This window comes from Pungitius pungitius, chromosome 15 (genome assembly GCF_949316345.1).
Source record: "Pungitius pungitius chromosome 15, fPunPun2.1, whole genome shotgun sequence".
Taxonomy (NCBI): Eukaryota; Metazoa; Chordata; class Actinopteri; order Perciformes; family Gasterosteidae; genus Pungitius; species Pungitius pungitius.
In genome coordinates this window covers 16370359-16442447 of record NC_084914.1, presented here as the reverse complement: position 1 = coordinate 16442447, position 72089 = coordinate 16370359, and the positions used below count along the sequence as shown (strand labels likewise).

General features: G+C 42.5%; 4 long non-coding RNA genes across 4 annotated transcripts; all 4 read right to left on the bottom strand.

Annotated features, from left to right (window-relative positions):
• Window positions 1–16457: 16457 nt before the first annotated feature.
• Window positions 16458–22658, bottom strand: LOC134105352 (uncharacterized). Its single transcript, XR_009942495.1, has 3 exons — window positions 22320–22658; window positions 17590–17661; window positions 16458–17491 (listed from the first exon to the last, which is right to left on the bottom strand). It is a non-coding gene; the product is annotated as an uncharacterized LOC134105352 (long non-coding RNA).
• Window positions 22659–38074: 15416 nt separating this feature from the next.
• On the bottom strand, window positions 38075–39229 carry LOC134105368 (uncharacterized). The gene is made up of 2 exons (XR_009942498.1): window positions 38792–39229; window positions 38075–38641 (listed from the first exon to the last, which is right to left on the bottom strand). It is a non-coding gene; the product is annotated as an uncharacterized LOC134105368 (long non-coding RNA).
• A 13047-nt stretch (window positions 39230–52276) lies between these two features.
• Window positions 52277–58854, bottom strand: LOC134105223 (uncharacterized). The gene is made up of 3 exons (XR_009942472.1): window positions 58139–58854; window positions 53409–53480; window positions 52277–53310 (listed from the first exon to the last, which is right to left on the bottom strand). It is a non-coding gene; the product is annotated as an uncharacterized LOC134105223 (long non-coding RNA).
• Window positions 58855–63282: 4428 nt separating this feature from the next.
• Window positions 63283–65360, bottom strand: LOC134105187 (uncharacterized). The gene is made up of 3 exons (XR_009942466.1): window positions 64746–65360; window positions 64066–64148; window positions 63283–63915 (listed from the first exon to the last, which is right to left on the bottom strand). It is a non-coding gene; the product is annotated as an uncharacterized LOC134105187 (long non-coding RNA).
• Window positions 65361–72089: the final 6729 nt, after the last annotated feature.

Sequence of the window (72089 nt, the reverse complement as noted above, 5' to 3'; positions counted from 1 at the left end):
GAAAATTTGGGGATGTTCTAGGACTCAATGTGAACATGTCCTCAAAATTTGGTGAAAATGGGGGTTGGAAAAAAAAAAGTTATAGGCCTTTGAACTTTCAGGACACAAACCTACAAACTTCATTGGTCCATAACTTTATTGAAAAATGAGATATCAACATTCTTTCAATAACTTTTGATCGCATCGAGCCAACGATCATTTTGCCGAAGATTTCGTAAGAATCGGACCAAGCGTCTGGGAGGAGTTCGCAAAAACGTGTTTTTCACAAAATTCAAAATGGCGGCCATAAAACGGTAGGCGCATTTGCACACCATAATTTTTTTTGTGTACAGCACATCCAAGAGAACCTGTGTGAAAAGGTTCCAAGTCGATCGGTAAAAGTAAAAAAAAAAATTAACATTGCGGCCACTTTGGGGGGCGCTAGAGAGTTCTTTTTTCTCTCCTCTAATTGCGGGACCCGAATCATACGTCAATTTTGCGCACTTCTGATGCGCGTGCAAAAATTCAAGAGTTTTTGAACATGATAAAGTCCCCAAAAGTGCGTTCGAAGTGGCGAAATAATAAGAAAAAGAAAAAGAAAAATTCTTGCAATTTCAATAGGGCTTTCGCCCGACTTGATGTCGGCTCAGGCCCTAATTAAAGCTGCAAGCAGCGATGAACGGGCCTTCGCCCCCTTGCACGTTGTGGTGGGGCGGCGGTCGGCCGGACTCGCAGTTAAAAAGAAGAAAAAAACGATGGCTCTAACGGGAAGCGAACCCGGGTCAAAATATTGAAAGTCCTGTGGCTAACCAACGGAGCTACGTGCTGAGTTGTGATTACAAAATCGAAAAGTGACCTAAAAAAAGGAAATTCACCTACATTGCGTCAGGGCAGAGAAATCGATCTGTGGGGACTATATTTTGAAGCATTGTTCAATAAACACAATTGAAGTCACATCAGGAGTCTAATTTATTATGTTGGGGCGATGTACAAAGTGCAAAACATGAATAGCGGTTACTTTGAACAGAAATACATTACGTTAGAGCTGGCGAACTCTCGCAATAACAGCATAAACTCACGCGAGACTACGAGCTGTGGCTCCGCTCTGGGCAGAATACGTCTATTTATTAATTAAATTAAAAATGTAATTATATTGAACTGTTCGTGTTATTTGTCTAGTTTAGATATGTCAAACTTGCGACACGCTGCCGAACGGCTGCGCCGTCCAGACCAGTCCGCCACTGGACAGCGTACTGCAAGCTGCCCCGCGTCTGCCTTTCCTTCAGTCAGCTGTTAGTTCCGTTCCTGCTGATCCTACACCGCAGCCGACAGTAAACTCAAATGAGTTTGACAAACGTCCTCTAAAGTGTAGAAAGTCAATAACCTCAGCAAGGAGAGTAAACTGACTCATTTTGTTCGTTAGATCAGCCGGAGACGCGGGAAAAAGAGTAAAAAAAAAAAAAAAAGAGATGTTTGGGACGGGACTCGAACTCGAGATCCCCACGGGAAAAACGTTGGAGAATGCTTAGAGCTAAAGGCCCACTTGAGAATCTGGGAGGAAAACGTCCCTGATAAGGCTCTCTGCAAAAAATACAGGGAATAGTCACACTAAATAAATTATAACTGCCTTCCTGTTTGTTTTAGAGAAAATTCCTCAGAGACTTTTTTAAGTCTCCCTTTAATACATTTGGTAAAAAATCAGCGGACTTGTCGGTCAAACAGGGTGCGGGCGGGGCTTCGTCAAAATCTTCCAGGGGGCGCAATGGAGGCAATTTTTCACTTTTGATCCAAAACTGCACATCAGGTCTGTAAAGGTCATCACGTAGGATACTCACAGAGGTTTTCAAGAGTTTTGGAGTCTGCCGAGGCGCAGAAGATGTGCTTGAACTTTCATGTGAATATGTCGTCGCCACAGCAACAAAGTTGGTCCAAAACTCCCAATTCTCACTGTGAGCCATCGTCACAGTCTTACGTCTTATATTCCCAGATTTGAAGTTGATCAGATTAAAGGGCTAGGAAATGGACATGTAAATGTAGAAACTTTGCATTGACCTAAGCCAATAGGTGGCGCTATACTTTTTCGAAAATCACTGCATGGCATTACTTAAAGGCCTACACAAGCATCATGAATATACATTTATAGCCAGAAATATCAATGTTCCTTGGAGTTATACCATTTTACATTTTGGAAAAAAATCTTCCAAAATTGTCCAAACTGCACGCAAGCTCACGCCCAGGTAGTTTTATGAAAACTCTTGATTTTAATAACTTTTGACCCCAAGGGTATCAGGAACCAGTTGCCAGATTTTGAAATGGATCGGATTTAAACTCTCGGAGGAGTTCGTTCGTTTGTAAATGCAAAAATTGAAGGAAATGGCCAAAAATACACAGAATCACCACAGCGCCCCCTAATGTTCAAATATTCTGGGAAAATTTGGGGATGTTCTAGGACTCATTGTGAACATGTCCTCAAAATTTGGTGAAAATGACGGTTAGAAAAAAAAAAAGTTATAGGCCTTTGAACTTTCAGGACACATACCTACAAACTTCATTGGTCCATAACTTTATTGAAAAATGAGATATCAACATTCTTTCAATAACTTTTGATCGCATCGAGCCAACGATCATTTTGCCGAAGATTTCGTAAGAATCGGACCAAGCGTCTGGGAGGAGTTCGCAAAAACGTGTTTTTCACAAAATTCAAAATGGCGGCCATAAAACGGTAGGCGCATTTGCATACCATAATTTTTTTTGTGTACAGCACATCCAAGAGAACCTGTGTGAAAAGGTTCCAAGTCGATCGGTAAAAGTAAAAAAAAAAATTAACATTGCGGCCACTTTGGGGGGCGCTAGAGAGTTCTTTTTTCTCTCCTCTAATTGCGGGACCCGAATCATACGTCAATTTTGCGCACTTCTGATGCGCGTGCAAAAATTCAAGAGTTTTTGAACATGATAAAGTCCCCAAAAGTGCGTTCGAAGTGGCGAAATAATAACGAAGAAAAATAATAATTCTTGCAATTTCAATAGGGCTTTCGCCCGACTTGCAGTCGGCTCAGGCCCTAATAATTCTTGCAATTTCAATAGGGCTTTCGCCCGACTTTCAGTCGGCTCAGGCCCTAATAAGAAGAATTCTTGCAATTTCAATAGGGCTTTCGCCCGACTTTCAGTCGGCTCAGGCCCTAATAATAATTCTTGCAATTTCAATAGGGCTTTCGCCCGACTTTCAGTCGGCTCAGGCCCTAATGAAATAGGATTGGTCACTCTCCGCCAAAAATACAGGTAATATTCACACTAAAAAAATTATAACTGCCTTGCTGTTTGTTTTAGAGAAAATTCCTCAGAGACTTTTTTAAGTCTCCCTTTAATACATTTGGTAAAAAATCAGCGGACTTGTCGGTCAAACAGGATGCGGGCGGGGCTTCGTCAAAATCTTCCAGGGGGCGCAATGGAGGCAATTTTTCACTTTTGATCCAAAACTGCACATCAGGTCTGTAAAGGTCATCACGTAGGATACTCACAGAGGTTTTCAAGAGTTTTGGAGTGTGACGAGGCTCAGAAGATGTGCTTGAACTTTCATGCGAATATGTCGTCGCCACAGCAACAAAGTTGGTCCAAAACTCCCAATTCTCACTGTGAGCCATCGTCACAGTCTTACGTCTTATATTCCCAGATTTGAAGTTGATCAGATTAAAGGGCTAGGAAATGGACATGTAAATGTAGAAACTTTGCATTGACCTAAGCCAATAGGTGGCGCTATACTTTTTCTAAAATCACTGCATGGCATTACTTAAAGGCCTACACAAGCATCATGAATATACATTTATAGCCAGAAATATCAATGTTCCTTGGAGTTATACCATTTTACATTTTGGAAAAAAATCTTCCAAAATTGTCCAAACTGCACGCAAGCTCACGCCCAGGTAGTTTTATGAAAACTCTTGATTTTAATAACTTTTGACCCCAAGGGTGTCAGGAACCAGTTGCCAGATTTTGAAATGGATCGGATTTAAACTCTCGGAGGAGTTCGTTCGTTTGTAAATGCAAAAATTGAAGGAAATGGCCAAAAATACACAGAATCACTACAGCGCCCCCTAATGTTCAAATATTCTGGGAAAATTTGGGGATGTTCTAGGACTCATTGTGAACATGTCCTCAAAATTTGGTGAAAATGGGGGTTGGAAAAAAAAAGTTATAGGCCTTTGAACTTTCAGGACACAAACCTACAAACTTCATTGGTCCATAACTTTATTGAAAAATGAGATATCAACATTCTTTCAATAACTTTTGATCGCATCTAGCCAACGATCATTTTGCCGAAGATTTCGTAAGAATCGGATCAAGCGTCTGGGAGGAGTTCGCAAAAACGTGTTTTTCACAAAATTCAAAATGGCGGCCATAAAACGGTAGGCGCATTTGCATACCATAATTTTTTTTGTGTACAGCACATCCAAGAGCACTTGTGGGAAAAGGTTCCAGGTCGATCGGTAAAAGTAAAAAAAACAATTAACATTGCGGCCACTTTGGGGGGCGCTAGAGAGTTCTTTTTTTTCTCCTCTAATTGCGGGACCCCAATCATACGTCAATTTTGCGCACTTCTGATGCGCGTGCAAAAATTCAAGAGTTTTTGAACATGATGAAGTCCCCAAAAGTGCGTTCGAAGTGGCGAAATAATAATAATAATTAAAGCTGCAAGCAGCGATGAACGGGCCTTCGCCTATTCTCGCACGTCGGGGTGGGGCGGCGGTCGGCCGGGCTCGCGGGTCAAAAAAGACTAAAGAGACTAAACAAATCACTCTCGGGGCTGCCATTCAAACCCGAATCTGCGGCCTCGCGAACGGAATCCACCGACGCCGGGCTGTTGCCCCGCTGCAAAAGACCTGCGGAGTAATTGTTACGGGTCTCGGGCACGATGACCACAATAAGTATCACAGCAACACTTGTCTCGTTCTCCAGTTTGCGTCTGTATAATTGATTCAACACATATACACATCCAGTGCATTTTTCTTGTCCTGTATATCTTAGATATCATAAATGCAGTCTCATTTAAGGTTAATTCCCAGAAATATCCACCTGTAATTACCTTAGCTGTTATTACGGCCTACTATAGTTCCCATTGACCAACTACATAAGGGATATTTCCACACCATGTTGACTATGATAAACATATACAACTCTTATTCCCATATGGACATTGCAATTTAGAATGTATATTCATTAACTCAGCATGTACCAAACCATATTGTCATGTAAAAAAAACCAAAACATGACCAAACATGACTAAATAAATCACTGCCCTTGCATACTGAACAAATATTGCATTCTGGATTCATTTTAAGTCACATGAGGAGTCTTGTGCATGCCAAGAATCAAACCCTGGTTTACTGCGCCAGGGGCCAACGCTCTGCAGATGACCTATATGGTCCAATACAATTTCACAATCGAAACGTCACTCAAATAGGATTGGTGCCTCTCTTGCAAAAATACAGCGAATTTTAATACTTAAATGACAGCTAAAGGAGAAAATAAAACGCAGTAGGTCACATAAGTTCTGTCGGATGTTCAAGTTGCCCAGAAGGATGAGCGGCGAGCTGTCATCTGGAAGTTGTAACTCTTCCATTCGTTGTAGAAGTAAATAACTTCTTCTCTGGAAGGATAATTTTCCGCTGTGGTCCAGTCAACTTTGCCATGATTGTGACGCCAACCTGTGCCGTGTGCTGGAAGAAAAAAAGAAGGCCAAATTATTACATCGATATGTAATGGAATGCTGTTGTAAGAACACAGGAAGAAGGCTTTTACATTACATGTCATTTAGCTGACGCTTTTATCCAAAGCGACGTACAATAAGTGCATTTCCACATAGAGATACAAACTCAGAAGAACAAGTAACAAGAAAGTACATTTTTCATTAACTAAGCAGTTTCAAAACATGTTAAAGATAAGTGGCATTATAAGTACAATTTAAGTGCTACCATTTGTTAGTGCTACGGTTTGCTAGTGTTTTAGTCAAGGTAGAGTCTAAAAAGGTGTGTCTTGAGTTTTCGACGGAAGATGGAGAGGCTCTCTGCAGTCCTGATGTCATCAGAGAGCTCGTTCCACCATCTGGGAGCCAGGACAGCAAAGAGTCGCGATCTCGTCGAGTGCTTTTCTCTCAGTGAGGGAGGAACAAGCAGCGTGGCAGATGCAGATCGGAGTGTGTGGGTTGGGATGTAGGGTTTAACCATGTCCCGGATGTAGACTGGTCCCGATCCATTCACAGCGTGGTACGTCAGTACCAATGCTTTGAACTGGATGCGGGGAGCCACTAGTAACCAATGAAGAGAACGGAGAAGCGGTGTGGTGTGGGAGTATTTCAGAAGGTTGAAGACCAGTCGAGCTGCTGCATTCTGGATGAGCTGCAGTGGTCGTATGGCGGTAGCAGGGAGACCCGCCAGCAGAGAGTTACAGTAGTCGAGGCGAGAGATGACAAGAGCCTGAATCTGTACCTGCGCCGCCTTCTGAGTGAGAAGGGGTCGTATTCTCCTGATGTTAACGGTGTTCGCCAAAGTTAACAGTCAGGTCCTGAGTGGGCGAGTTTTTTCCAGGGAAGAGAAGTAGTTCAGTCTTGTCGGGGTTGATCTTCAGGTGATGGGCGGACATCCACTGGGAGATGTCAGTCAGACATGCAGAGATCCGTGCCGCCACCTGAGTGTCCGAGTCGGGGAAGGAGAGAATTAGTTGGGTGTCTGTGTTTTACAATTATGCAGACAGAACAAAATATACATAAAGAAATGCTTTCCCACCTCGCTGGAGTTGAAAGCCACGTGTCCAATGTGCCATTCCCATTGATGGTGGCATGACTTTGCACGTGGCATCTGAAAGTATTTGAGCACCAACATGTATTATCAGAATACGATTAGGGCTGTCAACAGATTATAGACAATTAACTAGTTAATCACACATTTTGTAAAACATTTATCTTGATAACAATATTTTTTTCTCTTATATTAACTGTTTACAGTTTAGTAATTTGTTGTTTCAACTCCATAATGAGCTTGACGTGTGTATATTATTTCATTGGAATGAGGGGCATATTAATCATATCATTTAATGTTAGATTCATGCTCATTGTGAAGGAAATAAATATATAACATTGAAAAGCATTGAAGACGCACATTACATTACGTGTCATTTAGCTGACGCTTTTAAACAACAAAGTAGTTAGTTAGCTGCTGCGAGTAGTAGTGTGTAAATAAAGTGATTCAATCGGGCCAAGTTATTTAGGGCACACGGAAACGTAAACAAAGTGGCGCTAATAGCGTGAAGAGGGGTCTTTTATTCCCGTGAAGCTACCGTAGTTAGCTTTACAGGAACAAAATACGTATGCTAGTTGATGTTCTTCAAGCATAGCATAGGCTGCCCTGGGCTGTGCTAAATAGTGCACAGCAGCCACAGCCGGCAGTAAACTCAAATTAGTGTGACAAATCTGCTCTAAAGTGTAGTTATTTAAGTCAATAACCTCAGCAAATAGAGTAATCTGAACCACTTTGTTCGTTAGATCAGCCGGAGACGCGGAAAAAAAGAGATGTTTGTGACGGGACGTCCCTTAAGCAGCTAATAGCACCGAATTAGTGTTAGCATGTTTACAGTATCCCCGCTATTTAAGTGGGTAAGACTGAAGAACGCACAAGGAAAAAGTCATCACTCACCTACCAAAGCGTTTCCACTTGGTTTAGTCCGTTTGGATTTAAGCATAGGTGTGTAGTTAGCAAGCTGGCTGACTGGCTGCTCCATCCGGCAGCCGCTAGCTTCTCTCGCTACCCCAGTTAGCTCTCCGTGCCGTCGAACAGATATAACAAGCCCTTAAACAAAACGTACCTAAATGGCTGCACACATCCAAGAGGGAATGAGAACACTTTACTTCAGGAACTATTACTACTGTGAAAGCTACCTTAAAATGATGATCCCGTTGCTGAGTTTTACCGTAAATTAGGACTTCACACACATGGTGGATCTGTGACATGTGTCCGCGTAAAACATGTCCCCCCCGAAACTAACCACGTAAAATTAGTTCCTACCCAAAAAACGAAACAAATATGTCTGTGCACAAACCACACAACAAATAAACAAGTTCATGAAGATATGATACAAACGACACGAATTACATTCACCTCACCAAGGAAAGTAAACTAAATCCCTTTGTTCGTTAGTTCAGCTGAACACGCAGTTAAAAAGAAGAAGAAAAAAAACACTATGGCTCTAACGGGAAGCGAACCCGGATCAAAATATTGAAAGTCCTGTGTCTAACCAACGGAGCTACGTGTCGAGCCGTGATTACGAAATCGAAAAGTGACCTAAAAAAATAAGATTCACACACATTGCGTCAGGGCAGGGAGGTCGATCTGTGGAGACAATATTTTGAAGCATTGTTCAATAAACACAATTTAAGTCACATCAGGAGTCTAATTAATTATGTTGGGGCGATGTACAAAGTGCAAGAACTGAATAAAGACCAGTCCGCCACCCGACTGCAAACGCCAGCTCACTGACGTCTCCCAGCAGCTCCACATACGGCAGCTGTGCCAGCCGTATGTGGCTGAAACGAGTGTGACACAGCTGCTCTAACGTGTACAGTTATTTAACCTCAGCAAGGAGAGTTACCTGAATCATTTTGTCCGTTAGATCAGCCGGACACGCGTTTAAAAAAAGAAGTAACAAAAAAAAAAGTATGATTTCGTCGGGACTCGATCTCACGACCATAGGATCGGGGGGCGGTCTCTTACCAGGAGAGCTAAACCCTCTGATGGCTTTGAGAATTCGAAAACTCACTCAAATAGGATTGGTCACTCTCCGCCAAAAATTCAGGTAATATTCACACTAAAAAAATTATAACTGCCTTCCTGTTTGTTTTAGAGAAAATTCCTCAGAGACTTTTTTAAGTCTCCCTTTAATACATTTGGTAAAAAATCAGCGGACTTGTCGGTCAAACAGGGTGCGGGCGGGGCTTCGTCAAAATCTTCCAGGGGGCGCAATGGAGGCAATTTTTCACTTTTGATCCAAAACTGCACATCAGGTCTGTAAAGGTCATCACGTAGGATACTCACAGAGGTTTTCAAGAGTTTTGGAGTGTGCCGAGGCTCAGAAGATGTGCTTGAACTTTCATGCGAATATGGCGACGTCACAGCCACAAAGTTGGTCCAAAACTCCCAATTCTCACTGTGAGCCATCGTCACAGTCTTACGTCTTATATTCCCAGATTTGAAGTTGATGGGATTAAAGGGCTAGGAAATGGACATGTAAATGTAGAAACTTTGCATTGACCTAAGCCAATAGGTGGCGCTATACTTTTTCGAAAATCACTGCATGGCATTACTTAAAGGCCTACACAAGCATCATGAATATACATTTATAGCCAGAAATATCAATGTTCCTTGGAGTTATACCATTTTACATTTTGGAAAAAAATCTTCCAAAATTGTCCAAACTGCACGCAAGCTCACGCCCAGGTAGTTTTATGAAAACTCTTGATTTTAATAACTTTTGACCCCAAGGGTGTCAGGAACCAGTTGCCAGATTTTTAAATGGATCGGATTTAAACTCTCGGAGGAGTTCGTTCGTTTGTAAATGCAAAAATTGAAGGAAATGGCCAAAAATACACAGAATCACTACAGCGCCCCCTAATGTTCAAATATTCTGGGAAAATTTGGCGATGTTCTAGGACTCATTGTGAACATGTCCTCAAAATTTGGTGAAAATGGGGGTTGGAAAAAAAAAAGTTATAGGACTTTGAACTTTCAGGACACAAACCTACAAACTTCATTGGTCCATAACTTTATTGAAAAATGAGATATCAACATTCTTTCAATAACTTTTGATCGCATCGAGCCAACGATCATTTTGCCGAAGATTTCGTAAGAATCGGATCAAGCGTCTGGGAGGAGTTCGCAAAAACGTGTTTTTCACAAAATTCAAAATGGCGGCCATAAAACGGTAGGCGCATTTGCATACCATAATTTTTTTTGTGTACAGCACATCCAAGAGCACCTGTGTGAAAAGGTTCCAGGTCGATCGGTAAAAGTAAAAAAATCAATTAACATTGCGGCCACTTTGGGGGGCGCTAGAGAGTTCTTTTTTTTCTCCTCTAATTGCGGGACCCCAATCATACATCAATTTTGCGCACTTCTGATGCGCGTGCAAAAATTCAAGAGTTTTTGAACATGATGAAGTCCCCAAAAGTGCGTTCGAAGTGGCGAAATAATAATAATAATAATTCTTGCAATTTCAATAGGGCTTTCGCCCGACTTTCAGTCGGCTCAGGCCCTAATTAAAGCTGCAAGCAGCGATGAACGGGCCTTCGCCTATTCTCGCACGTCGGGGTGGGGCGGCGGTCGGCCGGGCTCGCGGGTCAAAAAAGACTAAAGAGACTAAACAAATCATTCTCGGGGCTGCCATTCAAACCCGAATCTGCGGCCTCGCGAACGGAATCCACCGACGCCGGGCTGTTGCCCCGCTGCAAAAGACCTGCGGAGTAATTGTTACGGGTCTCGGGCACGATGACCACAATAAGTATCACAGCAACACTTGTCTCGTTCTCCAGTTTGCGTCTGTATAATTGATTCAACACATATACACATCCAGTGCATTTTTCTTGTCCTGTATATCTTAGATATCATAAATGCAGTCTCATTTAAGGTTAATTCCCAGAAATATCCACCTGTAATTACCTTAGCTGTTATTACGGCCTACTATAGTTCCCATTGACCAACTACATAAGGGATATTTCCACACCATGTTGACTATGATAAACGTATACAACTCTTATTCACATATGGACATTGCAATTTAGAATGTATATTCATTAACTCAGCATGTACCAAACCATATTGTCATGTAAAAAAACCAAAACATGACCAAACATGACTAAATAAATCACTGCCCTTGCATACTGAACAAATATTGCATTCTGGATTCATTTTAAGTCACATGAGGAGTCTTGTGCATGCCAAGAATCAAACCCTGGTTTACTGCGCCAGGGGCCAACGCTCTGCAGATGACCTATATGGTCCAATACAATTTCACAATCGAAACGTCACTCAAATAGGATTGGTGCCTCTCTTGCAAAAATACAGCGAATTTTAATACTTAAATGACAGCTAAAGGAGAAAATAAAACGCAGTAGGTCACATAAGTTCTGTCGGATGTTCAAGTTGCCCAGAAGGATGAGCGGAGAGCTGTCATCTGGAAGTTGTAACTCTTCCATTCGTTGTAGAAGTAAATAACTTCTTCTCTGGAAGGATAATTTTCCGCTGTGGTCCAGTCAACTTTGCCATGATTGTGACGCCAACCTGTGCCGTGTGCTGGAAGAAAAAAAGAAGGCCAAATTATTACATCGATATGTAATGGAATGCTGTTGTAAGAACACAGGAAGAAGGCTTTTACATTACATGTCATTTAGCTGACGCTTTTATCCAAAGCGACGTACAATAAGTGCATTTCCACATAGAGATACAAACTCAGAAGAACAAGTAACAAGAAAGTACATTTTTCATTAACTAAGCAGTTTCAAAACATGTTAAAGATAAGTGGCATTATAAGTACAATTTAAGTGCTACCATTTGTTAGTGCTACGGTTTGCTAGTGTTTTAGTCAAGGTAGAGTCTAAAAAGGTGTGTCTTGAGTTTTCGACGGAAGATGGAGAGGCTCTCTGCAGTCCTGATGTCATCAGAGAGCTCGTTCCACCATCTGGGAGCAGGACAGCAAAGAGTCGCGATCTCGTCGAGTGCTTTTCTCTCAGTGAGGGAGGAACAAGCAGCGTGGCAGATGCAGATCGGAGTGTGTGGGTTGGGATGTAGGGTTTAACCATGTCCCGGATGTAGACTGGTCCCGATCCATTCACAGCGTGGTACGTCAGTACCAATGCTTTGAACTGGATGCGGGGAGCCACTAGTAACCAATGAAGAGAACGGAGAAGCGGTGTGGTGTGGGAGTATTTCAGAAGGTTGAAGACCAGTCGAGCTGCTGCATTCTGGATGAGCTGCAGTGGTCGTATGGCGGTAGCAGGGAGACCCGCCAGCAGAGAGTTACAGTAGTCGAGGCGAGAGATGACAAGAGCCTGAATCTGTACCTGCGCCGCCTTCTGAGTGAGAAGGGGTCGTATTCTCCTGATGTTAACGGTGTTCGCCAAAGTTAACAGTCAGGTCCTGAGTGGGCGAGTTTTTTCCAGGGAAGAGAAGTAGTTCAGTCTTGTCGGGGTTGATCTTCAGGTGATGGGCGGACATCCACTGGGAGATGTCAGTCAGACATGCAGAGATCCGTGCCGCCACCTGAGTGTCCGAGTCGGGGAAGGAGAGAATTAGTTGGGTGTCTGTGTTTTACAATTATGCAGACAGAACAAAATATACATAAAGAAATGCTTTCCCACCTCGCTGGAGTTGAAAGCCACGTGTCCAATGTGCCATTCCCATTGATGGTGGCATGACTTTGCACGTGGCATCTGAAAGTATTTGAGCACCAACATGTATTATCAGAATACGATTAGGGCTGTCAACAGATTATAGACAATTAACTAGTTAATCACACATTTTGTAAAACATTTATCTTGATAACAATATTTTTTTCTCTTATATTAACTGTTTACAGTTTAGTAATTTGTTGTTTCAACTCCATAATGAGCTTGACGTGTGTATATTATTTCATTGGAATGAGGGGCATATTAATCATATCATTTAATGTTAGATTCATGCTCATTGTGAAGGAAATAAATATATAACATTGAAAAGCATTGAAGACGCACATTACATTACGTGTCATTTAGCTGACGCTTTTAAACAACAAAGTAGTTAGTTAGCTGCTGCGAGTAGTAGTGTGTAAATAAAGTGATTCAATCGGGCCAAGTTATTTAGGGCACACGGAAACGTAAACAAAGTGGCGCTAATAGCGTGAAGAGGGGTCTTTTATTCCCGTGAAGCTACCGTAGTTAGCTTTACAGGAACAAAATACGTATGCTAGTTGATGTTCTTCAAGCATAGCATAGGCTGCCCTGGGCTGTGCTAAATAGTGCACAGCAGCCACAGCCGGCAGTAAACTCAAATTAGTGTGACAAATCTGCTCTAAAGTGTAGTTATTTAAGTCAATAACCTCAGCAAATAGAGTAATCTGAACCACTTTGTTCGTTAGATCAGCCGGAGACGCGGAAAAAAAGAGATGTTTGTGACGGGACGTCCCTTAAGCAGCTAATAGCACCGAATTAGTGTTAGCATGTTTACAGTATCCCCGCTATTTAAGTGGGTAAGACTGAAGAACGCACAAGGAAAAAGTCATCACTCACCTACCAAAGCGTTTCCACTTGGTTTAGTCCGTTTGGATTTAAGCATAGGTGTGTAGCTAGCAGTTTAAAATATAAAATACGGACTTGATACGAGCTGCAGCTGTTCAACGCCGGGGCTTCAATGGCGACCTCTCGCGATAACAGCATTAACTCACGCGACACTACGAGCCGCCCTCTACTCTGCGCATGTCCGTCAACAAAGACTGCTGGGTAATTGAGTTCTTTAACGTAACAGTTCCCCGTAACATCTAGTAAAATCCCAAAACGTGTTTGCATCTCCACCCGTATGTGGCAGAATACGTGTATTTAAATTCAGATGTAAATATATTGAACTGTCCGTGTTATTTTTCTAGGTTAGATGTGTCAAACTCGCGACACGCTGGCGAACGGCTGCACCGTCCAGACCGTACCGGGCTGCAACGCCAGCTCCTCCCTCCAGCTCCACACATACGGCAGCTGTGCCCAGCAGCCGTATGTGGCTGAAACGAGTGTGACACAGCTGCTCTAACGTGTACAGTTATTTAATAACCTCAGCAAGGAGAGTAAACTAATTCATTTTGTCCGTTAGATCAGCCGGACACACGTTTAAAAAAAGAAGAAAAAAAAAAAAAGTATGATTTCGTCGGGAGTCGATCTCACGACCATTGCATCGGGGGGCCAACACCTTACTCACTGAGCTATTCTTCCAGATGGATTTGAGAATTCGAAAAGTCAATGAAATAGGATTGGTCACTCTCCGCCAAAAATACAGGTAATATTCACACTAAAAAAATTATAACTGCCTTCCTGTTTGTTTTAGAGAAAATTCCTCAGAGACTTTTTTAAGTCTCCCTTTAATACATTTGGTAAAAAATCAGCGGACTTGTCGGTCAAACAGGATGCGGGCGGGGCTTCGTCAAAATCTTCCAGGGGGCGCAATGGAGGCAATTTTTCACTTTTGATCCAAAACTGCACATCAGGTCTGTAAAGGTCATCACGTAGGATACTCACAGAGGTTTTCAAGAGTTTTGGAGTGTGACGAGGCTCAGAAGATGTGCTTGAACTTTCATGCGAATATGTCGTCGCCACAGCAACAAAGTTGGTCCAAAACTCCCAATTCTCACTGTGAGCCATCGTCACAGTCTTACGTCTTATATTCCCAGATTTGAAGTTGATCAGATTAAAGGGCTAGGAAATGGACATGTAAATGTACAAACTTTGCATTGACCTAAGCCAATAGGTGGCGCTATACTTTTTCTAAAATCACTGCATGGCAATACTTAAAGGCCTACACAAGCATCATGAATATACCTTTATAGCCAGAAATATCAATGTTCCTTGGAGTTATACCATTTTACATTTTGGAAAAAAATCTTCCAAAATTGTCCAAACTGCACGCAAGCTCACGCCCAGGTAGTTTTATGAAAACTCTTGATTTTAATAACTTTTGACCCCAAGGGTGTCAGGAACCAGTTGCCAAATTTTGAAATGGATCGGATTTAAACTCTCGGAGGAGTTCGTTCGTTTGTAAATGCAAAAATTGAAGGAAATGGCCAAAAATACACAGAATCACTACAGCGCCCCCTAATGTTCAAATATTCTGGGAAAATTTGGGGATGTTCTAGGACTCATTGTGAACATGTCCTCAAAATTTGGTGAGAATGACGGTTAGAAAAAAAAAAAGTTATAGGCCTTTGAACTTTCAGGACACAAACCTACAAACTTCATTGGTCCATAACTTTATTGAAAAATGAGATATCAACATTCTTTCAATAACTTTTGATCGCATCGAGCCAACGATCATTTTGCCGAAGATTTCGTAAGAATCGGACCAAGCGTCTGGGAGGAGTTCGCAAAAACGTGTTTTTCACAAAATTCAAAATGGCGGCCATAAAACGGTAGGCGCATTTGCATACCATAATTTTTTTTGTGTACAGCACATCCAAGAGAACCTGTGTGAAAAGGTTCCAAGTCGATCGGTAAAAGTAAAAAAAAAAATTAACATTGCGGCCACTTTGGGGGGCGCTAGAGAGTTCTTTTTTCTCTCCTCTAATTGCGGGACCCGAATCATACGTCAATTTTGCGCACTTCTGATGCGCGTGCAAAAATTCAAGAGTTTTTGAACATGATAAAGTCCCCAAAAGTGCGTTCGAAGTGGCGAAATAATAATAATGAATTCTTGCAATTTCAATAGGGCTTTCGCCCGACTTGCAGTCGGCTCAGGCCCTAATTAAAGCTGCAAGCAGCGATGAACGGGCCTTCGCCTATTCTCGCACGTCGGGGTGGGGCGGCGGTCGGCCGGGCTCGCGGGTCAAAAAAGACTAAAGAGACTAAACAAATCACTCTCGGGGCTGCCATTCAAACCCGAATCTGCGGCCTCGCGAACGGAATCCACCGACGCCGGGCTGTTGCCCCGCTGCAAAAGACCTGCGGAGTAATTGTTACGGGTCTCGGGCACGATGACCACAATAAGTATCACAGCAACACTTGTCTCGTTCTCCAGTTTGCGTCTGTATAATTGATTCAACACATATACACATCCAGTGCATTTTTCTTGTCCTGTATATCTTAGATATCATAAATGCAGTCTCATTTAAGGTTAATTCCCAGAAATATCCACCTGTAATTACCTTAGCTGTTATTACGGCCTACTATAGTTCCCATTGACCAACTACATAAGGGATATTTCCACACCATGTTGACTATGATAAACGTATACAACTCTTATTCACATATGGACATTGCAATTTAGAATGTATATTCATTAACTCAGCATGTACCAAACCATATTGTCATGTAAAAAAACCAAAACATGACCAAACATGACTAAATAAATCACTGCCCTTGCATACTGAACAAATATTGCATTCTGGATTCATTTTAAGTCACATGAGGAGTCTTGTGCATGCCAAGAATCAAACCCTGGTTTACTGCGCCAGGGGCCAACGCTCTGCAGATGACCTATATGGTCCAATACAATTTCACAATCGAAACGTCACTCAAATAGGATTGGTGCCTCTCTTGCAAAAATACAGCGAATTTTAATACTTAAATGACAGCTAAAGGAGAAAATAAAACGCAGTAGGTCACATAAGTTCTGTCGGATGTTCAAGTTGCCCAGAAGGATGAGCGGCGAGCTGTCATCTGGAAGTTGTAACTCTTCCATTTGTTGTAGAAGTAAATAACTTCTTCTCTGGAAGGATAATTTTCCGCTGTGGTCCAGTCAACTTTGCCATGATTGTGACGCCAACCTGTGCCGTGTGCTGGAAGAAAAAAAGAAGGCCAAATTATTACATCGATATGTAATGGAATGCTGTTGTAAGAACACAGGAAGAAGGCTTTTACATTACATGTCATTTAGCTGACGCTTTTATCCAAAGCGACGTACAATAAGTGCATTTCCACATAGAGATACAAACTCAGAAGAACAAGTAACAAGAAAGTACATTTTTCATTAACTAAGCAGTTTCAAAACATGTTAAAGATAAGTGGCATTATAAGTACAATTTAAGTGCTACCATTTGTTAGTGCTACGGTTTGCTAGTGTTTTAGTCAAGGTAGAGTCTAAAAAGGTGTGTCTTGAGTTTTCGACGGAAGATGTAGAGGCTCTCTGCAGTCCTGATGTCATCAGAGAGCTCGTTCCACCATCTGGGAGCCAGGACAGCAAAGAGTCGCGATCTCGTCGAGTGCTTTTCTCTCAGTGAGGGAGGAACAAGCAGCGTGGCAGATGCAGATCGGAGTGTGTGGGTTGGGATGTAGGGTTTAACCATGTCCCGGATGTAGACTGGTCCCGATCCATTCACAGCGTGGTACGTCAGTACCAATGCTTTGAACTGGATGCGGGGAGCCACTAGTAACCAATGAAGAGAACGGAGAAGCGGTGTGGTGTGGGAGTATTTCAGAAGGTTGAAGACCAGTCGAGCTGCTGCATTCTGGATGAGCTGCAGTGGTCGTATGGCGGTAGCAGGGAGACCCGCCAGCAGAGAGTTACAGTAGTCGAGGCGAGAGATGACAAGAGCCTGAATCTGTACCTGCGCCGCCTTCTGAGTGAGAAGGGGTCGTATTCTCCTGATGTTAACGGTGTTCGCCAAAGTTAACAGTCAGGTCCTGAGTGGGCGAGTTTTTTCCAGGGAAGAGAAGTAGTTCAGTCTTGTCGGGGTTGATCTTCAGGTGATGGGCGGACATCCACTGGGAGATGTCAGTCAGACATGCAGAGATCCGTGCCGCCACCTGAGTGTCCGAGTCGGGGAAGGAGAGAATTAGTTGGGTGTCTGTGTTTTACAATTATGCAGACAGAACAAAATATACATAAAGAAATGCTTTCCCACCTCGCTGGAGTTGAAAGCCACGTGTCCAATGTGCCATTCCCATTGATGGTGGCATGACTTTGCACGTGGCATCTGAAAGTATTTGAGCACCAACATGTATTATCAGAATACGATTAGGGCTGTCAACAGATTATAGACAATTAACTAGTTAATCACACATTTTGTAAAACATTTATCTTGATAACAATATTTTTTTCTCTTATATTAACTGTTTACAGTTTAGTAATTTGTTGTTTCAACTCCATAATGAGCTTGACGTGTGTATATTATTTCATTGGAATGAGGGGCATATTAATCATATCATTTAATGTTAGATTCATGCTCATTGTGAAGGAAATAAATATATAACATTGAAAAGCATTGAAGACGCACATTACATTACGTGTCATTTAGCTGACGCTTTTAAACAACAAAGTAGTTAGTTAGCTGCTGCGAGTAGTAGTGTGTAAATAAAGTGATTCAATCGGGCCAAGTTATTTAGGGCACACGGAAACGTAAACAAAGTGGCGCTAATAGCGTGAAGAGGGGTCTTTTATTCCCGTGAAGCTACCGTAGTTAGCTTTACAGGAACAAAATACGTATGCTAGTTGATGTTCTTCAAGCATAGCATAGGCTGCCCTGGGCTGTGCTAAATAGTGCACAGCAGCCACAGCCGGCAGTAAACTCAAATTAGTGTGACAAATCTGCTCTAAAGTGTAGTTATTTAAGTCAATAACCTCAGCAAATAGAGTAATCTGAACCACTTTGTTCGTTAGATCAGCCGGAGACGCGGAAAAAAAGAGATGTTTGTGACGGGACGTCCCTTAAGCAGCTAATAGCACCGAATTAGTGTTAGCATGTTTACAGTATCCCCGCTATTTAAGTGGGTAAGACTGAAGAACGCACAAGGAAAAAGTCATCACTCACCTACCAAAGCGTTTCCACTTGGTTTAGTCCGTTTGGATTTAAGCATAGGTGTGTAGCTAGCAGTTTAAAATATAAAATACGGACTTGATACGAGCTGCAGCTGTTCAACGCCGGGGCTTCAATGGCGACCTCTCGCGATAACAGCATTAACTCACGCGACACTACGAGCCGCCCTCTACTCTGCGCATGTCCGTCAACAAAGACTGCTGGGTAATTGAGTTCTTTAACGTAACAGTTCCCCGTAACATCTAGTAAAATCCCAAAACGTGTTTGCATCTCCACCCGTATGTGGCAGAATACGTGTATTTAAATTCAGATGTAAATATATTGAACTGTCCGTGTTATTTTTCTAGGTTAGATGTGTCAAACTCGCGACACGCTGGCGAACGGCTGCACCGTCCAGACCGTACCGGGCTGCAACGCCAGCTCCACACATACGGCAGCTGTGCCCAGCAGCCGTATGTGGCTGAAACGAGTGTGACACAGCTGCTCTAACGTGTACAGTTATTTAATAACCTCAGCAAGGAGAGTAAACTGAATCATTTTGTCCGTTAGATCAGCCGGACACACGTTTAAAAAAAGAAGAAAAAAAAAAAAAGTATGATTTCGTCGGGAGTCGATCTCACGACCATTGCATCGGGGGGCCAACACCTTACTCACTGAGCTATTCTTCCAGATGGATGTGAGAATTCGAAAAGTCACTGAAATAGGATTGGTCACTCTCCGCCAAAAATTGAGGTAATATTCACACTAAAAAAATTATAACTGCCTTCCTGTTTGTTTTAGAGAAAATTCCTCAGAGACTTTTTTAAGTCTCCCTTTAATACATTTGGTAAAAAATCAGCGGACTTGTCGGTCAAACAGGGTGCGGGCGGGGCTTCGTCAAAATCTTCCAGGGGGCGCAATGGAGGCAATTTTTCACTTTTGATCCAAAACTGCACATCAGGTCTGTAAAGGTCATCACGTAGGATACTCACAGAGGTTTTCAAGAGTTTTGGAGTGTGCCGAGGCTCAGAAGATGTGCTTGAACTTTCATGCAAAGATGACGTCGTCACAGCAACAAAGTTGGTCCAAAACTCCCAATTCTCACTGTGAGCCATCGTCACCGTCTTACGTCTTATATTCCCAGATTTGAAGTTGATCACATTAAAGGGCTAGGAAATGGACATGTAAATGTAGAAACTTTGCATTGACCTAAGCCAATAGGTGGCGCTATACTTTTTCGAAAATCACTGCATGGCATTACTTAAAGGCCTACACAAGCATCATGAATATACATTTATAGCCAGAAATATCAATGTTCCTTGGAGTTATACCATTTTACATTTTTGAGAAAAATCGTCAAAAATCGTCCAAACTGCACGCAAGCTCACGGCCAGGTAGTTTTATGAAAACTCTTGATTTTAATAACTTTTGACCCCAAGGGGGTCAGGATCAACTTGCCCGATTTTGAAATCGATCGGATTTAAACTCTCGGAGGAGTTCGTTCGTTTGTAAAACCAAAATACGGTGGAAATTGCGAAAAAAAGGCCAAAATACAGTAAATCACCATAGCGCCCCCTAATGTTCGATTTTTTTTTAATTCTCAGGGGAAGTTCTAGGACCCAATGTGAACATGTCCTAAAGATTTGGTGGCGACAGGCCTTTTACTTTTTAAGTTATTGGTCTTTCCTTTTTAGGCCACACCCCCGACAAATTGATTGGTCCATCAATTAAAAACTCAATGAGATATCAACAAGCTTTTAATAACTTTTGATGGCATTGAGCCAATGATCATTTTGGTGAAGATTTCGTCAAAATCGGACCAAGCGTCTGGGAGGAGTTCGCAAAAACGTGTTTTTCACAAAATTCAAAATGGCGGACATAAAACGGTAGGCGCATTTGCATACCATGATTGACTTTTTTGTAGAGCACATCCAAGAGCACCTGTGTGCAAAATTTCAAGTCAATCCGTAAAAGTGGACAAAAATGTCCCCAGAGGCAGCACTTTAGGGGGCGCTAGAGAGCACTTTTTTTCATCGCCAAATTGCGCGACCCCAAGAATATATAAATTTTTCGCACTTCTGAAGCGCACGCAAAAATTCAAGAGTTTTTGAACATGGCAAAGGCCCCAAAAGTGCGATTGAAGTGGTGAAATAATAAGAATTAAAGCTGCAAGCAGCGATGAACGGGCCTTCGCCTATTCTCGCACGTCGGGGTGGGGCGGCGGTCGGCCGGGCTCGCGGGTCAAAAAAGACTAAAGAGACTAAACAAATCACTCTCGGGGCTTCCATTCAAACCTGAATCTGCGGCCTCGCGAACGGAATCCACCGACGCCGGGCTGTTGCCCCGCTGCAAAAGACCTGCGGAGTAATTGTTACGGGTCTCGGGCACGATGACCACAATAAGTATCACAGCAACACTTGTCTCGTTCTCCAGTTTGCGTCTGTATAATTGATTCAACACATATACACATCCAGTGCATTTTTCTTGTCCTGTATATCTTAGATATCATAGATGCAGTCTCAATCAAGGTTAATTCCCAGAAATATCCACCTGTAATTACCTTAGCTGTTATTTCTGCCTACTATAGTTCCTATTGACCAACTACATAAGGGATATTTCCACACCATGTTGACTATGATAAACGTATACAACTCTTATTCACATATGGACGTTGCACTTTAGAATGTGTATTGATTAACTCGGCATGTACCAAACCATATTGACAAGTAAAAAAAACAAAATATGACTAAACATGACTGAATAAATCACCGCCCAAAACATGTTAAAGATAAGTGGCATTATAAGTACAATTTAAGTGCTACCATTTGTTAGTGCTACGGTTTGCTAGTGTTTTAGTCAAGGTAGAGTCTAAAAAGGTGTGTCTTGAGTTTTCGACGGAAGATGTAGAGGCTCTCTGCGGTCCTGATGTCATCAGAGAGCTCATTCCACCATCTGGGAGCAGGACAGCAAAGAGTCGCCATCTCGTCGAGTGCTTTTCTCTCAGTGAGGGAGGAACAAGCAGCTTGCCAGATGCAGATCGGAGTGCGTGGGTTGGGATGCAGGGTTTCACCATGTCCCGGATGTAGACTGCTCCCGATCCATTCACAGCGTGGTCCGTCAGTACCAATGCTTTGAACTGCATGCGGGCAGCCACTCGTATCCAAAGAAGAGAGCGGAGAAGTGGTGTGGGAGTATTTTGGAAGGTTGAAGACCAGTCGAGCTGCTGCATTCTGGATGAGCTGCAGTGGTCGAATGGCGGCAGCAGGGAGACCTGCCAGCAGAGAGTTACAGTAGTATTTGGTGTATTATCAGAATACGATTAGGGCTGTCAACAGATTATAGACAATTAACTAGTTAATCACACATTTTGAAAAACATTTATCTTGATTACAATATTTTTTTCTCTTATATTAACTGTTTACAGTTTAGTAATTTGTTGTTTCAACTCCATAATGAGCTTGACGTGTGTATATTATTTCATTGGAATGAGGGGCATATGAATCATATCATTTAATGTTAGATTCATGCTCATTGTGAAGGAAATGAATATATAACATATTGAAAAGCATTGAAGACGCACATTACATTACGTGTCATTTAGCTGACGCTTTTAAACAACAAAGTAGTTAGTTAGCTGCTGCGAGCACGGTTCTACTCAGTGTGTAAATAAAGTGATTCAATCGGGCCAAGTTATTTAGGGCACACGGAAACGTAAACAAAGTGGCGTTAATAGCGTGAAGAGGTGTCTTTTGACGCTGTAAAGCTACCGTAGTTAGCTTAGCTAAAAGACGTATGCTGGGTGAGACTGGAGAACGCACAAGGAAAACGTAATCACTCACCGTCAAAGGCGTTTCCACTTCGTTGAGTACATGTGGACGTAAGCACCGGTGTGTAGTTAGCAAGCTGGCTGACTGGCTGCTCCATCCGGCAGCCGCTAGCTCCACTCGCTATCCCAGTTAGCTGTCCGTGCCGTCGAGCAGATATAACAAGCCCTTAAACAAAACGTACCTCACTGGCTGCACACATCCAAGAGGGAATGAGAACACTTTGCTTACATCCACATAGTAGTAATAGTTCCTGAAGTATAGGTGTGTAGTTAGCAGTTTAAAATACGGAGCGGTGATACTTTGCCTGTTCAACACAAAACCGGAACATGCGCAGACTACGTGCGCGGCTGTGCGCACGTAGTCTGCGCATGTCCGTCAACCAAGAATAGGGAATTCTGGGTGATGAAGTTCTTTAACTTAAAATGTCCCCGTAACATCTATTTACATCACCAAACGTGTTTGCATCTCCACCCGTATGTTGCAGAATACGTGTATTTAAATCCAGATGTAAATATATTGAACTGTCCGTGTTATTTGTCTAGGTTAGATATGTCAAACCCGCGACACGCTGCCAAACGGCTGCGCCGTGAGCCAGCTGTCCTGCATCAGCCTTACCTTCTTCTGTCAGCTGTATGCGCGGCCACGGAGCAGTTTCTGGCCTTAAACTGAAACGAGTTTGACATACCTGCTCTTAAGTGTACAAAGTCCATAACCTCAGCAAGGAGAGTAAACTGAATCATTTTGTTCGTTAGATCAGAAGACACGCGTTTAAAAAGAGGAGGAAAAAAAAAAAATTGATTTCGCCGGGACACGATCTCACGACCATAGGATCGGGGGGGCGGTTTCTTACCAGGAGAGCTAAGCCTTCTGATGGGTTTGAGAAATCGAAAACTCACTGAAATAGGATCGGTCACTCTCCGCCAAAAATACAGGAAATATTCACACTAAAAAAATTATAACTGCCTTCCTGTTTGTTTTAGAGAAAATTCCTCAGAGACTTTTTTAAGTCTCCCTTTAATACATTTGGTAAAAAATCAGCGGACTTGTCGGTCAAACAGGGTGCGGGCGGGGCTTCGTCAAAATCTTCCAGGGGGCGCAATGGAGGCAATTTTTCACTTTTGATCCAAAACTGCACATCAGGTCTGTAAAGGTCATCACGTAGGATACTCACAGAGGTTTTCAAGAGTTTTGGAGTGTGCCGAGGCTCAGAAGATGTGCTTGAACTTTCATGCGAATATGGCGACGTCACAGCCACAAAGTTGGTCCAAAACTCCCAATTCTCACTGTGAGCCATCGTCACAGTCTTACGTCTTATATTCCCAGATTTGAAGTTGATCAGATTAAAGGGCTAGGAAATGGACATCTAAATGTAGAAACTTTGCATTGACCTAAGCCAATAGGTGGCGCTATACTTTTTCGAAAATCACTGCATGGCATTACTTAAAGGCCTACACAAGCATCATGAATATACATTTATAGCCAGAAATATCAATGTTCCTTGGAGTTATACCATTTTACATTTTGGAAAAAAATCTTCCAAAATTGTCCAAACTGCACGCAAGCTCACGCCCAGGTAGTTTTATGAAAACTCTTGATTTTAATAACTTTTGACCCCAAGGGTGTCAGGAACCAGTTGCCAGATTTTGAAATGGATCGGATTTAAACTCTCGGAGGAGTTCGTTCGTTTGTAAATGCAAAAATTGAAGGAAATGGCCAAAAATACACAGAATCACCACAGCGCCCCCTAATGTTCAAATATTCTGGGAAAATTTGGGGATGTTCTAGGACTCATTGTGAACATGTCCTCAAAATTTGGTGAAAATGGGGGTTGGAAAAAAAAAAGTTATAGGCCTTTGAACTTTCAGGACACAAACCTACAAACTTCATTGGTCCATAACTTTATTGAAAAATGAGATATCAACATTCTTTCAATAACTTTTGATCGCATCGAGCCAACGATCATTCTGCCGAAGATTTCGTAAGAATCGGACCAAGCGTCTGGGAGGAGTTCGCAAAAACGTGTTTTTCACAAAATTCAAAATGGCGGCCATAAAACGGTAGGCGCATTTGCATACCATAATTTTTTTTGTGTACAGCACATCCAAGAGAACCTGTGTGAAAAGGTTCCAAGTCGATCGGTAAAAGTAAAAAAAAAAATTAACATTGCGGCCACTTTGGGGGGCGCTAGAGAGTTCTTTTTTCTCTCCTCTAATTGCGGGACCCGAATCATACGTCAATTTTGCGCACTTCTGATGCGCGTGCAAAAATTCAAGAGTTTTTGAACATGATGAAGTCCCCAAAAGTGCGTTCGAAGTGGCGAAATAATAAGAAAAAGAAAAAGAAAAATTCTTGCAATTTCAATAGGGCTTTCGCCCGACTTGCAGTCGGCTCAGGCCCTAATTAAAGCTGCAAGCAGCGATGAACGGGCCTTCGCCTATTCTCGCACGTCGGGGTGGGGCGGCGGTCGGCCGGGCTCGCGGGTCAAAAAAGACTAAAGAGACTAAACAAATCATTCTCGGGGCTGCCATTCAAACCCGAATCTTTGGCCTCGCGAACGGAATCCACCGACGCCGGGCTGTTGCCCCGCTGCAAAAGACCTGCAGAGTAATCATTACGGGTCTCGGGCACGATGACCACGATAACAAAAAGATGCATTCCTGTAAAATAAAGGTAGAGTCTGAAGCGCAAGAATCACAGCAAACGCTCGTCTCGTTCTCCAGTTTGCGTCCGTATAATTGATTCAACACACGTACAGTTTACATCCAGTGCATTTTTCTTGTCCTGTATATCTTATAGACGCAGTCTCAATCAAGGTTAATTCACACCTTGGTTTAGTCGAGGTAGAAGGACGACAGCTAACCCCACCTCTTTTGCTCCATCAAGATATGTTAACTTTTTAACCAAACCCGCTGGATGACGAAGTGGCTGTCTTCCTGAAGAGAGCTTTGCTGAATGAAATAATTAATAATACATTGACTAAGATACACTCTTCCTCCAGGGCTTAATATATTGGTAAGTTCAGTTTGAATCAGTTAAGCCATGTAGAAACTTTGCATTGACCCAAGTCATTAAAATTAAAAAAGTTCCAAGCCATCCAGGCCTATATGTCGTCAAGACAATTGAGTAGTTGTCCAACAGAGTTATCCTTTTTTGTTTTAAGATAAAAACCATAGCTGTTATTACTGCCTAATATAGTTCCAATTGACCAACTACATGAGATATTTCCACACCATATTGACCGTGCAATCTCTTCTTCAAACTCCGTTTGAAAGAAGACCACTGGCTGAAAAACAAAAAATAAAAGAAATGGGACCGGACCAGCCACAAATTAACATCAGACAGCAGGTGAAAGACAAGGAAGCGTCGTACACTAGAGGCTTTTCGCGGACATGGTACACTAGGAAGCCGTGGCTAACCGGCTGTGGAGTAACTAACTCGCTGTTTTGCTTCCCTTGTTTGCTTTTTAAAACCGCAGCGACCGATCGAGTCTGGTGTGAAAACGGTGTTCAGGACATGAAACATTTCATCTCATCTGCTCCTCCAAGCACTCACCATCTCATCTGCTCCTCCAAGCACTCAGCATCTTATCTGCTCCTCCAAGCACTCAGCATCTCCTCTGCTCCTCCAGGCACTCAGCATCTCCTCTGCTCCTCCAGAGATGCTGTTGTGTCCCTGGAGGAGCAGAGGAGATGCTGTTGTGTCTCTGGAGGAGCAGAGGAGATGCTGTTGTGTCCCTGGAGGTGCAGAGGAGATGCTGTTGTGTCCCTGGAGGAGCAGAGGAGATGCTGTTGTGTCTCTGGAGGAGTTTTATGTTTTTTTTGTGTGTCTGTCTTAGAGGTGGTTTGCTGTACGATTTATGTGAACACTGGAGACAATGTAAATAATTTTTATTGACTTGCTCACCATTACAATTGGTAATGCACAGTCTTCTTCATCTAGTGGTTACTCCATGTAATAACAGCGACTATTTGCCTCTTTGTGTATATTGAATATTGACGCAAATTACAGCAATTATAAGTTCACCTTGTATGACTTGGTTTCCTAATATGATGTGTATGACTTGGTATGACCTTGTCTTTGAAAGAACAATATTTGAAATCTACAAGGACATTCTAAATTCATAGTTTAATAATTACATTAGATGCTATTTGTTTTTAAGTCGTTACTTTGGTGTTAATGTAATAAATAAACGGCAGAAATCTCCCTCAGCCCCCCCTACTTTTTCCATCACCAGCCGCCACTGCTTAACAGTAACCCGTAATATCACAAAACGTGTTTGCATCTCCACCCGTATGTTGCTTCCCAACGGAGCCACCAGCTCACTGTGATTACGCAATACAAAATGGCGGAGAGTGCGATCTTTGGGGACTATATTTTGCAGCATTGTTCAATAAACACAATTGAAGTCACATCAGGAGTCTAATTAATTAAGAAAGGGCGATGTACAAAGTGCAAAACATGAATAGCGGTTACTTTGAACAGAAATACATTACGTTAGAGCTGGCAAACGCCAGGTCACTCACGTCTCCCCCTCCAGCTCCACACATACGGCAGCTGTGCCCAGCAGCCGTATGTGGCTGAAACGAGTGTGACACAGCTGCTCTAAGTGTACAGTTATTTAAAAACCTCAGCAAGGAGAGTTACCTGAATCATTTTGTCCGTTAGATCAGCCGGACACGCGTTTAAAAAAAGAAGTAACAAAAAAAAAAGTATGATTTCGTCGGGACTCGATCTCACGACCATAGGATCGGGGGGCGGTCTCTTACCAGGAGAGCTAAACCCTCTGATGGCTTTGAGAATTCGAAAACTCACTGAAATAGGATTGGTCACTCTCCGCCAAAAATTCAGGTAATATTCACACTAAAAAAATTATAACTGCCTTCCTGTTTGTTTTAGAGAAAATTCCTCAGAGACTTTTTTAAGTCTCCCTTTAATACATTTGGTAAAAAATCAGCGGACTTGTCGGTCAAACAGGGTGCGGGCGGGGCTTCGTCAAAATCTTCCAGGGGGCGCAATGGAGGCAATTTTTCACTTTTGATCCAAAACTGCACATCAGGTCTGTAAAGGTCATCACGTAGGATACTCACAGAGGTTTTCAAGAGTTTTGGAGTGTGCCGAGGCTCAGAAGATGTGCTTGAACTTTCATGCGAATATGGCGACGTCACAGCCACAAAGTTGGTCCAAAACTCCCAATTCTCACTGTGAGCCATCGTCACAGTCTTACGTCTTATATTCCCAGATTTGAAGTTGATCAGATTAAAGGGCTGGGAAATGGACATGTAAATGTACAAACTTTGCATTGACCTAAGCCAATAGGTGGCGCTATACTTTTTCGAAAATCACTGCATGGCATTACTTAAAGGCCTACACAAGCATCATGAATATACATTTATAGCCAGAAATATCAATGTTCCTTGGAGTTATACCATTTTACATTTTGGAAAAAAATCGTCCAAAATTGTCCAAACTGCACGCAAGCTCACGCCCAGGTGGTTTTATGAAAACTCTTGATTTTAATAACTTTTGACCCCAAGGCTGTCAGGAACCAGTTGCCAAATTTTGAAATGGATCGGAATTAAACTCTCGGAGGAGTTCGTTCGTTTGTAAAACCAAAATACGGTGGAAATTGCGAAAAAAAGGCCAAAATACAGTAAATCACCATAGCGCCCCCTAATGTTCGATTTTTTTTTAATTCTCAGGGGAAGTTCTAGGACCCAATGTGAACATGTCCTAAAGATTTGGTGGCGACAGGCCTTTTACTTTTTAAGTTATTGGTCTTTCCTTTTTAGGCCACACCCCCGACAAATTGATTGGTCCATCAATTAAAAACTCAATGAGATATCAACAAGCTTTTAATAACTTTTGATGGCATTGAGCCAATGATCATTTTGGTGAAGATTTCGTCAAAATCGGACCAAGCGTCTGGGAGGAGTTCGCAAAAACGTGTTTTTCACAAAATTCAAAATGGCGGACATAAAACGGTAGGCGCATTTGCATACCATGATTGACTTTTTTGTAGAGCACATCCAAGAGCACCTGTGTGCAAAATTTCAAGTCAATCCGTAAAAGTGGACAAAAATGTCCCCAGAGGCAGCACTTTAGGGGGCGCTAGAGAGCACTTTTTTTCATCGCCAAATTGCGCGACCCCAAGAATATATAAATTTTTCGCACTTCTGAAGCGCACGCAAAAATTCAAGAGTTTTTGAACATGGCAAAGGCCCCAAAAGTGCGATTGAAGTGGTGAAATAATAAGAATAATAAGAAGAATTCTTGCAATTTCAATAGGGCTTTCGCCCGACTTTCAGTCGGCTCAGGCCCTAATTAAAGCTGCAAGCAGCGATGAACGGGCCTTCGCCTATTCTCGCACGTTGGGGCGGGGCGGCGGTCGGCCGGGCTCGCGGGTCAAAAAAGACTAAAGAGACTAAACAAATCACTCTCGGGGCTGCCATTCAAACCTGAATCTGCGGCCTCGCGAACGGACACCAGGCTGTTGCCGAGCTGCAAGAGACCTGCAGAGTAATCGTTACGGGTCTCGGGCACGATGACCACAATAAGTATCACAGCAACACTTGTCTCGTTCTCCAGTTTGCCACCTGTAATTACCTTAGCTGTTATTACGGCCTACTATAGTTCCCATTGACCAACTACATAAGGGATATTTCCACACCATGTTGACTATGATAAACGTATACAACTCTTATTCACATATGGACATTGCACTTTAGAATGTATATTCATTAACTCAGCATGTACCAAACCATATTGTCATGTAAAAAAACCAAAACATGACCAAACATGACTAAATAAATCACTGCCCTTGCATACTGAACAAATATTGCATTCTGGATTCATTTTAAGTCACATGAGGAGTCTTGTGCATGCCAAGAATCAAACCCTGGTTTACTGCGCCAGGGGCCAACGCTCTGCAGATGACCTATATGGTCCAATACAATTTCACAATCGAAACGTCACTCAAATAGGATTGGTGCCTCTCTTGCAAAAATACAGCGAATTTTAATACTTAAATGAGAGCTAAAGGAGAAAATAAACGCAGTAGGTCACATAAGTTCTGTCGGATGTTCAAGTTGCCCAGAAGGATGAGCGGCGAGCTGTCATCTGGAAGTTGTAACTCTTCCATTCGTTGTAGAAGTAAATAACTTCTTCTCTGGAAGGATCATTTTCCGCTGTGGTCCAGTCGACTTGGGTCTTTGCCACGATTGCCCGCGGTGAAGCCCACCTGTGCCGTGTGGTGGAAGAAAAAAAGAAGGCCAAATTATTACATCCATCGACAGTCACACGATATGGAATGCTGTTGTACGAATGCGGGAAGAAGTCTTTTACAATTATGCAGACAGAACAAAATATACATAAAGAAATGCTTTCCCACCTCGCTGGAGTTGAAAGCCACGTGTCCCATGTGCCATTCCCAGTGATGTCCTCAGACTGGTGGCATGACTTTGCACGGGCCATCTGAAAATATTTGAGCACCAACGTGTATTATCAGAATACGATTATGGCTGTCAACAGATTATAGACAATTGACTAGTTAATCACACGTTTTGAAAACATTTATCTTGATTACAATATTTTTTTCTCTTATATTAACTGTTTACAGTTTAGTAATTTGTTGTTTCAACTCCATAATGAGCTTGACGTGTGTATATTATTTCTTTGGAATGAGGGGCATATTAATCATATCATTTAATGTTAGATTCATGCTCATTGTGAAGGCAATAAATATATAACATATTGAAATGCATTGAAGACGCACAATACATTACGTGTCATTTAGCTGCGCCCGGCTGCACGCTGCGGGCAGATTATAGACAATGAAGTTAAACAACAAAGTAGTTAAGTTAGCTGCTGTGAGCACGGTTCTACTCATAGTGTGTAAATAAAGTGATTCAATCGGGCCAAGTTATTTAGGGCACACGGAAACGTAAACAAAGTGGCGTTAATAGCGTGAAGAGGTGTCTTTTGACGCTGTAAAGCTACCGTAGTTAGCTTAGCTAAAAGACGTATGCTGGGTAAGACTGGAGAACGCACAAGGAAAACGTAATCACTCACCGTCAAAAGCGTTTCCACTTCGTTGAGTACATGTGGACGTAAGCATCGGTGTGTAGTTAGCAAGCTGGCTGACTGGCTGGCCCGTCCGGCAATCGCTAGCTCCTCTCTCTAGCCCAGTTAGCTGTCCGTGCCGTCGAGCAGATATAACAAGCCCTTAAACAAAACGTACCTCACTGGCTGCACACATCCAAGAGGGAATGAGAACACTTTGCTTACATCCACATAGTAGTAATAGTTCATGAAGTATAGGTGTGTAGTTAGCAGTTTAAAATACGGAGCGGTGATACTGTGCCTGTTCAACACAAACCCGGAATCCAGTGGCGTACATGCGCAGACTACGTGCGCACAGCCGCGCACGTAGTCTGCGCATGTCCGTCAACCAAGAATAGGGAATTCTGGGTGATGAAGTTCTTTAACTTACCAGTTCCCCGTAACATCTATTTACATCACAAAACGTGTTTGCATCTCCACCCGTATGTTGCAGAATACGTGTATTTAAATCCAGATGTAAATATATTGAACTGTCCGTGTTATTTGTCTAGGTTAGATATGTCAAACCCGCGACACGCTGCCGAACGGCTGCGCCGTGAGCCAGCTGTCCTGCATCAGCCTTACCTTCTTCTGTCAGCTGTATGCGCGGCCACGGAGCAGTTTCTGGCCTTAAACTGAAACGAGTTTGACATACCTGCTCTTAAGTGTACAAAGTCCATAACCTCAGCAAGGAGAGTAAACTGAATCATTTTGTCCGTTAGATCAGCCGGACACACGTTTAAAAAAAGAAGAAAAAAAAATAATTTCGTCGGGAGTCGATCCCCGACCATGGCGTCGGGGGGCCAACACCTTACTCACTGAGCTATTCTTCCAGATGGATTTTAGAATTCGAAAAGTCATTGAAATAGGATTGGTCACTCTCCGCCAAAAATACAGGTAATATTCACACTACAAAAATTATAACTGCCTTCCTGTTTGTTTTAGAGAAAATTCCTCAGAGACTTTTTTAAGTCTCCCTTTAATACATTTGGTAAAAAATCAGCGGACTTGTCAGTCAAACAGGGTGCGGGCGGGGCTTCGTCAAAATCTTCCAGGGGGCGCAATGGAGGCAATTTTTCACTTTTGATCCAAAACTGCACATCAGGTCTGTAAAGGTCATCACGTAGGATACTCACAGAGGTTTTCAAGAGTTTTGGAGTGTGCCGAGGCTCAGAAGATGTGCTTGAACTTTCATGCGAATATGGCGACGTCACAGCCACAAAGTTGGTCCAAAACTCCCAATTCTCACTGTGAGCCATCGTCACAGTCTTACGTCTTATATTCCCAGATTTGAAGTTGATCAGATTAAAGGGCTAGGAAATGGACATGTAAATGTAGAAACTTTGCATTGACCTAAGCCAATAGGTGGCGCTATACTTTTTCGAAAATCACTGCATGGCATTACTTAAAGGCCTACACAAGCATCATGAATATACATTTATAGCCAGAAATATCAATGTTCCTTGGAGTTATACCATTTTCCGTTCTGGAAAAAAATCTTCCAAAATTGTCCAAACTGCACGCACGCTCACGCCCAGGTAGTTTTATGAAAACTCTTGATTTTAATAACTTTTGACCCCAAGGGGGTCAGGATCAACTGGCCCGATTTTGAAATCGATCGGATTTAAACTCTCGGAGGAGTTCGTTCGTTTGTAAAACCAAAATACGGTGGAAATTGCGAAAAAAAGGCCAAAATACAGTAAATCACCATAGCGCCCCCTAATGTTCGATTTTTTTTTAATTCTCAGGGGAAGTTCTACAACCCAATGTGAACATGTCCTAAAGATTTGGTGGCGACAGGCCTTTTACTTTTAAAGTTATTGGTCTTTCCTTTTTAGGCCACACCCACGACAACTTGATTAGTCCATCAATTAAAAACTAAATGAGATATCAACAAGCTTTTAATAACTTTTGATGGCATTGAGCCAATGATCATTTTGGTGAAGATTTCGTCAAAATCGGACCAAGCGTCTGGGAGGAGTTCGCAAAAACGTGTTTTTCACAAAATTCAAAATGGCGGCCATAAAACGGTAGGCGCATTTGCATACCATGATTGACTTTTTTGTAGAGCACATCCAAGAGCACCTGTGTGCAAAATTTCAAGTCAATCCGTAAAAGTGGACAAAAATGTCCCCAGAGGCAGCACTTTAGGGGGCGCTAGAGAGCACTTTTTTTCATCGCCAAATTGCGCGACCCCAAGAATATATAAATTTTTCGCACTTCTGAAGCGCACGCAAAAATTCAAGAGTTTTTGAACATGGCAAAGGCCCCAAAAGTGCGATTGAAGTGGTGAAATAATAATAATTAAAGCTGCAAGCAGCGATGAACGGGCCTTCGCCTATTCTCGCACGTCGGGGTGGGGCGGCGGTCGGCCGGGCTCGCGGGTCAAAAAAGACTAAAGAGACTAAACAAATCACTCTCGGGGCTTCCATTCAAACCTGAATCTGCGGCCTCGCGAACGGAATCCACCGACGCCGGGCTGTTGCCCCGCTGCAAAAGACCTGCGGAGTAATTGTTACGGGTCTCGGGCACGATGACCACAATAAGTATCACAGCAACACTTGTCTCGTTCTCCAGTTTGCGTCTGTATAATTGATTCAACACATATACACATCCAGTGCATTTTTCTTGTCCTGTATATCTTAGATATCATAGATGCAGTCTCAATCAAGGTTAATTCCCAGAAATATCCACCTGTAATTACCTTAGCTGTTATTTCTGCCTACTATAGTTCCTATTGACCAACTACATAAGGGATATTTCCACACCATGTTGACTATGATAAACGTATACAACTCTTATTCACATATGGACGTTGCACTTTAGAATGTGTATTGATTAACTCGGCATGTACCAAACCATATTGACAAGTAAAAAAAACAAAATATGACTAAACATGACTGAATAAATCACCGCCCAAAACATGTTAAAGATAAGTGGCATTATAAGTACAATTTAAGTGCTACCATTTGTTAGTGCTACGGTTTGCTAGTGTTTTAGTCAAGGTAGAGTCTAAAAAGGTGTGTCTTGAGTTTTCGACGGAAGATGTAGAGGCTCTCTGCGGTCCTGATGTCATCAGAGAGCTCATTCCACCATCTGGGAGCAGGACAGCAAAGAGTCGCCATCTCGTCGAGTGCTTTTCTCTCAGTGAGGGAGGAACAAGCAGCTTGCCAGATGCAGATCGGAGTGCGTGGGTTGGGATGCAGGGTTTCACCATGTCCCGGATGTAGACTGCTCCCGATCCATTCACAGCGTGGTCCGTCAGTACCAATGCTTTGAACTGCATGCGGGCAGCCACTCGTATCCAAAGAAGAGAGCGGAGAAGTGGTGTGGGAGTATTTTGGAAGGTTGAAGACCAGTCGAGCTGCTGCATTCTGGATGAGCTGCAGTGGTCGAATGGCGGCAGCAGGGAGACCTGCCAGCAGAGAGTTACAGTAGTATTTGGTGTATTATCAGAATACGATTAGGGCTGTCAACAGATTATAGACAATTAACTAGTTAATCACACATTTTGAAAAACATTTATCTTGATTACAATATTTTTTTCTCTTATATTAACTGTTTACAGTTTAGTAATTTGTTGTTTCAACTCCATAATGAGCTTGACGTGTGTATATTATTTCATTGGAATGAGGGGCATATGAATCATATCATTTAATGTTAGATTCATGCTCATTGTGAAGGAAATGAATATATAACATATTGAAAAGCATTGAAGACGCACATTACATTACGTGTCATTTAGCTGACGCTTTTAAACAACAAAGTAGTTAGTTAGCTGCTGCGAGCACGGTTCTACTCAGTGTGTAAATAAAGTGATTCAATCGGGCCAAGTTATTTAGGGCACACGGAAACGTAAACAAAGTGGCGTTAATAGCGTGAAGAGGTGTCTTTTGACGCTGTAAAGCTACCGTAGTTAGCTTAGCTAAAAGACGTATGCTGGGTGAGACTGGAGAACGCACAAGGAAAACGTAATCACTCACCGTCAAAGGCGTTTCCACTTCGTTGAGTACATGTGGACGTAAGCACCGGTGTGTAGTTAGCAAGCTGGCTGACTGGCTGCTCCATCCGGCAGCCGCTAGCTCCACTCGCTATCCCAGTTAGCTGTCCGTGCCGTCGAGCAGATATAACAAGCCCTTAAACAAAACGTACCTCACTGGCTGCACACATCCAAGAGGGAATGAGAACACTTTGCTTACATCCACATAGTAGTAATAGTTCCTGAAGTATAGGTGTGTAGTTAGCAGTTTAAAATACGGAGCGGTGATACTTTGCCTGTTCAACACAAAACCGGAACATGCGCAGACTACGTGCGCGGCTGTGCGCACGTAGTCTGCGCATGTCCGTCAACCAAGAATAGGGAATTCTGGGTGATGAAGTTCTTTAACTTAAAATTTCCCCGTAACATCTATTTACATCACCAAACGTGTTTGCATCTCCACCCGTATGTTGCAGAATACGTGTATTTAAATCCAGATGTAAATATATTGAACTGTCCGTGTTATTTGTCTAGGTTAGATATGTCAAACCCGCGACACGCTGCCAAACGGCTGCGCCGTGAGCCAGCTGTCCTGCATCAGCCTTACCTTCTTCTGTCAGCTGTATGCGCGGCCACGGAGCAGTTTCTGGCCTTAAACTGAAACGAGTTTGACATACCTGCTCTTAAGTGTACAAAGTCCATAACCTCAGCAAGGAGAGTAAACTGAATCATTTTGTTCGTTAGATCAGAAGACACGCGTTTAAAAAGAGGAGGAAAAAAAAAAAATTGATTTCGCCGGGACACGATCTCACGACCATAGGATCGGGGGGGCGGTTTCTTACCAGGAGAGCTAAACCTTCTGATGGGTTTGAGAATTCGAAAACTCACTGAAATAGGATCGGTCACTCTCCGCCAAAAATACAGGAAATATTCACACTAAAAAAATTATAACTGCCTTCCTGTTTGTTTTAGAGAAAATTCCTCAGAGACTTTTTTAAGTCTCCCTTTAATACATTTGGTAAAAAATCAGCGGACTTGTCGGTCAAACAGGGTGCGGGCGGGGCTTCGTCAAAATCTTCCAGGGGGCGCAATGGAGGCAATTTTTCACTTTTGATCCAAAACTGCACATCAGGTCTGTAAAGGTCATCACGTAGGATACTCACAGAGGTTTTCAAGAGTTTTGGAGTGTGCCGAGGCTCAGAAGATGTGCTTGAACTTTCATGCGAATATGGCGACGTCACAGCCACAAAGTTGGTCCAAAACTCCCAATTCTCACTGTGAGCCATCGTCACAGTCTTACGTCTTATATTCCCAGATTTGAAGTTGATCAGATTAAAGGGCTGGGAAATGGACATGTAAATGTACAAACTTTGCATTGACCTAAGCCAATAGGTGGCGCTATACTTTTTCGAAAATCACTGCATGGCATTACTTAAAGGCCTACACAAGCATCATGAATATACATTTATAGCCAGAAATATCAATGTTCCTTGGAGTTATACCATTTTACATTTTGGAAAAAAATCGTCCAAAATTGTCCAAACTGCACGCAAGCTCACGCCCAGGTGGTTTTATGAAAACTCTTGATTTTAATAACTTTTGACCCCAAGGCTGTCAGGAACCAGTTGCCAAATTTTGAAATGGATCGGATTTAAACTCTCGGAGGAGTTCGTTCGTTTGTAAATGCAAAAATTGAAGGAAATGGCCAAAAATACACAGAATCACCACAGCGCCCCCTAATGTTCAAATATTCTGGGAAAATTTGGGGATGTTCTAGGACTCATTGTGAACATGTCCTCAAAATTTGGTGAAAATGACGGTTAGAAAAAAAAAAAGTTATAGGCCTTTGAACTTTCAGGACACAAACCTACAAACTTCATTGGTCCATAACTTTATTGAAAAATGAGATATCAACATTCTTTCAATAACTTTTGATCGCATCGAGCCAACGATCATTTTGCCGAAGATTTCGTAAGAATCGGACCAAGCGTCTGGGAGGAGTTCGCAAAAACGTGTTTTTCACAAAATTCAAAATGGCGGCCATAAAACGGTAGGCGCATTTGCATACCATAATTTTTTTTGTGTACAGCACATCCAAGAGAACCTGTGTGAAAAGGTTCCAAGTCGATCGGTAAAAGTAAAAAAAAAAATTAACATTGCGGCCACTTTGGGGGGCGCTAGAGAGTTCTTTTTTCTCTCCTCTAATTGCGGGACCCGAATCATACGTCAATTTTGCGCACTTCTGATGCGCGTGCAAAAATTCAAGAGTTTTTGAACATGATAAAGTCCCCAAAAGTGCGTTCGAAGTGGCGAAATAATAATAATTAAAGCTGCAAGCAGCGATGAACGGGCCTTCGCCACTTCTCGCACGTTGGGGTGGGGCGGCGGTCGGCCGGGCTCGCAGTTAAAAAGAAGAAAAAAAACGATGGCTCTAACGGGAAGCGAACCCGGGTCAAAATATTGAAAGTCCTGTGAATAAGCAACGGAGCTACGTGCTGACTTGTGATTGCAAAATCGAAAAGTGACCTAAAAAAAAGGCGATTCACCCACATTGCGTCAGGGCAGAGGGATCAATATTTTGCAGCATTCTTCAATAAACACAATTTAAGTCACATCAGTAGTGTAATTAAATAACTTGGGACGATGTACAAAGTGCAAGACCTGGATAGTGGTTACTTTGAACAGAAATACATTACGTTAGAGCTGGCGTACTCTCACAGCATGAACTGACGCAAGACTACGAGCGCGTCTGTGGCTCCGCTATTTATATCAGTCAGTCAGCTGTGTCATTCTGTTCATGTGCCACGGAGCAGTTTCTGGCCCCAACCTGAAAATAGTTTAACACCCCTGCTCTAAGTGTACAGTTATTTAAAAACCTCAGCAAGGAGAGTTACCTGAATCATTTTGTCCGTTAGATCAGCCGGACACGCGTTTAAAAAAAGGAGGAACACGGACGGGAAATCAGAAGGTCGACCTGGGGCGTCGCGTGAACCGGGCCCCTACATGTGACGACCCTCGATCAGCCAGTTGTCACAGACCTTGTCGTACGGAAAGTCATTCGTTTATTGAAGATCACATTTTCATACAGTCAAGTCACACCCGTGAGTCTCTGTAAAACACGGGAGCTGTGGATTCAGTGTGTGGCTTCAGGCGATAACATGACCATGTTTGAAGTGCTCTGTAAGAAGTGGAGAGCGCGTAACGGTTAGCTGTTGGATCTTAAATGTTATTGTTTGATTCTTTAGCTTGATGCAATATTGAAACGTAGGATCACCTTGGATTAGTCGAGGTACAATGACGACAGCTAACCCCACCTCTTTTGCTCCATCAAGATGTGTAAACTTTTTAACCAAACCCGCTGGATGACGACGTGGCTGTCTTCCTGAAGTGAGCTTTGCTTAATGAATTAATGAATACATTTAGTAAGATCCGCTTCTCCCCCGGGGCATTATATATTGGTGAATTCAAATTGAATCAGTGGAGCCATGTACTTTCAGCTAAAAGTAATATTGCAGTCTTAAGGGAGAGGAGATTCCAGCAATGTTGTCAATGGATTGTCAATTCAGGTTGATAACAAATCCAGGTCTACAGATTCCAAAGCATCAAGCAAACCTATACAACACAGGACTTGTTGTGAATCAATGATCAAAACGTCACCAAAATAACTTTGATCGCCCCCATTCAGTCAAGGCAAGATTATATATATTATTTTATTATAAATGAGCTTATGAGCTTTTTCATATGTGGCATTACAAGCTCTTTACCCAGTTGCTTAATGAACAGCACCATGCATTGTTAGCACTCCTTGCAGAGAAGGGCTGCAATGAGCAAAAAAAAGATCAAGGTACACACTTGACACCGTGAGAGAGAATTAATCACAACAGGTGCTGGGGCAAGTTAGATAAAATAACAAGCAAAATTCAATTGTGGAAGCGCTAGAATAAATCACAACAGGTGCTGGGGCAAGTTAGATGAAATACCAAGCAAAATTCAATTGTGGAAGCGCTAGAATAAATCACAACAGGTGCTGGGGCAAGTTAGAGTTAGTGAGAGCTAAAGGAGAAAATAAACGCAGTAGGTCACATAAGTTCTGTCGGATGTTCAAGTTGCCCAGAAGGATGAGCGGCGAGCTGTCATCTGGAAGTTGTAACTCTTCCATTCGTTGTAGAAGTAAATAACTTCTTCTCTGGAAGGATCATTTTCCGCTGTGGTCCAGTCGACTTGGGTCTTTGCCACGATTGCCCGCGGTGAAGCCCACCTGTGCCGTGTGGTGGAAGAAAAAAAGAAGGCCAAATTATTACATCCATCGACAGTCACACGATATGGAATGCTGTTGTACGAATGCGGGAAGAAGTCTTTTACAATTATGCAGACAGAACAAAATATACATAAAGAAATGCTTTCCCACCTCGCTGGAGTTGAAAGCCACGTGTCCCATGTGCCATTCCCAGTGATGTCCTCAGACTGGTGGCATGACTTTGCACGGGCCATCTGAAAATATTTGAGCACCAACGTGTATTATCAGAATACGATTATGGCTGTCAACAGATTATAGACAATTAACTAGTTAATCACACGTTTTGAAAACATTTATCTTGATTACAATATTTTTTTCTCTTATATTAACTGTTTACAGTTTAGTAATTTGTTGTTTCAACTCCATAATGAGCTTGACGTGTGTATATTATTTCTTTGGAATGAGGGGCATATTAATCATATCATTTAATGTTAGATTCATGCTCATTGTGAAGGCAATAAATATATAACATATTGAAAAGCATTGAAGACGCACAATACATTACGTGTCATTTAGCTGCGCCCGGCTGCACGCTGCGGGGAGATTATAGACAATGAAGTTAAACAACAAAGTAGTTAAGTTAGCTGCTGCGAGCACGGTTCTACTCAAAGTGTGTAAATAAAGTGATTCAATCGGGCCAAGTTATTTAGGGCACACGGAAACGTAAACAAAGTGGCGCTGATAGAGTGAAGAGGGGTCTTTTATCCCCGTGAAGCTACCGTAGTTAGCTTAGCTAAAAGACGTATGCTGGTTGTTATTGTTCAGTGCTAAATAAAAACCCTCTTGAATGTAGAACACAACTCACGTCTGGCCTCATACCATGACAGGCACATTAATGTTGACAATTAACTTCGTTAGCCTTGTGTTCACCTTTCCTGCCGGTCCGTCTCTGACCGTAGTCGGAGTTTGCAGGGGGAGGCGTTGCTGTCTGCTCCAGGGCCAAAGTACTGTCGGCTAAGTAAACTTTGGGGTTAATTCCCTTCGTCCCGGGGTTGGTGAATAAAAGTCCGCTTTACTTTCTTTGAGGATTTATTAATCTAACACTGAGTAACAAAGTTACAGTACAGACAATTCTCCGGCCGCTACATCCACTCCGTCATCACAACAACAACACAACTTCCTCATGCGCTCTCCCCCTCCGTAGCCCGTGCGTGTAGCTCTTAAAGGGGCCGCACCATTTTCTCTAGTAACATCACCATGACGTATGTTGCAGAATACGTCTATTTAAATCCAGATGTAAATATATTGAACTGTCCGTGTTATTTGTCCAGGTTAGATGTGTCGTAACTCGCAACCAGCTGCCCGGTCCGCCAGCTGAGTGCCTCAGTCTGCTGTTTCATTCTGTTCATGTGCCACGGAGCAGCTTCTGTCCTTAAACTGAAACGATTTTCACAAACCTGCTCTTAAGTGTAGTTGTTTAAGTCAAACACATCAGCAAGGAGCGTAAACTGAATCATTTTGTTCGTTAGATCAGACGACACGCGTTTAAAAAGAGGAGGAAAAAAAAATAATTTCGTCGGGAGTCGATCCCACGACCATAGCATCGGGGGGCCAACACCTTACTCACTGAGCTATTCTTTCAGATGGATTTGAGAATTCGAAAACTCACTGAAATAGGATTGGTCACTCTCCGCCAAAAATACAGGAAATATTCACACTAAAAAAATTATAACTGCCTTCCTGTTTGTTTTAGAGAAAATTCCTCAGAGACTTTTTTAAGTCTCCCTTTAATACATTTGGTAAAAAATCAGCGGACTTGTCGGTCAAACAGGATGCGGGCGGGGCTTCGTCAAAATCTTCCAGGGGGCGCAATGGAGGCAATTGTTCACTTTTGATCCAAAACTGCACATCAGGTCTGTAAAGGTCATCACGTAGGATACTCACAGAGGTTTTCAAGAGTTTTGGAGTGTGCCGAGGCTCAGAAGATGTGCTTGAACTTTCATGCGAATATGGCGACGTCACAGCCACAAAGTTGGTCCAAAACTCCCAATTCTCACTGTGAGCCATCGTCACAGTCTTACGTCTTATATTCCCAGATTTGAAGTTGATCAGATTAAAGGGCTAGGAAATGGACATGTAAATGTAGAAACTTTGCATTGACCTAAGCCAATAGGTGGCGCTATACTTTTTCGAAAATCACTGCATGGCATTACTTAAAGGCCTACACAGGCATCATGAATATACATTTCTAGCCAGAAATATCAATGTTCCTTGGAGTTATACCATTTTACATTTTGGAAAAAAATCTTCCAAAATTGTCCAAACTGCACGCAAGCTCACGCCCAGGTAGTTTTATGAAAACTCTTGATTTTAATAACTTTTGACCCCAAGGGTGTCAGGAACCAGTTGCCAGATTTTGAAATGGATCGGATTTAAACTCTCGGAGGAGTTCGTTCATTTGTAAATGCAAAAATTGAAGGAAATGGCCAAAAATACACAGAATCACCACAGCGCCCCCTAATGTTCAAATATTCTGGGAAAATTTGGGGATGTTCTAGGACTCATTGTGAACATGTCCTCAAAATTTGGTGAAAATGACGGTTAGAAAAAAAAAAAGTTATAGGCCTTTGAATTTTCAGGACACAAACCTATAAACTTCATTGGTCCATAACTTTATTGAAAAATGAGATATCAACATTCTTTCAATAACTTTTGATCGCATCGAGCCAACGATCATTTTGCCGAAGATTTCGTAAGAATCGGACCAAGCGTCTGGGAGGAGTTCGCAAAAACGTGTTTTTCACAAAATTCAAAATGGCGGCCATAAAACGGTAGGCGCATTTGCATACCATAATTTTTTTTGTGTACAGCACATCCAAGAGAACCTGTGTGAAAAGGTTCCAAGTCGATCGGTAAAAGTAAAAAAAAAAATTAACATTGCGGCCACTTTGGGGGGCGCTAGAGAGTTCTTTTTTCTCTCCTCTAATTGCGGGACCCGAATCATACGTCAATTTTGCGCACTTCTGATGCGCGTGCAAAAATTCAAGAGTTTTTGAACATGATAAAGTCCCCAAAAGTGCGTTCGAAGTGGCGAAATAATAACGAAGAAAAATAATAATTCTTGCAATTTCAATAGGGCTTTCGCCCGACTTGCAGTCGGCTCAGGCCCTAATGAATTCTTGCAATTTCAATAGGGCTTTCGCCCGACTTTCAGTCGGCTCAGGCCCTAATTAAAGCTGCAAGCAGCGATGAACGGGCCTTCGCCACTTCTCGCACGTTGGGGTGGGGCGGCGGTCGGCCGGGCTCGCAGTTAAAAAGAAGAAAAAAAACGATGGCTCTAACGGGAAGCGAACCCGGGTCAAAATATTGAAAGTCCTGTGAATAAGCAACGGAGCTACGTGCTGACTTGTGATTGCAAAATCGAAAAGTGACCTAAAAAAAAGGCGATTCACCCACATTGCGTCAGGGCAGAGGGATCAATATTTTGCAGCATTCTTCAATAAACACAATTTAAGTCACATCAGTAGTGTAATTAAATAACTTGGGACGATGTACAAAGTGCAAGACCTGGATAGTGGTTACTTTGAACAGAAATACATTACGTTAGAGCTGGCGTACTCTCACAGCATGAACTGACGCAAGACTACGAGCGCGTCTGTGGCTCCGCTATTTATATCAGTCAGTCAGCTGTGTCATTCTGTTCATGTGCCACGGAGCAGTTTCTGGCCCCAACCTGAAAATAGTTTAACACCCCTGCTCGAAGTGTACAGTTATTTAAAAACCTCAGCAAGGAGAGTTACCTGAATCATTTTGTCCGTTAGATCAGCCGGACACGCGTTTAAAAAAAGGAGGAACACGGACGGGAAATCAGAAGGTCGACCTGGGGCGTCGCGTGAACCGGGCCCCTACATGTGACGACCCTCGATCAGCCAGTTGTCACAGACCTTGTCGTACGGAAAGTCATTCGTTTATTGAAGATCACATTTTCATACAGTCAAGTCACACCCGTGAGTCTCTGTAAAACACGGGAGCTGTGGATTCAGTGTGTGGCTTCAGGCGATAACATGACCATGTTTGAAGTGCTCTGTAAGAAGTGGAGAGCGCGTAACGGTTAGCTGTTGGATCTTAAATGTTATTGTTTGATTCTTTAGCTTGATGCAATATTGAAACGTAGGATCACCTTGGATTAGTCGAGGTACAATGACGACAGCTAACCCCACCTCTTTTGCTCCATCAAGATGTGTAAACTTTTTAACCAAACCCGCTGGATGACGACGTGGCTGTCTTCCTGAAGTGAGCTTTGCTTAATGAATTAATGAATACATTTAGTAAGATCCGCTTCTCCCCCGGGGCATTATATATTGGTGAATTCAAATTGAATCAGTGGAGCCATGTACTTTCAGCTAAAAGTAATATTGCAGTCTTAAGGGAGAGGAGATTCCAGCAATGTTGTCAATGGATTGTCAATTCAGGTTGATAACAAATCCAGGTCTACAGATTCCAAAGCATCAAGCAAACCTATACAACACAGGACTTGTTGTGAATCAATGATCAAAACGTCACCAAAATAACTTTGATCGCCCCCATTCAGTCAAGGCAAGATTATATATATTATTTTATTATAAATGAGCTTATGAGCTTTTTCATATGTGGCATTACAAGCTCTTTACCCAGTTGCTTAATGAACAGCACCATGCATTGTTAGCACTCCTTGCAGAGAAGGGCTGCAATGAGCAAAAAAAAGATCAAGGTACACACTTGACACCGTGAGAGAGAATTAATCACAACAGGTGCTGGGGCAAGTTAGATAAAATAACAAGCAAAATTCAATTGTGGAAGCGCTAGAATAAATCACAACAGGTGCTGGGGCAAGTTAGATGAAATACCAAGCAAAATTCAATTGTGGAAGCGCTAGAATAAATCACAACAGGTGCTGGGGCAAGTTAGAGTTAGTGAGAGCTAAAGGAGAAAATAAACGCAGTAGGTCACATAAGTTCTGTCGGATGTTCAAGTTGCCCAGAAGGATGAGCGGCGAGCTGTCATCTGGAAGTTGTAACTCTTCCATTCGTTGTAGAAGTAAATAACTTCTTCTCTGGAAGGATCATTTTCCGCTGTGGTCCAGTCGACTTGGGTCTTTGCCACGATTGCCCGCGGTTAAGCCCACCCGTGCCGTGTGGTGGAAGAAAAAAAGAAGGCCAAATTATTACATCCATCGACAGTCACACGATATGGAATGCTGTTGTACGAATGCGGGAAGAAGTCTTTTACAATTATGCAGACAGAACAAAATATACATAAAGAAATGCTTTCCCACCTCGCTGGAGTTGAAAGCCACGTGTCCCATGTGCCATTCCCAGTGATGTCCTCAGACTGGTGGCATGACTTTGCACGGGCCATCTGAAAATATTTGAGCACCAACGTGTATTATCAGAATACGATTATGGCTGTCAACAGATTATAGACAATTAACTAGTTAATCACACGTTTTGAAAACATTTATCTTGATTACAATATTTTTTTCTCTTATATTAACTGTTTACAGTTTAGTAATTTGTTGTTTCAACTCCATAATGAGCTTGACGTGTGTATATTATTTCTTTGGAATGAGGGGCATATTAATCATATCATTTAATGTTAGATTCATGCTCATTGTGAAGGCAATAAATATATAACATATTGAAAAGCATTGAAGACGCACAATACATTACGTGTCATTTAGCTGCGCCCGGCTGCACGCTGCGGGGAGATTATAGACAATGAAGTTAAACAACAAAGTAGTTAAGTTAGCTGCTGCGAGCACGGTTCTACTCAAAGTGTGTAAATAAAGTGATTCAATCGGGCCAAGTTATTTAGGGCACACGGAAACGTAAACAAAGTGGCGCTGATAGAGTGAAGAGGGGTCTTTTATCCCCGTGAAGCTACCGTAGTTAGCTTAGCTAAAAGACGTATGCTGGTTGTTATTGTTCAGTGCTAAATAAAAACCCTCTTGAATGTAGAACACAACTCACGTCTGGCCTCATACCATGACAGGCACATTAATGTTGACAATTAACTTCGTTAGCCTTGTGTTCACCTTTCCTGCCGGTCCGTCTCTGACCGTAGTCGGAGTTTGCAGGGGGAGGCGTTGCTGTCTGCTCCAGGGCCAAAGTACTGTCGGCTAAGTAAACTTTGGGGTTAATTCCCTTCGTCCCGGGGTTGGTGAATAAAAGTCCGCTTTACTTTCTTTGAGGATTTATTAATCTAACACTGAGTAACAAAGTTACAGTACAGACAATTCTCCGGCCGCTACATCCACTCCGTCATCACAACAACAACACAACTTCCTCATGCGCTCTCCCCCTCCGTAGCCCGTGCGTGTAGCTCTTAAAGGGGCCGCACCATTTTCTCTAGTAACATCACCATGACGTATGTTGCAGAATACGTCTATTTAAATCCAGATGTAAATATATTGAACTGTCCGTGTTATTTGTCCAGGTTAGATGTGTCGTAACTCGCAACCAGCTGCCCGGTCCGCCAGCTGAGTGCCTCAGTCTGCTGTTTCATTCTGTTCATGTGCCACGGAGCAGCTTCTGTCCTTAAACTGAAACGATTTTCACAAACCTGCTCTTAAGTGTAGTTGTTTAAGTCAAACACATCAGCAAGGAGCGTAAACTGAATCATTTTGTTCGTTAGATCAGACGACACGCGTTTAAAAAGAGGAGGAAAAAAAAATAATTTCGTCGGGAGTCGATCCCACGACCATAGCATCGGGGGGCCAACACCTTACTCACTGAGCTATTCTTTCAGATGGATTTGAGAATTCGAAAACTCACTGAAATAGGATTGGTCACTCTCCGCCAAAAATACAGGAAATATTCACACTAAAAAAATTATAACTGCCTTCCTGTTTGTTTTAGAGAAAATTCCTCAGAGACTTTTTTAAGTCTCCCTTTAATACATTTGGTAAAAAATCAGCGGACTTGTCGGTCAAACAGGATGCGGGCGGGGCTTCGTCAAAATCTTCCAGGGGGCGCAATGGAGGCAATTGTTCACTTTTGATCCAAAACTGCACATCAGGTCTGTAAAGGTCATCACGTAGGATACTCACAGAGGTTTTCAAGAGTTTTGGAGTGTGCCGAGGCTCAGAAGATGTGCTTGAACTTTCATGCGAATATGGCGACGTCACAGCCACAAAGTTGGTCCAAAACTCCCAATTCTCACTGTGAGCCATCGTCACAGTCTTACGTCTTATATTCCCAGATTTGAAGTTGATGAGATTAAAGGGCTAGGAAATGGACATGTAAATGTAGAAACTTTGCATTGACCTAAGCCAATAGGTGGCGCTATACTTTTTCGAAAATCACTGCATGGCATTACTTAAAGGCCTACACAAGCATCATGAATATACATTTATAGCCAGAAATATCAATGTTCCTTGGAGTTATACCATTTTACATTTTGGAAAAAAATCTTCCAAAATTGTCCAAACTGCACGCAAGCTCACGCCCAGGTAGTTTTATGAAAACTCTTGATTTTAATAACTTTTGACCCCAAGGGTGTCAGGAACCAGTTGCCAAATTTTGAAATGGATCGGATTTAAACTCTCGGAGGAGTTCGTTCGTTTGTAAATGCAAAAATTGAAGGAAATTGCCAAAAATACACAGAATCACCACAGCGCCCCCTAATGTTCAAATATTCTGGGAAAATTTGGGGATGTTCTAGGACTCAATGTGAACATGTCCTCAAAATTTGGTGAAAATGGGGGTTGGAAAAAAAAAAGTTATTGGCCTTTGAACTTTCAGGACACAAACCTACAAACTTCATTGGTCCATAACTTTATTGAAAAATGAGATATCAACATTCTTTCAATAACTTTTGATCGCATCGAGCCAACGATCATTTTGCCGAAGATTTCGTAAGAATCGGACCAAGCGTCTGGGAGGAGTTCGCAAAAACGTGTTTTTCACAAAATTCAAAATGGCGGCCATAAAACGGTAGGCGCATTTGCATACCATAATTTTTTTTGTGTACAGCACATCCAAGAGAACCTGTGTGAAAAGGTTCCAAGTCGATCGGTAAAAGTAAAAAAAAAAATTAACATTGCGGCCACTTTGGGGGGCGCTAGAGAGTTCTTTTTTCTCTCCTCTAATTGCGGGACCCGAATCATACGTCAATTTTGCGCACTTCTGATGCGCGTGCAAAAATTCAAGAGTTTTTGAACATGATAAAGTCCCCAAAAGTGCGTTCGAAGTGGCGAAATAATAAGAAAAAGAAAAAGAAAAATTCTTGCAATTTCAATAGGGCTTTCGCCCGACTTGCAGTCGGCTCAGGCCCTAATTAAAGCTGCAAGCAGCGATGAACGGGCCTTCGCCTCTCCTCGCACGTCGGGGTGGCAGCGGTCGGCCGGACTCGCGGGTCAAAAAGAGACTAAAGAGACTAAATAAATCACTCTCGGGGCTGGCATTCAAACCTGACTCTGTGGTCTCATGAACGGAATCCACCAAGACAAGGCTATTGCCGAGCTGCAAAAGGCCTGCAAAAAGTTGACAAGTCACATCAGGAGTCTTAATAAATAGGTTGAGGCGATGTACAAAGTGCAAAACCGAAATAGAGGTGAAAAAAAAAGATCTTCCGCACCTGGAATCGAACCCGCATCTCCAGCGCCAGGGGCCGAGTGCTCTGCAGATGATCTATCTGCTCTGATACAATTTTGTACTTCGAAACGTTCCTCAAATAGGATTGGTGACTCTCCTTCAAATCTACAGGGAATATTCACACTAATAGAGTTATAACTGACTTCCTGTTTGTTTTAGAGCATAGTCCTCAGAGACTCTTTTAAGTCTCTCTGTAATACATTTTCTCAAAAACCACCGTACTTGTAAGTCAAACAGAGTGCCGGCGCCGCTTCGTCGAAAACTTCCAGGGGGCGCAATGGAGGCAATTATTAACTTTTGAACCAAAACTCCACATCAAGTCTGTAAAGACCATCACTAAGGACACTCACAGAGGTTTTCAAGAGTTTTGAAATTTTCCAAGGCTCAGAAGATGTGCGTGAACTTTCATGCGAGGATGGTGTCGTCACGGCAACAAAGTTTGTCCAAAACTCCCAATATTCACGGTGACCTATCATCACAGTACTAAGGTTTATATTCCCAGATTTGAAGGGGATCAGATTAAAGGGCTAGGAAATGGACATCTGACTGTAGAAATTTTGCATTGACCTAGGCCAATAGGTGGCGCTATACTTTTTCGAAAATCTTTTCATGGCAATACTTATAGGCCTACACAAGCATCATGAATTAAAATTTCTAGCCAGAAATATCAATGTTCCTTGGAGTTATACCATTTTACATTTTTGAGAAAAATCGTCAAAAATCGTCCAAACTGCACGCAAGCTCACGGCCAGGTAGTTTTATGAAAACTCTTGATTTTAATAACTTTTGACCCCAAGGGGGTCAGGATCAACTTGCCCGATTTTGAAATCGATCGGATTTAAACTCTCGGAGGAGTTCGTTCGTTTGTAAAACCAAAATACGGTGGAAATTGCGAAAAAAAGGCCAAAATACAGTAAATCACCATAGCGCCCCCTAATGTTCGATTTTTTTTTAATTCTCAGGGGAAGTTCTAGGACCCAATGTGAACATGTCCTAAAGATTTGGTGGCGACAGGCCTTTTACTTTTTAAGTTATTGGTCTTTCCTTTTTAGGCCACACCCCCGACAAATTGATTGGTCCATCAATTAAAAACCCAATGAGATATCAACAAGCTTTTAATAACTTTTGATGGCATTGAGCCAATGATCATTTTGGTGAAGATTTCGTCAAAATCGGACCAAGCGTCTGGGAGGAGTTCGCAAAAACGTGTTTTTCACAAAATTCAAAATGGCGGACATAAAACGGTAGGCGCATTTGCATACCATGATTGACTTTTTTGTAGAGCACATCCAAGAGCACCTGTGTGCAAAATTTCAAGTCAATCCGTAAAAGTGGACAAAAATGTCCCCAGAGGCAGCACTTTAGGGGGCGCTAGAGAGCACTTTTTTTCATCGCCAAATTGCGCGACCCCAAGAATATATAAATTTTTCGCACTTCTGAAGCGCACGCAAAAATTCAAGAGTTTTTGAACATGGCAAAGGCCCCAAAAGTGCGATTGAAGTGGTGAAATAATAAGAATAATAATAAGAAGAATTCTTGCAATTTCAATAGGGCTTTCGCCCGACTTTCAGTCGGCTCAGGCCCTAATTAAAGCTGCAAGCAGCGATGAACGGGCCTTCGCCTCTCCTCGCACGTCGGGGTGGCAGCGGTCGGCCGGACTCGCGGGTCAAAAAGAGACTAAAGAGACTAAATAAATCACTCTCGGGGCTGGCATTCAAACCTGACTCTGTGGTCTCATGAACGGAATCCACCAAGACAAGGCTACTGCCGAGCTGCAAAAGGCCTGCAAAAAGTTGACAAGTCACATCAGGAGTCTTAATAAATAGGTTGAGGCGATGTACAAAGTGCAAAACCGAAATAGAGGTGAAAAAAAAGATCTTCCGCACCTGGAATCGAACCCGCATCTCCAGAGCCGGGGGCCGAGTGCTCTACAGATGTGCTATCTGCTCTGATACAATGTACAATTCGAAACGTCCCTCAAATAGGATTGGTGACTCTCTTGCAAAACTACAGGGAATATTCACACTAATAGAGTTATAACTGACTTCCTGTTTGTTTTAGAGCATAGTCGTCAGAGACATTTGCTTCAGTGAGCAGAGCAGAGACAGTTTATGGAGATCGCAGAGTAAACGTGTTTGCATCTCCATAGTATGTGGCAGAATACGAGTATTTAAACCATAGATGTAATTATATTAAAGTGTCTGTTAGCTGCCCCGCTACCACAAGCGCCCCACGTCAGCTGTTCGCATTAACTCAGCATGTACCGAACCATATTCTCATGTAAAAAAACTAAACATGACAAATTAAATCACTGCTCCTGCATACTGAACAAATATTACATCCTGGATTCATTAAATACATTTTAAGTCACATCAGGAGTCTTATTAAATAAGTTGTGGCGATGTACAAAGTGCAAAACCGAAATAGAGGTGAAAATAAAAAGATCTGCCGTGCTGGGAATCGAACCCACATCTCCAGCGCTGGGGGCCGAGCGCTCTGCAGATGAGCTATCTGCTCTGATACAATTTAGTGGTTTGAAACGTCCTTCAAATAGGATTGGTGACTCTCTTGCAATACTACAGGGAATATTCACACTAATATGGTTATAACTGACTTCCTGTTTGTTTTAGAGCATAGTCGTCAGAGACTTTATTTGAAGTCTCACTTTAATACAATTGTTAAAAAAATCACCACAATTGTAGGTCAAACATGGTGCCGGCGCCGCTTCGTCGAAAACTTCCAGGGGGCGCAATGGAGGGATTTCTTAGCATTTGATCCAAAACTCTACATCAGGTCTGTAAAGGTCATCACCTAGGACACTCAATGAGCTTTCCAAGAGTTTTGGAGTTTGCCAAGGCTCAGAAGATGTGCTTGAACTTTCATGCGAAGATGACGTCGTCACAGCAACAAAGTTGGTCCAAAACTCCCAATTCTCACTGTGAGCCATCGTCACAGTCTTACGTCTTATATTCCCAGATTTGAAGTTGATCAGATTAAAGGGCTAGGAAATGGACATGTAAATGTAGAAACTTTGCATTGACCTAGGCCAATAGGTGGCGCTATACTTTTTCGAAAATCTTTTCATGGCAATACTTATAGGCCTACACAAGCATCATGAATTAAAATTTCTAGCCAGAAATATCAATGTTCCTTGGAGTTATACCATTTTACATATTTGAGGAAAATCGTCAAAAATCGTCCAAACTGCACGCAAGCTCACGCCCAGGTAGTTTTATGAAAACTCTTGATTTTAATAACTTTTGACCCCAAGGGGGTGAGGATCAACTGGCCCGATTTTGAAATCGATCGGATTTAAACTCTCGGAGGAGTTCGTTCGTTTGTAAAACCAAAATACGGTGGAAATTGCGAAAAAAAGGCCAAAATACAGTAAATCACCATAGCGCCCCCTAATGTTCGATTTTTTTTTAATTCTCAGGGGAAGTTCTACAACCCAATGTGAACATGTTCTAAGGATTTGGTGGCGACAGGCCTTTTACTTTTAAAGTTATTGGTCTTTCCTTTTTAGGCCACACCCCCGACAACTTGATTGGTCCATCAATTAAAAACTAAATGAGATATCAACAAGCTTTTGATAAATTTTGATGGCATTGAGCCAATGATCATTTTGGTGAAGATTTCGTCAAAATCGGACCAAGCGTCTGGGAGGAGTTCGCAAAAACGTGTTTTTCACAAAATTCAAAATGGCGGCCATAAAACGGTAGGCGCATTTGCATACCATGATTGACTTTTTTGTAGAGCACATCCAAGAGCACCTGTGTGCAAAATTTCAAGTCAATCCGTAAAAGTGGACAAAAATGTCCCCAGAGGCAGCACTTTAGGGGGCGCTAGAGAGCACTTTTTTTCATCGCCAAATTGCGCGACCCCAAGAATATATAAATTTTTCGCACTTCTGAAGCGCACGCAAAAATTCAAGAGTTTTTGAACATGGCAAAGGCCCCAAAAGTGCGATTGAAGTGGTGAAATAATAAGAATAATAAGAAGAATTCTTGCAATTTCAATAGGGCTTTCGCCCGACTTTCAGTCGGCTCAGGCCCTAATTAAAGCTGCAAGCAGCGATGAACGGGCCTTCGCCTCTCCTTGCACGTCGGGGTGGCAGCGGTCGGCCGGACTCGCGGGTCAAAAAGAGACTAAAGAGACTAAACAAATCACTCTCGGGGCTGCCATTCAAACCTGAATCTGCGGCCTCGCGAACGGAATCCACCGACGCCGGGCTGTTGCCCCGCTGCAAAAGACCTGCGGAGTAATTGTTACAGGTCTCGGGCACGATGACCACAATAAGTATCACAGCAACACTTGTCTCGTTCTCCAGTTTGCGTCTGTATAATTGATTCAACACATATACACATCCAGTGCATTTTTCTTGTCCTGTATATCTTAGATATCATAAATGCAGTCTCATTTAAGGTTAATTCCCAGAAATATCCACCTGTAATTACCTTAGCTGTTATTACTGCCTACTATAGTTCCCATTGACCAACTACATAAGGGATATTTCCACACCATGTTGACTATGATAAACGTATACAACTCTTATTCACATATGGACATTGCAATTTAGAATGTATATTCATTAACTCAGCATGTACCAAACCATATTGTCATGTAAAAAAACCAAAACATGACCAAACATGACTAAATAAATCACTGCCCTTGCATACTGAACAAATATTGCATTCTGGATTCATTTTAAGTCACATGAGGAGTCTTGTGCATGCCAAGAATCAAACCCTGGTTTACTGCGCCAGGGGCCAACGCTCTGCAGATGACCTATATGGTCCAATACAATTTCACAATCGAAACGTCACTCAAATAGGATTGGTGCCTCTCTTGCAAAAATACAGCGAATTTTAATACTTAAATGACAGCTAAAGGAGAAAATAAAACGCAGTAGGTCACATAAGTTCTGTCGGATGTTCAAGTTGCCCAGAAGGATGAGCGGCGAGCTGTCATCTGGAAGTTGTAACTCTTCCATTTGTTGTAGAAGTAAATAACTTCTTCTCTGGAAGGATAATTTTCCGCTGTGGTCCAGTCAACTTTGCCATGATTGTGACGCCAACCTGTGCCGTGTGCTGGAAGAAAAAAAGAAGGCCAAATTATTACATCGATATGTAATGGAATGCTGTTGTAAGAACACAGGAAGAAGGCTTTTACATTACATGTCATTTAGCTGACGCTTTTATCCAAAGCGACGTACAATAAGTGCATTTCCACATAGAGATACAAACTCAGAAGAACAAGTAACAAGAAAGTACATTTTTCATTAACTAAGCAGTTTCAAAACATGTTAAAGATAAGTGGCATTATAAGTACAATTTAAGTGCTACCATTTGTTAGTGCTACGGTTTGCTAGTGTTTTAGTCAAGGTAGAGTCTAAAAAGGTGTGTCTTGAGTTTTCGACGGAAGATGGAGAGGCTCTCTGCAGTCCTGATGTCATCAGAGAGCTCGTTCCACCATCTGGGAGCCAGGACAGCAAAGAGTCGCGATCTCGTCGAGTGCTTTTCTCTCAGTGAGGGAGGAACAAGCAGCGTGGCAGATGCAGATCGGAGTGTGTGGGTTGGGATGTAGGGTTTAACCATGTCCCGGATGTAGACTGGTCCCGATCCATTCACAGCGTGGTACGTCAGTACCAATGCTTTGAACTGGATGCGGGGAGCCACTAGTAACCAATGAAGAGAACGGAGAAGCGGTGTGGTGTGGGAGTATTTCAGAAGGTTGAAGACCAGTCGAGCTGCTGCATTCTGGATGAGCTGCAGTGGTCGTATGGCGGTAGCAGGGAGACCCGCCAGCAGAGAGTTACAGTAGTCGAGGCGAGAGATGACAAGAGCCTGAATCTGTACCTGCGCCGCCTTCTGAGTGAGAAGGGGTCGTATTCTCCTGATGTTAACGGTGTTCGCCAAAGTTAACAGTCAGGTCCTGAGTGGGCGAGTTTTTTCCAGGGAAGAGAAGTAGTTCAGTCTTGTCGGGGTTGATCTTCAGGTGATGGGCGGACATCCACTGGGAGATGTCAGTCAGACATGCAGAGATCCGTGCCGCCACCTGAGTGTCCGAGTCGGGGAAGGAGAGAATTAGTTGGGTGTCTGTGTTTTACAATTATGCAGACAGAACAAAATATACATAAAGAAATGCTTTCCCACCTCGCTGGAGTTGAAAGCCACGTGTCCAATGTGCCATTCCCATTGATGGTGGCATGACTTTGCACGTGGCATCTGAAAGTATTTGAGCACCAACATGTATTATCAGAATACGATTAGGGCTGTCAACAGATTATAGACAATTAACTAGTTAATCACACATTTTGTAAAACATTTATCTTGATAACAATATTTTTTTCTCTTATATTAACTGTTTACAGTTTAGTAATTTGTTGTTTCAACTCCATAATGAGCTTGACGTGTGTATATTATTTCATTGGAATGAGGGGCATATTAATCATATCATTTAATGTTAGATTCATGCTCATTGTGAAGGAAATAAATATATAACATTGAAAAGCATTGAAGACGCACATTACATTACGTGTCATTTAGCTGACGCTTTTAAACAACAAAGTAGTTAGTTAGCTGCTGCGAGTAGTAGTGTGTAAATAAAGTGATTCAATCGGGCCAAGTTATTTAGGGCACACGGAAACGTAAACAAAGTGGCGCTAATAGCGTGAAGAGGGGTCTTTTATTCCCGTGAAGCTACCGTAGTTAGCTTTACAGGAACAAAATACGTATGCTAGTTGATGTTCTTCAAGCATAGCATAGGCTGCCCTGGGCTGTGCTAAATAGTGCACAGCAGCCACAGCCGGCAGTAAACTCAAATTAGTGTGACAAATCTGCTCTAAAGTGTAGTTATTTAAGTCAATAACCTCAGCAAATAGAGTAATCTGAACCACTTTGTTCGTTAGATCAGCCGGAGACGCGGAAAAAAAGAGATGTTTGTGACGGGACGTCCCTTAAGCAGCTAATAGCACCGAATTAGTGTTAGCATGTTTACAGTATCCCCGCTATTTAAGTGGGTAAGACTGAAGAACGCACAAGGAAAAAGTCATCACTCACCTACCAAAGCGTTTCCACTTGGTTTAGTCCGTTTGGATTTAAGCATAGGTGTGTAGCTAGCAGTTTAAAATATAAAATACGGACTTGATACGAGCTGCAGCTGTTCAACGCCGGGGCTTCAATGGCGACCTCTCGCGATAACAGCATTAACTCACGCGACACTACGAGCCGCCCTCTACTCTGCGCATGTCCGTCAACAAAGACTGCTGGGTAATTGAGTTCTTTAACGTAACAGTTCCCCGTAACATCTAGTAAAATCCCAAAACGTGTTTGCATCTCCACCCGTATGTGGCAGAATACGTGTATTTAAATTCAGATGTAAATATATTGAACTGTCCGTGTTATTTTTCTAGGTTAGATGTGTCAAACTCGCGACACGCTGGCGAACGGCTGCACCGTCCAGACCGTACCGGGCTGCAACGCCAGCTCCACACATACGGCAGCTGTGCCCAGCAGCCGTATGTGGCTGAAACGAGTGTGACACAGCTGCTCTAACGTGTACAGTTATTTAATAACCTCAGCAAGGAGAGTAAACTGAATCATTTTGTCCGTTAGATCAGCCGGACACACGTTTAAAAAAAGAAGAAAAAAAAAAAAAGTATGATTTCGTCGGGAGTCGATCTCACGACCATTGCATCGGGGGGCCAACACCTTACTCACTGAGCTATTCTTCCAGATGGATGTGAGAATTCGAAAAGTCACTGAAATAGGATTGGTCACTCTCCGCCAAAAATTGAGGTAATATTCACACTAAAAAAATTATAACTGCCTTCCTGTTTGTTTTAGAGAAAATTCCTCAGAGACTTTTTTAAGTCTCCCTTTAATACATTTGGTAAAAAATCAGCGGACTTGTCGGTCAAACAGGGTGCGGGCGGGGCTTCGTCAAAATCTTCCAGGGGGCGCAATGGAGGCAATTTTTCACTTTTGATCCAAAACTGCACATCAGGTCTGTAAAGGTCATCACGTAGGATACTCACAGAGGTTTTCAAGAGTTTTGGAGTGTGCCGAGGCTCAGAAGATGTGCTTGAACTTTCATGCAAAGATGACGTCGTCACAGCAACAAAGTTGGTCCAAAACTCCCAATTCTCACTGTGAGCCATCGTCACCGTCTTACGTCTTATATTCCCAGATTTGAAGTTGATCACATTAAAGGGCTAGGAAATGGACATGTAAATGTAGAAACTTTGCATTGACCTAAGCCAATAGGTGGCGCTATACTTTTTCGAAAATCACTGCATGGCATTACTTAAAGGCCTACACAAGCATCATGAATATACATTTATAGCCAGAAATATCAATGTTCCTTGGAGTTATACCATTTTACATTTTTGAGAAAAATCGTCAAAAATCGTCCAAACTGCACGCAAGCTCACGGCCAGGTAGTTTTATGAAAACTCTTGATTTTAATAACTTTTGACCCCAAGGGGGTCAGGATCAACTTGCCCGATTTTGAAATCGATCGGATTTAAACTCTCGGAGGAGTTCGTTCGTTTGTAAAACCAAAATACGGTGGAAATTGCGAAAAAAAGGCCAAAATACAGTAAATCACCATAGCGCCCCCTAATGTTCGATTTTTTTTTAATTCTCAGGGGAAGTTCTAGGACCCAATGTGAACATGTCCTAAAGATTTGGTGGCGACAGGCCTTTTACTTTTTAAGTTATTGGTCTTTCCTTTTTAGGCCACACCCCCGACAAATTGATTGGTCCATCAATTAAAAACTCAATGAGATATCAACAAGCTTTTAATAACTTTTGATGGCATTGAGCCAATGATCATTTTGGTGAAGATTTCGTCAAAATCGGACCAAGCGTCTGGGAGGAGTTCGCAAAAACGTGTTTTTCACAAAATTCAAAATGGCGGACATAAAACGGTAGGCGCATTTGCATACCATGATTGACTTTTTTGTAGAGCACATCCAAGAGCACCTGTGTGCAAAATTTCAAGTCAATCCGTAAAAGTGGACAAAAATGTCCCCAGAGGCAGCACTTTAGGGGGCGCTAGAGAGCACTTTTTTTCATCGCCAAATTGCGCGACCCCAAGAATATATAAATTTTTCGCACTTCTGAAGCGCACGCAAAAATTCAAGAGTTTTTGAACATGGCAAAGGCCCCAAAAGTGCGATTGAAGTGGTGAAATAATAAGAATTAAAGCTGCAAGCAGCGATGAACGGGCCTTCGCCTATTCTCGCACGTCGGGGTGGGGCGGCGGTCGGCCGGGCTCGCGGGTCAAAAAAGACTAAAGAGACTAAACAAATCACTCTCGGGGCTTCCATTCAAACCTGAATCTGCGGCCTCGCGAACGGAATCCACCGACGCCGGGCTGTTGCCCCGCTGCAAAAGACCTGCGGAGTAATTGTTACGTGTCTCGGGCACGATGACCACAATAAGTATCACAGCAACACTTGTCTCGTTCTCCAGTTTGCGTCTGTATAATTGATTCAACACATATACACATCCAGTGCATTTTTCTTGTCCTGTATATCTTAGATATCATAGATGCAGTCTCAATCAAGGTTAATTCCCAGAAATATCCACCTGTAATTACCTTAGCTGTTATTTCTGCCTACTATAGTTCCTATTGACCAACTACATAAGGGATATTTCCACACCATGTTGACTATGATAAACGTATACAACTCTTATTCACATATGGACGTTGCACTTTAGAATGTGTATTGATTAACTCGGCATGTACCAAACCATATTGACAAGTAAAAAAAACAAAATATGACTAAACATGACTGAATAAATCACCGCCCAAAACATGTTAAAGATAAGTGGCATTATAAGTACAATTTAAGTGCTACCATTTGTTAGTGCTACGGTTTGCTAGTGTTTTAGTCAAGGTAGAGTCTAAAAAGGTGTGTCTTGAGTTTTCGACGGAAGATGTAGAGGCTCTCTGCGGTCCTGATGTCATCAGAGAGCTCATTCCACCATCTGGGAGCAGGACAGCAAAGAGTCGCCATCTCGTCGAGTGCTTTTCTCTCAGTGAGGGAGGAACAAGCAGCTTGCCAGATGCAGATCGGAGTGCGTGGGTTGGGATGCAGGGTTTCACCATGTCCCGGATGTAGACTGCTCCCGATCCATTCACAGCGTGGTCCGTCAGTACCAATGCTTTGAACTGCATGCGGGCAGCCACTCGTATCCAAAGAAGAGAGCGGAGAAGTGGTGTGGGAGTATTTTGGAAGGTTGAAGACCAGTCGAGCTGCTGCATTCTGGATGAGCTGCAGTGGTCGAATGGCGGCAGCAGGGAGACCTGCCAGCAGAGAGTTACAGTAGTATTTGGTGTATTATCAGAATACGATTAGGGCTGTCAACAGATTATAGACAATTAACTAGTTAATCACACATTTTGAAAAACATTTATCTTGATTACAATATTTTTTTCTCTTATATTAACTGTTTACAGTTTAGTAATTTGTTGTTTCAACTCCATAATGAGCTTGACGTGTGTATATTATTTCATTGGAATGAGGGGCATATGAATCATATCATTTAATGTTAGATTCATGCTCATTGTGAAGGAAATGAATATATAACATATTGAAAAGCATTGAAGACGCACATTACATTACGTGTCATTTAGCTGACGCTTTTAAACAACAAAGTAGTTAGTTAGCTGCTGCGAGCACGGTTCTACTCAGTGTGTAAATAAAGTGATTCAATCGGGCCAAGTTATTTAGGGCACACGGAAACGTAAACAAAGTGGCGTTAATAGCGTGAAGAGGTGTCTTTTGACGCTGTAAAGCTACCGTAGTTAGCTTAGCTAAAAGACGTATGCTGGGTGAGACTGGAGAACGCACAAGGAAAACGTAATCACTCACCGTCAAAGGCGTTTCCACTTCGTTGAGTACATGTGGACGTAAGCACCGGTGTGTAGTTAGCAAGCTGGCTGACTGGCTGCTCCATCCGGCAGCCGCTAGCTCCACTCGCTATCCCAGTTAGCTGTCCGTGCCGTCGAGCAGATATAACAAGCCCTTAAACAAAACGTACCTCACTGGCTGCACACATCCAAGAGGGAATGAGAACACTTTGCTTACATCCACATAGTAGTAATAGTTCCTGAAGTATAGGTGTGTAGTTAGCAGTTTAAAATACGGAGCGGTGATACTTTGCCTGTTCAACACAAAACCGGAACATGCGCAGACTACGTGCGCGGCTGTGCGCACGTAGTCTGCGCATGTCCGTCAACCAAGAATAGGGAATTCTGGGTGATGAAGTTCTTTAACTTAAAATTTCCCCGTAACATCTATTTACATCACCAAACGTGTTTGCATCTCCACCCGTATGTTGCAGAATACGTGTATTTAAATCCAGATGTAAATATATTGAACTGTCCGTGTTATTTGTCTAGGTTAGATATGTCAAACCCGCGACACGCTGCCAAACGGCTGCGCCGTGAGCCAGCTGTCCTGCATCAGCCTTACCTTCTTCTGTCAGCTGTATGCGCGGCCACGGAGCAGTTTCTGGCCTTAAACTGAAACGAGTTTGACATACCTGCTCTTAAGTGTACAAAGTCCATAACCTCAGCAAGGAGAGTAAACTGAATCATTTTGTTCGTTAGATCAGAAGACACGCGTTTTAAAAAGAGGAGGAAAAAAAAAAAATTGATTTCGCCGGGACACGATCTCACGACCATAGGATCGGGGGGGCGGTTTCTTACCAGGAGAGCTAAACCTTCTGATGGGTTTGAGAATTCGAAAACTCACTGAAATAGGATCGGTCACTCTCCGCCAAAAATACAGGAAATATTCACACTAAAAAAATTATAACTGCCTTCCTGTTTGTTTTAGAGAAAATTCCTCAGAGACTTTTTTAAGTCTCCCTTTAATACATTTGGTAAAAAATCAGCGGACTTGTCGGTCAAACAGGGTGCGGGCGGGGCTTCGTCAAAATCTTCCAGGGGGCGCAATGGAGGCAATTTTTCACTTTTGATCCAAAACTGCACATCAGGTCTGTAAAGGTCATCACGTAGGATACTCACAGAGGTTTTCAAGAGTTTTGGAGTGTGCCGAGGCTCAGAAGATGTGCTTGAACTTTCATGCGAATATGGCGACGTCACAGCCACAAAGTTGGTCCAAAACTCCCAATTCTCACTGTGAGCCATCGTCACAGTCTTACGTCTTATATTCCCAGATTTGAAGTTGATCAGATTAAAGGGCTGGGAAATGGACATGTAAATGTACAAACTTTGCATTGACCTAAGCCAATAGGTGGCGCTATACTTTTTCGAAAATCACTGCATGGCATTACTTAAAGGCCTACACAAGCATCATGAATATACATTTATAGCCAGAAATATCAATGTTCCTTGGAGTTATACCATTTTACATTTTGGAAAAAAATCGTCCAAAATTGTCCAAACTGCACGCAAGCTCACGCCCAGGTGGTTTTATGAAAACTCTTGATTTTAATAACTTTTGACCCCAAGGCTGTCAGGAACCAGTTGCCAAATTTTGAAATGGATCGGATTTAAACTCTCGGAGGAGTTCGTTCGTTTGTAAATGCAAAAATTGAAGGAAATGGCCAAAAATACACAGAATCACCACAGCGCCCCCTAATGTTCAAATATTCTGGGAAAATTTGGGGATGTTCTAGGACTCATTGTGAACATGTCCTCAAAATTTGGTGAAAATGACGGTTAGAAAAAAAAAAAGTTATAGGCCTTTGAACTTTCAGGACACAAACCTACAAACTTCATTGGTCCATAACTTTATTGAAAAATGAGATATCAACATTCTTTCAATAACTTTTGATCGCATCGAGCCAACGATCATTTTGCCGAAGATTTCGTAAGAATCGGACCAAGCGTCTGGGAGGAGTTCGCAAAAACGTGTTTTTCACAAAATTCAAAATGGCGGCCATAAAACGGTAGGCGCATTTGCATACCATAATTTTTTTTGTGTACAGCACATCCAAGAGAACCTGTGTGAAAAGGTTCCAAGTCGATCGGTAAAAGTAAAAAAAAAAATTAACATTGCGGCCACTTTGGGGGGCGCTAGAGAGTTCTTTTTTCTCTCCTCTAATTGCGGGACCCGAATCATACGTCAATTTTGCGCACTTCTGATGCGCGTGCAAAAATTCAAGAGTTTTTGAACATGATAAAGTCCCCAAAAGTGCGTTCGAAGTGGCGAAATAATAATAATGAATTAATTCTTGCAATTTCAATAGGGCTTTCGCCCGACTTTCAGTCGGCTCAGGCCCTAATTAAAGCTGCAAGCAGCGATGAACGGGCCTTCGCCCCCTTGCACGTCGGGGTGGGGCGGCGGTCGGCCGGGCGCGCGGGTCAAAAAGAGACTAAGGAGACAAAATAAATCACTCTCGGGGCCGGCATTCAAACCTTACTCTGTGGTCTCATGAACGGAATCCACCAAGACAAGGCTACTGCCGAGCTGCAAAAGGCCTGCAAAAAGTTGACAAGTCACATCAGGAGTCTTAATAAATAGGTTGAGGCGATGTACAAAGTGCAAAACCGAAATAGAGGTGAAAAAAAATGATCTTCCGCACCTGGAATCGAACCCGCATCTCCAGCGCCGGGGGCCGAGTGCTCTACAGATGTGCTATCTGCTCTGATACAATGTAGTAATTCGAAACGTCCCTCAAATAGGATTGGTGACTCTCTTGCAAAATTACAGGGAGTGTTCACACTAAAAAAAATTATAGCTGACTTCCTGTTTGTTTTAGAGCATAGTCGTCAGAGACTTTTGCTTCAGTGAGCAGAGCAGAGACAGTTTATGGAGATCGCAGAGTAAACGTGTTTGCATCTCCACCAGTATGTGGCAGAATACGAGTATTTAAACCATAGATGTAATTATATTAAAGTGTCTGTTAGCTGCCCCGCTACCACAAGCGCCCCACGTCAGCTGTTCGCATTAACTCAGCATGTACCGAACCATATTCTCATGTAAAAAAACTAAACATGACAAATTAAATCACTGCTCCTGCATACTGAACAAATATTACATCCTGGATTCATTAAATACATTTTAAGTCACATCAGGAGTCTTAATAAATAGGTTGAGGCGATGTACAAAGTGCAAAACCGAAATAGAGGTGAAAATAAAAAGATCTGCCGTGCTGGGAATCGAACCCACATCTCCAGCGCTGGGGGCCGAGCGCTCTGCAGATGAGCTATCTGCTCTGATACAATTTAGTGGTTTGAAACGTCCTTCAAATAGGATTGGTGACTCTCTTGCAATACTACAGGGAATATTCACACTAATATGGTTATAACTGACTTCCTGTTTGTTTTAGAGCATAGTCGTCAGAGACTTTATTTGAAGTCTCACTTTAATACAATTGTTAAAAAAATCACCACAATTGTAGGTCAAACATGGTGCCGGCGCCGCTTCGTCGAAAACTTCCAGGGGGCGCAATGGAGGGATTTCTTAGCATTTGATCCAAAACTCTACATCAGGTCTGTAAAGGTCATCACCTAGGACACTCAATGAGCTTTCCAAGAGTTTTGGAGTTTGCCAAGGCTCAGAAGATGTGCTTGAACTTTCATGCGAAGATGACGTCGTCACAGCAAGAAAGTTGGTCCAAAACTCCCAATTCTCACTGTGAGCCATCGTCACAGTCTTACGTCTTATATTCCCAGATTTGAAGTTGATCAGATTAAAGGGCTAGGAAATGGACATGTAAATGTAGAAACTTTGCATTGACGTAAGCCAATAGGTGGCGCTATACTTTTTCGAAAATCTTTTCATGGCAATACTTATAGGCCTACACAAGCATCATGAATTAAAATTTCTAGCCAGAAATATCAATGTTCCTTGGAGTTATACCATTTTACATATTTGAGGAAAATCGTCAAAAATCGTCCAAACTGCACGCAAGCTCACGCCCAGGTAGTTTTATGAAAACTCTTGATTTTAATAACTTTTGACCCCAAGGGGGTCAGGATCAACTGGCCCGATTTTGAAATCGATCGGATTTAAACTCTCGGAGGAGTTCGTTCGTTTGTAAAACCAAAATACGGTGGAAATTGCGAAAAAAAGGCCAAAATACAGTAAATCACCATAGCGCCCCCTAATGTTCGATTTTATTTTAATTCTCAGGGGAAGTTCTACAACCCAATGTGAACATGTCCTAAAGATTTGGTGGCGACAGGCCTTTTACTTTTTAAGTTATTGGTCTTTCCTTTTTAGGCCACACCCCCGACAACTTGATTGGTCCATCAATTAAAAACCCAATGAGATATCAACAAGCTTTTAATAACTTTTGATGGCATTGAGCCAATGATCATTTTGGTGAAGATTTCGTCAAAATCGGACCAAGCGTCTGGGAGGAGTTCGCAAAAACGTGTTTTTCACAAAATTCAAAATGGCGGCCATAAAACGGTAGGCGCATTTGCATACCATGATTGACTTTTTTGTAGAGCCCATCCAAGAGCACCTGTGTGCAAAATTTCAAGTCAATCCGTAAAAGTGGACAAAAATGTCCCCAGAGGCAGCACTTTAGGGGGCGCTAGAGAGCACTTCTTTTCATCGCCAAATTGCGCGACCCCAAGAATATATAAATTTTTCGCACTTCTGAAGCGCATGCAAAAATTCAAGAGTTTTTGAACATGGCAAAGGCCCCAAAAGTGCGATTGAAGTGGTGAAATAATAAGAATAATAATAAGAAGAATTCTTGCAATTTCAATAGGGCTTTCGCCCGACTTTCAGTCGGCTCAGGCCCTAATTAAAGCTGCAAGCAGCGATGAACGGGCCTTCGCCTATTCTCGCACGTTGGGGCGGGGCGGCGGTCGGCCGGGCTCGCGGGTCAAAAAAGACTAAAGAGACTAAACAAATCACTCTCGGGGCTGCCATTCAAACCTGAATCTGCGGCCTCGCGAACGGACACCAGGCTGTTGCCGAGCTGCAAGAGACCTGCAGAGTAATCGTTACGGGTCTCGGGCACGATGACCACAATAAGTATCACAGCAACACTTGTCTCGTTCTCCAGTTTGCCACCTGTAATTACCTTAGCTGTTATTACGGCCTACTATAGTTCCCATTGACCAACTACATAAGGGATATTTCCACACCATGTTGACTATGATAAACGTATACAACTCTTATTCACATATGGACATTGCACTTTAGAATGTATATTCATTAACTCAGCATGTACCAAACCATATTGTCATGTAAAAAAACCAAAACATGACCAAACATGACTAAATAAATCACTGCCCTTGCATACTGAACAAATATTGCATTCTGGATTCATTTTAAGTCACATGAGGAGTCTTGTGCATGCCAAGAATCAAACCCTGGTTTACTGCGCCAGGGGCCAACGCTCTGCAGATGACCTATATGGTCCAATACAATTTCACAATCGAAACGTCACTCAAATAGGATTGGTGCCTCTCTTGCAAAAATACAGCGAATTTTAATACTTAAATGAGAGCTAAAGGAGAAAATAAACGCAGTAGGTCACATAAGTTCTGTCGGATGTTCAAGTTGCCCAGAAGGATGAGCGGCGAGCTGTCATCTGGAAGTTGTAACTCTTCCATTCGTTGTAGAAGTAAATAACTTCTTCTCTGGAAGGATCATTTTCCGCTGTGGTCCAGTCGACTTGGGTCTTTGCCACGATTGCCCGCGGTGAAGCCCACCTGTGCCGTGTGGTGGAAGAAAAAAAGAAGGCCAAATTATTACATCCATCGACAGTCACACGATATGGAATGCTGTTGTACGAATGCGGGAAGAAGTCTTTTACAATTATGCAGACAGAACAAAATATACATAAAGAAATGCTTTCCCACCTCGCTGGAGTTGAAAGCCACGTGTCCCATGTGCCATTCCCAGTGATGTCCTCAGACTGGTGGCATGACTTTGCACGGGCCATCTGAAAATATTTGAGCACCAACGTGTATTATCAGAATACGATTATGGCTGTCAACAGATTATAGACAATTGACTAGTTAATCACACGTTTTGAAAACATTTATCTTGATTACAATATTTTTTTCTCTTATATTAACTGTTTACAGTTTAGTAATTTGTTGTTTCAACTCCATAATGAGCTTGACGTGTGTATATTATTTCTTTGGAATGAGGGGCATATTAATCATATCATTTAATGTTAGATTCATGCTCATTGTGAAGGCAATAAATATATAACATATTGAAATGCATTGAAGACGCACAATACATTACGTGTCATTTAGCTGCGCCCGGCTGCACGCTGCGGGCAGATTATAGACAATGAAGTTAAACAACAAAGTAGTTAAGTTAGCTGCTGTGAGCACGGTTCTACTCATAGTGTGTAAATAAAGTGATTCAATCGGGCCAAGTTATTTAGGGCACACGGAAACGTAAACAAAGTGGCGTTAATAGCGTGAAGAGGTGTCTTTTGACGCTGTAAAGCTACCGTAGTTAGCTTAGCTAAAAGACGTATGCTGGGTAAGACTGGAGAACGCACAAGGAAAACGTAATCACTCACCGTCAAAAGCGTTTCCACTTCGTTGAGTACATGTGGACGTAAGCATCGGTGTGTAGTTAGCAAGCTGGCTGACTGGCTGGCCCGTCCGGCAATCGCTAGCTCCTCTCTCTAGCCCAGTTAGCTGTCCGTGCCGTCGAGCAGATATAACAAGCCCTTAAACAAAACGTACCTCACTGGCTGCACACATCCAAGAGGGAATGAGAACACTTTGCTTACATCCACATAGTAGTAATAGTTCATGAAGTATAGGTGTGTAGTTAGCAGTTTAAAATACGGAGCGGTGATACTGTGCCTGTTCAACACAAACCCGGAATCCAGTGGCGTACATGCGCAGACTACGTGCGCACAGCCGCGCACGTAGTCTGCGCATGTCCGTCAACCAAGAATAGGGAATTCTGGGTGATGAAGTTCTTTAACTTACCAGTTCCCCGTAACATCTATTTACATCACAAAACGTGTTTGCATCTCCACCCGTATGTTGCAGAATACGTGTATTTAAATCCAGATGTAAATATATTGAACTGTCCGTGTTATTTGTCTAGGTTAGATATGTCAAACCCGCGACACGCTGCCGAACGGCTGCGCCGTGAGCCAGCTGTCCTGCATCAGCCTTACCTTCTTCTGTCAGCTGTATGCGCGGCCACGGAGCAGTTTCTGGCCTTAAACTGAAACGAGTTTGACATACCTGCTCTTAAGTGTACAAAGTCCATAACCTCAGCAAGGAGAGTAAACTGAATCATTTTGTCCGTTAGATCAGCCGGACACACGTTTAAAAAAAGAAGAAAAAAAAATAATTTCGTCGGGAGTCGATCCCCGACCATGGCGTCGGGGGGCCAACACCTTACTCACTGAGCTATTCTTCCAGATGGATTTTAGAATTCGAAAAGTCATTGAAATAGGATTGGTCACTCTCCGCCAAAAATACAGGTAATATTCACACTACAAAAATTATAACTGCCTTCCTGTTTGTTTTAGAGAAAATTCCTCAGAGACTTTTTTAAGTCTCCCTTTAATACATTTGGTAAAAAATCAGCGGACTTGTCAGTCAAACAGGGTGCGGGCGGGGCTTCGTCAAAATCTTCCAGGGGGCGCAATGGAGGCAATTTTTCACTTTTGATCCAAAACTGCACATCAGGTCTGTAAAGGTCATCACGTAGGATACTCACAGAGGTTTTCAAGAGTTTTGGAGTGTGCCGAGGCTCAGAAGATGTGCTTGAACTTTCATGCGAATATGGCGACGTCACAGCCACAAAGTTGGTCCAAAACTCCCAATTCTCACTGTGAGCCATCGTCACAGTCTTACGTCTTATATTCCCAGATTTGAAGTTGATCAGATTAAAGGGCTAGGAAATGGACATGTAAATGTAGAAACTTTGCATTGACCTAAGCCAATAGGTGGCGCTATACTTTTTCGAAAATCACTGCATGGCATTACTTAAAGGCCTACACAAGCATCATGAATATACATTTATAGCCAGAAATATCAATGTTCCTTGGAGTTATACCATTTTCCGTTCTGGAAAAAAATCTTCCAAAATTGTCCAAACTGCACGCACGCTCACGCCCAGGTAGTTTTATGAAAACTCTTGATTTTAATAACTTTTGACCCCAAGGGGGTCAGGATCAACTGGCCCGATTTTGAAATCGATCGGATTTAAACTCTCGGAGGAGTTCGTTCGTTTGTAAAACCAAAATACGGTGGAAATTGCGAAAAAAAGGCCAAAATACAGTAAATCACCATAGCGCCCCCTAATGTTCGATTTTTTTTTAATTCTCAGGGGAAGTTCTACAACCCAATGTGAACATGTCCTAAAGATTTGGTGGCGACAGGCCTTTTACTTTTAAAGTTATTGGTCTTTCCTTTTTAGGCCACACCCACGACAACTTGATTAGTCCATCAATTAAAAACTAAATGAGATATCAACAAGCTTTTAATAACTTTTGATGGCATTGAGCCAATGATCATTTTGGTGAAGATTTCGTCAAAATCGGACCAAGCGTCTGGGAGGAGTTCGCAAAAACGTGTTTTTCACAAAATTCAAAATGGCGGCCATAAAACGGTAGGCGCATTTGCATACCATGATTGACTTTTTTGTAGAGCACATCCAAGAGCACCTGTGTGCAAAATTTCAAGTCAATCCGTAAAAGTGGACAAAAATGTCCCCAGAGGCAGCACTTTAGGGGGCGCTAGAGAGCACTTTTTTTCATCGCCAAATTGCGCGACCCCAAGAATATATAAATTTTTCGCACTTCTGAAGCGCACGCAAAAATTCAAGAGTTTTTGAACATGGCAAAGGCCCCAAAAGTGCGATTGAAGTGGTGAAATAATAATAATTAAAGCTGCAAGCAGCGATGAACGGGCCTTCGCCTATTCTCGCACGTCGGGGTGGGGCGGCGGTCGGCCGGGCTCGCGGGTCAAAAAAGACTAAAGAGACTAAACAAATCATTCTCGGGGCTGCCATTCAAACCCGAATCTTTGGCCTCGCGAACGGAATCCACCGACGCCGGGCTGTTGCCCCGCTGCAAAAGACCTGCAGAGTAATCATTACGGGTCTCGGGCACGATGACCACGATAACAAAAAGATGCATTCCTGTAAAATAAAGGTAGAGTCTGAAGCGCAAGAATCACAGCAAACGCTCGTCTCGTTCTCCAGTTTGCGTCCGTATAATTGATTCAACACACGTACAGTTTACATCCAGTGCATTTTTCTTGTCCTGTATATCTTATAGACGCAGTCTCAATCAAGGTTAATTCACACCTTGGTTTAGTCGAGGTAGAAGGACGACAGCTAACCCCACCTCTTTTGCTCCATCAAGATATGTTAACTTTTTAACCAAACCCGCTGGATGACGAAGTGGCTGTCTTCCTGAAGAGAGCTTTGCTGAATGAAATAATTAATAATACATTGACTAAGATACACTCTTCCTCCAGGGCTTAATATATTGGTAAGTTCAGTTTGAATCAGTTAAGCCATGTAGAAACTTTGCATTGACCCAAGTCATTAAAATTAAAAAAGTTCCAAGCCATCCAGGCCTATATGTCGTCAAGACAATTGAGTAGTTGTCCAACAGAGTTATCCTTTTTTGTTTTAAGATAAAAACCATAGCTGTTATTACTGCCTAATATAGTTCCAATTGACCAACTACATGAGACATTTCCACACCATATTGACCGTGCAATCTCTTCTTCAAACTCCGTTTGAAAGAAGACCACTGGCTGAAAAACAAAAAATAAAAGAAATGGGACCGGACCAGCCACAAATTAACATCAGACAGCAGGTGAAAGACAAGGAAGCGTCGTACACTAGAGGCTTTTCGCGGACATGGTACACTAGGAAGCCGTGGCTAACCGGCTGTGGAGTAACTAACTCGCTGTTTTGCTTCCCTTGTTTGCTTTTTAAAACCGCAGCGACCGATCGAGTCTGGTGTGAAACGGTGTTCAGGACATGAAACATTTCATCTCATCTGCTCCTCCAAGCACTCACCATCTCATCTGCTCCTCCAAGCACTCAGCATCTTATCTGCTCCTCCAAGCACTCAGCATCTCCTCTGCTCCTCCAGGCACTCAGCATCTCCTCTGCTCCTCCAGATATGCTGTTGTGTCCCTGGAGGAGCAGAGGAGATGCTGTTGTGTCTCTGGAGGAGCAGAGGAGATGCTGTTGTGTCCCTGGAGGTGCAGAGGAGATGCTGTTGTGTCCCTGGAGGAGCAGAGGAGATGCTGTTGTGTCTCTGGAGGAGTTTTATGTTTTTTTTGTGTGTCTGTCTTAGAGGTGGTTTGCTGTACGATTTATGTGAACACTGGAGACAATGTAAATAATTTTTATTGACTTGCTCACCATTACAATTGGTAATGCACAGTCTTCTTCATCTAGTGGTTACTCCATGTAATAACAGCGACTATTTGCCTCTTTGTGTATATTGAATATTGACGCAAATTACAGCAATTATAAGTTCACCTTGTATGACTTGGTTTCCTAATATGATGTGTATGACTTGGTATGACCTTGTCTTTGAAAGAACAATATTTGAAATCTACAAGGACATTCTAAATTCATAATAATTACATTAGATGCTATTTGTTTTTAAGTCGTTACTTTGGTGTTAATGTAATAAATAAACGGCAGAAATCTCCCTCAGCCCCCCCTACTTTTTCCATCACCAGCCGCCACTGCTTAACAGTAACCCGTAATATCACAAAACGTGTTTGCATCTCCACCCGTATGTTGCTTCCCAACGGAGCCACCAGCTCACTGTGATTACGCAATACAAAATGGCGGAGAGTGCGATCTTTGGGGACTATATTTTGCAGCATTGTTCAATAAACACAATTGAAGTCACATCAGGAGTCTAATTAATTAAGAAAGGGCGATGTACAAAGTGCAAAACATGAATAGCGGTTACTTTGAACAGAAATACATTACGTTAGAGCTGGCAAACGCCAGGTCACTCACGTCTCCCCCTCCAGCTCCACACATACGGCAGCTGTGCCCAGCAGCCGTATGTGGCTGAAACGAGTGTGACACAGCTGCTCTAAGTGTACAGTTATTTAAAAACCTCAGCAAGGAGAGTTACCTGAATCATTTTGTCCGTTAGATCAGCCGGACACGCGTTTAAAAAAAGAAGTAACAAAAAAAAAAGTATGATTTCGTCGGGACTCGATCTCACGACCATAGGATCGGGGGGCGGTCTCTTACCAGGAGAGCTAAACCCTCTGATGGCTTTGAGAATTCGAAAACTCACTGAAATAGGATTGGTCACTCTCCGCCAAAAATTCAGGTAATATTCACACTAAAAAAATTATAACTGCCTTCCTGTTTGTTTTAGAGAAAATTCCTCAGAGACTTTTTTAAGTCTCCCTTTAATACATTTGGTAAAAAATCAGCGGACTTGTCGGTCAAACAGGGTGCGGGCGGGGCTTCGTCAAAATCTTCCAGGGGGCGCAATGGAGGCAATTTTTCACTTTTGATCCAAAACTGCACATCAGGTCTGTAAAGGTCATCACGTAGGATACTCACAGAGGTTTTCAAGAGTTTTGGAGTGTGCCGAGGCTCAGAAGATGTGCTTGAACTTTCATGCGAATATGGCGACGTCACAGCCACAAAGTTGGTCCAAAACTCCCAATTCTCACTGTGAGCCATCGTCACAGTCTTACGTCTTATATTCCCAGATTTGAAGTTGATCAGATTAAAGGGCTGGGAAATGGACATGTAAATGTACAAACTTTGCATTGACCTAAGCCAATAGGTGGCGCTATACTTTTTCGAAAATCACTGCATGGCATTACTTAAAGGCCTACACAAGCATCATGAATATACATTTATAGCCAGAAATATCAATGTTCCTTGGAGTTATACCATTTTACATTTTGAGAAAAATCGTCAAAAATCGTCCAAACTGCACGCAAGCTCACGGCCAGGTAGTTTTATGAAAACTCTTGATTTTAATAACTTTTGACCCCAAGGGGGTCAGGATCAACTTGCCCGATTTTGAAATCGATCGGATTTAAACTCTCGGAGGAGTTCGTTCGTTTGTAAATGCAAAAATTGAAGGAAATTGCCAAAAATACACAGAATCACCACAGCGCCCCCTAATGTTCAAATATTCTGGGAAAATTTGGGGATGTTCTAGGACTCAATGTGAACATGTCCTCAAAATTTGGTGAAAATGGGGGTTGGAAAAAAAAAAGTTATAGGCCTTTGAACTTTCAGGACACAAACCTACAAACTTCATTGGTCCATAACTTTATTGAAAAATGAGATATCAACATTCTTTCAATAACTTTTGATTGCATCGAGCCAACGATCATTTTGCCGAAGATTTCGTAAGAATCGGACCAAGCGTCTGGGAGGAGTTCGCAAAAACGTGTTTTTCACAAAATTCAAAATGGCGGCCATAAAACGGTAGGCGCATTTGCATACCATAATTTTTTTTGTGTACAGCACATCCAAGAGAACCTGTGTGAAAAGGTTCCAAGTCGATCGGTAAAAGTAAAAAAAAAAATTAACATTGCGGCCACTTTGGGGGGCGCTAGAGAGTTCTTTTTTCTCTCCTCTAAATGCGGGACCCGAATCATACGTCAATTTTGCGCACTTCTGATGCGCGTGCAAAAATTCAAGAGTTTTTGAACATGATAAAGTCCCCAAAAGTGCGTTCGAAGTGGCGAAATAATAAGAAAAAGAAAAAGAAAAATTCTTGCAATTTCAATAGGGCTTTCGCCCGACTTGCAGTCGGCTCAGGCCCTAATTAAAGCTGCAAGCAGCGATGAACGGGCCTTCGCCTCTCCTCGCACGTCGGGGTGGCAGCGGTCGGCCGGACTCGCGGGTCAAAAAGAGACTAAAGAGACTAAATAAATCACTCTCGGGGCTGGCATTCAAACCTGACTCTGTGGTCTCATGAACGGAATCCACCAAGACAAGGCTACTGCCGAGCTGCAAAAGGCCTGCAAAAAGTTGACAAGTCACATCAGGAGTCTTAATAAATAGGTTGAGGCGATGTACAAAGTGCAAAACCGAAATAGAGGTGAAAAAAAAGATCTTCCGCACCTGGAATCGAACCCGCATCTCCAGAGCCGGGGGCCGAGTGCTCTACAGATGTGCTATCTGCTCTGATACAATGTACAATTCGAAACGTCCCTCAAATAGGATTGGTGACTCTCTTGCAAAACTACAGGGAATATTCACACTAATAGAGTTATAACTGACTTCCTGTTTGTTTTAGAGCATAGTCGTCAGAGACATTTGCTTCAGTGAGCAGAGCAGAGACAGTTTATGGAGATCGCAGAGTAAACGTGTTTGCATCTCCATAGTATGTGGCAGAATACGAGTATTTAAACCATAGATGTAATTATATTAAAGTGTCTGTTAGCTGCCCCGCTACCACAAGCGCCCCACGTCAGCTGTTCGCATTAACTCAGCATGTACCGAACCATATTCTCATGTAAAAAAACTAAACATGACAAATTAAATCACTGCTCCTGCATACTGAACAAATATTACATCCTGGATTCATTAAATACATTTTAAGTCACATCAGGAGTCTTATTAAATAAGTTGTGGCGATGTACAAAGTGCAAAACCGAAATAGAGGTGAAAATAAAAAGATCTGCCGTGCTGGGAATCGAACCCACATCTCCAGCGCTGGGGGCCGAGCGCTCTGCAGATGAGCTATCTGCTCTGATACAATTTAGTGGTTTGAAACGTCCTTCAAATAGGATTGGTGACTCTCTTGCAATACTACAGGGAATATTCACACTAATATGGTTATAACTGACTTCCTGTTTGTTTTAGAGCATAGTCGTCAGAGACTTTATTTGAAGTCTCACTTTAATACAATTGTTAAAAAAAT